General features: G+C 43.8%; 3 protein-coding genes and 1 long non-coding RNA gene across 7 annotated transcripts; 3 read left to right on the top strand and 1 right to left on the bottom strand.

Moving 5' to 3' along the window:
- Positions 1-25,314: 25,314 nt before the first annotated feature.
- On the bottom strand, positions 25,315-29,241 carry LOC125545955. 3 transcript variants are annotated; one of them, XM_048710031.1, is made up of 8 exons: positions 28,949-29,240; positions 27,769-27,929; positions 27,579-27,648; positions 27,390-27,495; positions 27,181-27,279; positions 26,936-27,058; positions 26,469-26,862; positions 25,315-26,354 (listed from the first exon to the last, which is right to left on the bottom strand). In XM_048710031.1, the coding sequence occupies exons 2-8, from the start codon at positions 27,902-27,904 to the stop codon at positions 25,594-25,596; spliced, it is 1,689 nt and encodes a 562-aa protein (XP_048565988.1). In that variant the 5' UTR covers positions 27,905-27,929; positions 28,949-29,240; the 3' UTR covers positions 25,315-25,593. The 3 variants fall into 3 exon arrangements, with proteins under 3 accessions (XP_048565988.1, XP_048565980.1, XP_048565974.1); XM_048710023.1 differs by having other exon boundaries at positions 25,315-26,856; positions 28,949-29,241; XM_048710017.1 differs by having other exon boundaries at positions 25,315-26,862.
- Positions 29,242-29,319: 78 nt separating this feature from the next.
- On the top strand, positions 29,320-31,245 carry LOC125545969. Its single transcript, XM_048710042.1, has 4 exons — positions 29,320-29,553; positions 29,640-29,733; positions 30,561-30,689; positions 30,869-31,245. Exons 1-4 carry the CDS (start codon positions 29,414-29,416, stop codon positions 30,971-30,973), a joined length of 468 nt encoding a protein of 155 aa, XP_048565999.1. The 5' UTR covers positions 29,320-29,413; the 3' UTR covers positions 30,974-31,245.
- An 11,557-nt stretch (positions 31,246-42,802) lies between these two features.
- On the top strand, positions 42,803-46,146 carry LOC125545940 (FBD-associated F-box protein At5g60610-like). Of its 2 annotated transcripts, none has more exons than XM_048709999.1 (4): positions 42,803-43,107; positions 44,199-45,231; positions 45,333-45,467; positions 45,594-46,146. In XM_048709999.1, the coding sequence occupies exons 2-4, from the start codon at positions 44,308-44,310 to the stop codon at positions 45,933-45,935; spliced, it is 1,401 nt and encodes a 466-aa protein (XP_048565956.1). In that variant the 5' UTR covers positions 42,803-43,107; positions 44,199-44,307; the 3' UTR covers positions 45,936-46,146. The 2 variants fall into 2 exon arrangements, with proteins under 2 accessions (XP_048565956.1, XP_048565963.1); XM_048710006.1 differs by having other exon boundaries at positions 42,803-43,306.
- Positions 46,147-48,222: 2,076 nt separating this feature from the next.
- LOC125545934 lies at positions 48,223-51,057 on the top strand. The gene is made up of 2 exons (XR_007300356.1): positions 48,223-49,290; positions 50,672-51,057. It is a non-coding gene; the product is annotated as an uncharacterized LOC125545934 (long non-coding RNA).
- Positions 51,058-71,769: the final 20,712 nt, after the last annotated feature.

Below are 71,769 nucleotides of genomic sequence, written 5' to 3'. Positions count from 1 at the left end.
GCTTTCTCATTCCGGTGCACCAATTAATTATTCACCTCAAGATATTCATTTGTACTGGAGTGTTGAAGATTTCTCGAAAGATTCATGATTCAATTCTTAATCCGTTCAACCTATTTCGAGATTGTTATCTCATTCAAGCCAGTTAATTCAATCGGTGCAATCTCCCTTTTCAAGCAATCTTTTCAATAGTGTTTCTTTTGAGTGGGCCCTAACCCACAAGTCTTTTCACAGGATCTTACCTGACTCTTCTAATTTTCTCGGAGCTATTCCCAAATTCTTTTCGAAGTTTGAGGTAAGAATGAATTATAATCAGTCATATCTATTTCTCCAAGATCTTTCAAATTCTTTCCATCGTTGGCTCAACCTATTCGCTTTCGATTCTCCCGGAGTGTCTAAACAATTCTTGGTGGTGTTTCCCGTCATCATTCTCGGACTTTGAAGACCGAAGAAGAGTTCCTCTTAAATCCTTCCCCATTCTTCCAAAGATTCATGGTTCTAGCTTTATGCCATCCTCTCATAGTTATTTTCGATTGTGGGAATTCTTTTCATACCCATCCGGAGCAATTCAGGAGTTTTTTTAGTTTGATTCTCCGGAGCCCATCATCGCAGAATTATCATTCCAGCTTTCAACTCTCGTTCTCCACATCTTACCAGTGCATCATTCAAATATCCTCTAACCAGTTCATGATCTCTTCGTTCTCTTGTAACTAAATTCCCTCAAGTATCAACGTTGTTTTCTAATTCTTCCCGGTGAATTGTGCCTTTGCTACATTCATTTTCAATTCTTACGGTGGTTCATTCAAGATTCCTCTTCTCTTGGTATCATATCAATTCATTCGTTCTTTCCTAAAGCCTACTGGTGGATCCATCAAGACCTCAAGTTTACGCTATATCTCTTGTTAATCCTTTCCAAGGAGAATGAGTAGTATGCCAAATCCATTGTGGGTCATCAATTTAATTGATGAAGGATAAGCATAATGTAATTCTTATTCTTGTTTCATCGAGTAAATTCAATTCCTTATTCCGGAGGTTCATCAAAATTCTTGGTTTCAATCGTTCATCTTTCTTTTTCGGAGTTCCAAGTTTTCTCGGTTACATCATCGCGAAGCTCCATCTAAATAATGTCAAGGCTCTACATCGTGTTCTTTATATCATCCATCATCGCGAAATTCAACTTCTCTTTCTTTCTATCATCCTTTATTACCGGAGTTCTTCATGGAGGCTCTACATGGTAGTTCATCAAGGATTCCTTTCATTCTTCAATTATTCTTCAAGATTTCTCTTGAAGCTAAGATCCGCCAAGCTATACTCTAAAATAAACATGGTGTTCAACACATGTTTTGTTTTGAGGATTTCAAGTATTCTTCATCTTGCATTCCGAAATGCAATTCGTTCTAATTTATCTTTTGAGGTGGTGTTATGTCACTCTTGACAATTTCCCTTCGTGTGTCATGATTCAACAGTTGTCAAGAATGAGATAGTTAAACCCATCAATTTCTTCGAGAATGAGCTCTTCTCAATCCATCAATATCTTCGTTGGAGTTATCTTGGGCTATATTTCACCTAAAGCGTTCCCTAAGGATTGTTGCTATTTATGGTGCTTATAAATGACCCAAGTTCTTCATTTATCCTCCCGGTGAAATAAGTTTCTTGTCTCCTTGTTTATATCAATCCAATCTATTGTTTCCGTTAGTGGCAGAATTTCACCTCATAATTTTGAGACGTTTTCCATAAGCCCACAACAACATTATTCTTTTGTTGTTTAATTTTCAACAACTCCATTCAATCCATCTTTCTAAGAATGCCTTCAAATCCATTGGTGGTAGAAGTTATCATTTTCTTCTACTTTCTTTCTTCCTAACTATCTAGCTTCTATTCGTTCGTTCCGGAAGCATTGTGATGTTGCACTCTTGGACCCATCATCCCATTTTTGTCAAAGATCATGATCTTTCCTTTGCATATCCATTCAACCGGAGTGTCGTGTCCTCCATTCAAGTTCTCTCATCTTATAAAGTTTTGCCTCCCTTCTCAACTGGAGTGATGTCTGGAATCTTTCTTACCCTTGTGCCATTCTTTCAATAGTTCCAGAGGCAGTGTGTTGTTGATTTCATCAAGTATCCTCTCATCTTGTCAAGTTCATGTTCAACTCCTTCCATTTACAGCCGGAGTGTTGTCCAAATTATATCATTCTTATTCCTTCTCTATCTTGTTTTAACCGGAGTGGTTTCAAAATCAATCTTGTCACTTAACCTCTCGGTTCTCGTCGTATTTCATGTTCCTTTTATCTAACAGAGTATTCGCAATCTTGTTCATATCCATTGTATTCTTCTTTCAAGTTGTTCAACCTCTCAAGGTTCATGGTTTCACTAGTTGTCAAATAAGCAACTTTGTTTACCTCTTCCTCTTCCACTTCTCTACGGTGCCATCCTTAGATATCGGGGCGAGATCTCTTGTAAGTGGAGGAGAGTTGTGACGCCCCGTTACGGAGCTTCAGATGCCTTCCATGGTTTCCGACAATTGTCGTATGTTTTGTTTGGTTCGTTGCATTCATCTTTGCATCATGTCATCATGCCATCTTTTTCTCAAACTAACTAAAACTTACTTAAATAAATTGCATAGATCTTTCAATCTATTTAAACCGAGGAAATTCACATGGTGAGTTCTCTTTATAACATATCCTCCCAGTATTTAGGGAGATACTATGAATATTCCATTAGTTTGGAATTAACCACAAACACACTTGCAATTTAAACTCTCATGTCTTTTCTGCCTCGAGTTTGACCTTCAAATCTTGTCCGCAATTCTTATCACTTTTATCGAGGTTCCTCCAATAATCCTCATCATTTTTTGGCTCTTCTAAATATTGTCCTAGTTCAAACCATTCGAATTTAAATTCAAATGAGTTTGAATTTAAGTCTCGCAATCTTGGCCACTTCTATTTTTCATGGACCGTGCACATTTTTGTGAGTCCGTAAAAATTATCCGCGTGTCCAACTTCTTCCCCAAACCTCCCTTTCTTTTCTTTCTTATCTATGTGTTGTTTTTATTTATTTTTATTTAGAGTGAGAGAGAGAAAAGAGCCCAGCAGCCAGTCCTGCCCAGCTGGGCCTCTCAGCGGCCATCCCTCCCCGCGGTCCTCCAGGCCGGCCCAGTCCCCGGCCCTCTAGGCCCACCTAAACCTAGCTAACCCTAGCCCCGACCCCCTCACCCCACGATCCCATCTCACTCCCTCGTCTCCCACCTCACGCCGCCAGGGAGGAGCCCGACCCCCATCCCCATCCGCTCGACCCCCTCCTCCCTCTCGATCTCCCACGCCCACAGCCACCTCTTGCCCGCTCCGGCCACCCTCCGCCGCTAGCAAGCTCCAGCCAGCGAGCCACGCCTGCGCCTCCTTGCCCCGCGCCGGCCAGCGTGCCGCCCGGCGAGCCCTTCCCCGGTGCCTCCCTCAATCTGCGATGACCCTCTGTCGCTGCCCCCGACTTCGATCTCCGGCCATGGCGCTCGCGCCGGCGACCACCTGCAGGTCGCTGCTCCAAGCCGCCCCTTTAGCGCCGAGCACGGCCCTTCGTGCCCCTCCTTCGTCCATCTCTACCGGCGACCTCCACCACCATTCGCCGCGCGCCCAACCTCCCGCTCGCGCATGCGTCCCTCCATCATCGACGAGGACCACCTCCGGCCTCCACGTCCTCTGCTTCACCTCCTTGTGCCCGTGCACCTCTGGTTGCTTCCCGCCGCACCATCGCCTCCTTGCTTCTGCCCACCAGAGGCCTTTTTGTCTCTCTTGGTTTTGGATTGGCAAGAACGACACGCCAAGACCCGTACCCGGACGCATCTTCTCCGAGAATTTTGCCAAGTACCACGACACGACGACCCTCGGATGCGCCAAGTACCACTGCCGTCAAGTACCTCTTCGCAAGACCAAATTCCTCTACGATATGTGTACGACTACCCTCGTGGATCCAACAAAACCAAGTAACCACATGTACAACTATCGTCGTCCCAAAAACGTTGGATTCGTCAAGTACCTCTTCGAAAACGAACGTGTACCATTACTTCAACTTCCGTTGCTGAGGATCGATAGTACCACTACTACCTACTACGACTGTCCCGAGAACGTCTACTTCCTCTACCTTGCATCGAATTTGATCTGTTCCGAAAAGGCGCACTTCGAAAGTATAACCTCGAGACGATGCCCGTGGACCGAATGCATGTGTTGTATGAGATGCACCCTATGTTTGCACCGTGTCCGATTTGTTCTTTGCATGTTTGCCGTAAGCCATGCCACCGACATGTGGGACACCCGGGATCCAGGATCACTCCCCATCACTCTTGCACGTTTCGTGCACCCACACTTGTTCCTTTGCACCAGCATCTCAATCGAGTTGTCGGATCACCGGAATGTTGTCGTGGTAACATTTCCGTTTCGCCAATGTGGCACCCATTTTCATTCCGTCATGGCGACCAAAGGCTTCATATCATGTTCATGTCAACTTTTAACAAAGATTACATAAAACTTGCACATGTCATCTGCATCATGACAATAACATTTAAAATGTTTAAAATTGTTGTTTGCATTAAATTGCTAAATGCACATGAGGATTTCCGGAATTGTTGTTTGTTATATATACGGCCTCATTTAAACTTGCCAAAATAGTTAGTTTACTCATGCCTCATCTCTTGCCATGTTAACCAACATTTAACATTGTTGAGCACATAAACAAGAGTGAACTAAATAATCGAATGTGGTGTTTCGTCAACCTGCATCTTGTTACATGTTGAGATCCACTTAACTTGTAGTTTTGTTTGTGCACTTTGCCATGCCATGCATATTTAAACCGGGCATGCATCATCTTTGGTTGTGCATCATGTCATGTTTATGCTTGTGTGTTTACCATGTTCCTTGCTTCTTTCCGGTTTGCTTCTCTCGTTAGCTTCGGTTCCATTCCGGAGTTGTGAGGTTTCATTCGGCTATGTCCGTTTGGTGTAGGGTGGAACCCTAGTGGCCGATCTTTCACGAAAGGAGCGGATCCCATGAAGAACACGAGGAGGAAAACGAGAGAAAAATCACGAGGGGAACACAAGAGAACACTTGAACCAACAAGAATGATCACACATGCGCTAGATCCATGAACACAAAGGGAGATACAAGATCCAAAGTCAACAACGGACGATACAAGAGGTAACCGGTCTTCTTCGTGAGGAGGTCTTGAAGTTCTTCTCCGCAAGGAGGTCTTGAATCCAAAGGGTTCTTCTCCGTAGAGGTCGTGGTCTCTTTCATGGAGTAGATCCGATGTGGATGAGCAATGCTCTATCTCTAAATATGAGCTAAACCAATGCTAACCCTGACTAGGAGGAGGGGAAGAGGTATATATAGTCTAAGCCACGAAGGGGTATGTGGGAAAGGATACATGGGCCTCTGGCCCGACTCTGCGCCGGATGTCCGGGGCTCTTGCCGGATGTCCGGCCTGGCAGGGCCGATTCTGTTCTTCTTTGCATAGTTGCTGTCCGGATTTCCGAGGGAAGGGCCGGATGTCCAGGCTGGGCCGGATGTTCGGGCTGGGTCGGATGTCCGGGGCCTGGAGCTGGCTTGCGGCTGGTCGCTGTTGGGGCAGTTCCTGTGCGGCTGCCCAGGCGCCGGATGTCCGGCCTCTGGCCCAGATGTCCGGCCGCTGTAGCTTCAGCAGCTCCGTCTTCTTCCGTCTTTGCTTCCAGGCTTCCCTCGCGGATGGTGTAGTTGTTCCTTGACGCTTGCACTCCTCCTCGTCGTCCGTAGTGTTCCGACAATACCTATGCATGCACACGAGTGGAGTGTCAAGTAGTATACCATCCTCGAAGGTGTCAAGTGAGCACGTGTAAAGGAGATTATTCACCTTTGTGTATGTGAAGTAGATGTCACACGTGTCACTCGCCGAACGGACTCTTGACATGGTGATGTCCATAGGATGCTCCGCATCATCTCCCCTCCCTTGGGAAATATCCGACCTCGGATCGAAAACCAAATCACCATGGGAAAGAGATGGCTTCGCCGTGTAGAAGTAGACGTTCACCAAGTACTGGTCGTCTTGAAGCTCGAAATGGGCACTCTCCAATGTCGCACCATCTAGTGATTCCTTCAAAAGTAGCAAGGACAACAAACACTTGGAAAAACAAATGTGGTTAGTGTTAGTGCAAAACCAAGCATTCAAGAGGTGATTCACCAAACAAGTGTCGTCATCAAGCATAGCATAGGGTGTGACAAAGGATTGTGACATGGCATGTAAACATATCAATCGAGCACAAGCAAAGAAATCATGGGGGCAAGTATGCAATTGTGAGGTAGAGATGCAAATATGTTTGAATATCGTGTGGCACTCAACACAATGAAAAGAGCAATTGTTCATCATGTGTGAGGCAATCAAGGCAAGCATGTAGCAATCAATGGGACATGGCATATGTGAAATGATGACATTGTTGCAACCAAACATATGAGAGGAGCAAGTAATCCAAGAATTGGATGCAACACACAAGGCATATATATCATGATGCATGGAATGGTGGAAATGACAAGTCGAAGCAAGATCTCTAACATGTGAGCAATCAAGTGGTCTGGTATGAACAAGAAGTCTCATGGTGCAAGCAACATAAGTAGTATGATCCGCAATATCCATGCTCAAGAAAGATGTCACCTGGAAGGCGTATCCTTGTGCATTCTTCACAATGCCGAAGTACAAGCAAGTGCGATGTAGAATCGTCGTGGTAGAAGATGGTTCGCTCTCAAGAGCTCGAATGGTCAACTCACGTGACGTGGAAATTGACACAAAGTCCAAGTATCCTACACATGCACGCAACAAAAGAAAGAACATATGCGCATGGTAGATAAACACATCATCCATCATGATGGTTTTCTTCTCTTGCACATAACCATTAGAAGCACAAGTGCATGAATAATATGATGCAATAATGGCTATATTCATGGCACTAGGTATATGATGCAAAGAGGTAAGACAAGCATGCTTCACAAGGAATATGTCAAAATCTCCAAATAGATGTGATAATGCTATGGGGCAATCTCATGAGCAAGGAGAAATGCATCGTTGCACTCAATACATGGCAAATCATCTAGCATGAGAGAGGCAACATATGGAGATATATGACAAGAAGCAATAACAATCATGTGCAAAGCATGTAGATGGTTGTCATCAACCGCATGAAGCGAGCGAGTTTGAGTCATCGAAGATGCAACATAAGCAATCATAGTAATCAAGTTGTGCAAGCTAGTAGTGCAAAGATGCAACATACTAGAGTAAATCATGGCAATCATGTCATGTGAGCAAATAATAGGCATAGGCAATGCATGAAGGAAATATGCCCTAGAGGCAATAATAAAGTTATTATTTATTTCCTTATATCATGATAAATGTTTATTATTCATGCTAGAATTGTATTAACCGGAAACATAATACATGTATGAATACATAGACAAACAGAGTGTCACTAGTATGCCTCTACTTGACTAGCTTGTTGATCAAAGATGGTTGTGTTTCCTAACCATAGACATGAGTTGTCATTTGATTAACGGGATCACATCATTAGGAGAATGATGTGATTGACTTGACCCATTCCTTTAGCTTAGCACTTGATCGTTTAGTATGTTGTTATTGCTTTCTTCATGACTTATACATGTTCCTATGACTATGAGATTATGCAACTCCCGTTTACCGGAGGAACACTTTGTGTGCTACCAAACGTCACAACGTAACTGGGTGATTATAAAGGTGCTCTACAGGTGTCTCTGAAGGTACTTGTTGAGTTGGCGTATTTCGAGATTAGGATTTGTCACTCCGATTGTCGGAGAGGTATCTCTGGGCCCACTCGGTAATGCACATCACTATAAGCCTTGCAAGCATTGTAACTAATGAGTTAGTTGCAAGATGATGTATTATGGAACAAGTAAAGAGACTTGCCGGTAACCAGATTGAACTAGGTATTGAGATACCGACGATCGAATCTCGGGCAAGTAACATACCGATGACAAAGGGAACAACGTACGTTGTTATGCGGTTTGACCGATAAATATCTTCGTAGAATATGTGGGAGCCAATATGAGCATCCAGGTTCCGCTATTGGTTATTGACCGGAGACGTGTCTCGGTCATGTCTACATAGTTCTCGAACCCATAGGGTCCGCATGCTTAAAGTTCGGTCACGATCGGTATTATGAGTTTTTGTGTTTTGATGTACCAAAGGTAGTTCGAAGTCCCGGATATGATCATGGACATGACGAGGAGTCTCGAAATGGTCGAGACTTAAAGATCGATATATTGGATGACTATGTTCGGACACCAGAAAGGTTTCAGACATATACCGGAGTACAGGGGGGTTACCGGAACCCCCCCCCCCCAGGGGCCTTAATGGGCCTACATGGGCCTTAGTGGAAATAGAGGGCGGCAAGGAGAGTGTGGGGTGCGCCCCCAAGGCCCAAACCGAATTGGTTTAGGACAAGGGGACCGCCCCCCTCTTTCCTTCTCCTCCTCTCCCTTTCCTTCCCCCTCTCCTACTCCCACTAGGAAAGGGAGGAGTCCTACTCCTAGTGGGAATAGGACTCCCCCTCTTGGTGCGCCTCTCCCTGGCCGGCCGCCTCCTCCCCTTGCTCCTTTATATACGGGGGCATGGGGCACCCCATAGACACAACAATTGATCATTGATCTCTTAGCCGTGTGTGGTGCCCCCTCCACCATAATCCACCTCGATCATATCATAGCGGTGCTTTGGCAAAGCCCTGCGTCGGTAGCATCTTCATCACCGTCACCACGCCGTCGTGCTGACGAAACTCTCATGTGAAGCTTTGCTGGATCGGAGCTCGCGGGACGTCATCGAGTTGAATGTGTGCAGAACTCGGAGGTGCCCTGCGTTCGGTACTTGGATCGGTCGGATCGTGAAGACGTATGATTACATCAACCGCGTTGTGCTAACGCTTCCGCATTCGTTCTACGTGGGTACGTAGACACACTCTCCCCTCTCGTTGCTATGCATCACCATGATCATGTGTGTGCGTAGGAATTTTTTTTGAAATTACTACGTTCCCCTACAGTGGCATCCGAGCCAGGTTTATGCGTAGATGTTATATGCACGAGTAGAACACAAGTGAGTTGTGGGCGATACAAGTCATACTGCTTACCAGCATGTCATACTTTGGTTCGGTGGTATTGTTGGATGAAGCGGCCCGGACCGACATTACGCGTACGCTTACGCGAGACTGGTTCTACCGACGTGCTTTGCACACAGGTGGCTGGCGGGTATCAGTTTCTCCAACTTTAGTTGAACCGAGTGTGACTATGCCCGGTCCTTGTTGAAGGTTAAAACAGCACCAACTTGACGAACTATCGTTACGGTTTTGATGCGTAAGTAAGAACGGTTCTTGCTCAGCCCGTAGCAGCCACGTAAAACTTGCAACAACAAAGTAGAGGACGTCTAACTTGTTTTTGCAGGGCTTGTTGTGATGTGATATGGTCAAGACGTGATGAGATATAAGTTTTATGAGATGATCATGTTTTGTTGAAGTTATCGGCAACTGGCAGAAGCCTTATGGTTGTCTCCTTATTGCATAAGATGCAAGTGCCATGTAATTGCTTTACTTTATCGCTATGCGATAGCAATAGTTACAAAAGCAATAGCTGGTGAGACAACCATGTGATGACACATTGATAAAAGATCAAGATGATGGAGATCATGGTGTCATGCCGGTAATAATGGAGATCATGACAGTACTTTGGAGATGGAGAACAAAAGCATAAGATGATGATGGCCATATCATGTCACATATTTGGATTGCATGTGATGTTTATCTTTTATACATCTTATTTTGCTTAGTTCGGCGGTAGAATTATAAGATGATCTCTCACTAAATTTCAAGGTAAAAGTGTTCTCCCTGAGTATGCACCGTTGCCAAAGTTCATCGTGCCGAGACACCACGTGATGATCGGGTGTGATAATCTCAACGTTCATCTACAACGGGTGTAAGATAGTTTTTCACACGCAGAAATACTCGGGTTAAACTTGACAAGCCTAGCATATGCACATATGGCCTCGGAACACTGGAGACCGAAAGGTCGAGCGTGAATCATATAGTAGATATGATCAACATAATGATGTTCACCATTGAAAACTACTCCATCTCACGTGATGATCGGACATGGTTTAGTTGATTTGGATCACGTGATCATTTAGATGACTAGAGGGATGTCTATCTAAGTGGGTTTCTTAAATAATATGATTAATTGAACTTAAATTTATCATGAACTTAGTCCTGATAGTATTTGCATATCTATGTTGTAGATCAATAGCTCGCACATAGCTTCCCCGTTTATTTTTGATATATTCCTAGAGAAAAATAAATTGAAAGATGTTAGTAGCAATGATGCGGATTGGATCCGTGATCTGAGGATTATCCTCATTGCTGCACAGAAGAATTATGTCCTTGATGCACCGCTAGGTGACGGACCTATTGCAGGAGCATATGCAGACGTTATGAACGTTTGGCAAAGATCGGTATGATGACTACTTGATAGTTTAGTGCACAATGCTTTACGGCTTAGAACCGGGACTTCAAAAATGTTTTGAAAGCCACGGAGCATATAAGATGTTCCAAGAGTTGAAATTAGTATTTCATACTCATGCCCGTGTCAAGAGGTAGGAGACCTCTGACAGTACTTTGCCTACAAGATGGAGGAGAATAGCTCAACCAATGAGCATGTGCTCAGTTTATCTGGGTACTACAATCACTTGAATCAAGTGGGAGTTAATCTTCTAGATAAGATAGTGATTGACAGAGTTCTCTAGTCACTATCACCAAGTTACTAGAACTTCATGATGAACTATAATATGTAAGGGATAATGGAAATGATTCCCAAGCTCTTCGTGATGCAGAAATCAACGAATGTAGAAATCAAGAAAAGCATCAAGTGTTGATGGTTGACAAGACCACTAGTTTCAAGAAAAGGGCAAAGGGAAGAAGGGGAACTTCAAGAAGAACGGCAAGCAAGTTGCTTCTCAAGTGAAGAAGCCCAAGTCTAGACCTAAGCCTGAGACTAAGTGCTTCTACTGCAAAGGGACTGGTCACTGGAAGCAGAATTGCCCCAAGTATTTGGCGGATAAGAAGGATGGCAAAGTGAACAAAGGTATATTTGATATACATGTTATTGGTGTGTACTTTACTAGTGTTTATAGAAACCCCTCAGTATTTGATACTAGTTCAGTTGCTGAGATTAGTAACTCGAAATGGGAGTTGCAGAATGAACAGAGACTAGTTAAGGGTGAAGAGACGATGTGTGTTGGAAGTGGTTCCAAGATTGATATGATCAACATCGCACACTCCCTATACTTTCGGGATTAGTGTTGAACCTAAATAAATGTTATTGGTGTTTGCGTTAAGCATGAATATGATTTGATCATGTTTATTGCAATACGGTTATTCATTTAAAGTCAGAGAATAATTGTTGTTCTGTCTGCATGAATAAAACCTTCAATGGTCATACACCCAAGGTGAATGGTTTATTGAATCTCAATTGTAGTGATACACATATTCATAATATTGAAGCCAAAAGATGCAAAGTTAATAATTATAGTGCAACTTATTTGTGGCACTGTCGTTTAGGCCATATTGGTGTAAAGCGCATGAAGAAAATCCATGCTGATGGGCTTTTGGAATCACTTGATTATGAATAGGTTGATGCTTGCGAACCATGCCTCATGGGAAAGATGACTAAGACTCTGTTCTCCGGAACAATGGAGCAAGGAACAGACTTGTTGGAAATAATACATACTGATGTATGCAGTCCGATGAGTGTTGAGGCTCGCGGCAGGTATCATTATTTTCTGACCTTCACAGATGATTTGAGTAAGATATGGGTATATCTTCTTGATGAAACATAAATCTGAAACATTTGAAAAGTTCAAATAATTTCAGAGTGAAGTGGAAAATCATCGTAACAAGAAAATAAAGTTTCTACGATCTGATCCTGGTGGAGAATATTTGAGTTACGAGTTTGGTCTTCATTTGAAACAATGTGGAATAGCTTCGCAACTCAAGCCACCTGGAACACCACAGCATAATGGTGTGTCCGAACATCGTAACCGTACTATATTAGATATGGTGCAATCTATGATGTCTCTTGCCGATTTACCACTATCGTTTTGGGGTTATGCATTAGAAACAGCTGCATTCACGTTAAATAGGGCACCATCTAAATCCGTTGAGATGACGCCATATGAAATGTGGTTTGGCAAGAAACCAAAGTTGTCGTTTCTTAAAGTTTGGGGTTGCAATGCTTATGTGAAAAAGTTTCATCCTGATAAGCTCAAACCAAGATCGGAGAAATGTGTCTTGATAGGATACCCAAAGGAGACAGTTGGGTACACCTTCTATCATAGATCCGAAGGCAAGACATTCGTTGCTAAGAATGGATCCTTTCTAGAGAAGGATTTTCTCTCAAAAAAACTGAGTGGGAGGAAAGTAGAACTTGATGAGGTAACTGTACCTGCTCCCTTATTGGAAAGTAGTTCATCACAGAAATCTGTTCCTGTGACTCCTACACCAATTAGTGAGGAAGCTAATGATGATGATCATCTAACTTCAGATCAAGTTACTACCGAACCTCGTAGGTAAACCAGAGTGAGATCCGCACCAGAGTAGTACGGTAATCATGTTCTGGACGTCATGTTACTTGACCATGACGAACCTACGAACTATGAGGAAGCAATGATGAGCCTAGATTCCGCGAAATGGCTTGAGGCCATGAAATCTGAGATGGGGTCCATGTATGAGAACAAAGTATGGACTTTGATTGACTTGCCGGATGATCGGTGAGTCATCAAGAATAAATGGATCTTCAATAGAAGACGGACGCTGATAGTAGTGTTACAATCTACAGAGTTCGAATTGTCGCAAAATGTTTTTGACAAGTTCAAAGTGTTGACTACGATGAGATTTTCTCACTCGTATCGATGCTTAAAAGTCTGTCTGAATCATGTTAGCAGTTGCCGCATTTTATGAAATCTGGCAAATGGATGTCAAAACTGTATTCCTTCATGGATTTCTTAAAGAAGAGTTGTATATGATGCAACCAGAAGGTTTTGTCGATCCTAAAAGGTGCTAACAAAGTGAGCAAGCTCCAGCGATCCATCTATGGACTGGTGCAAGCATCTCGGAGTTGGAATATATGCTTTGATAAAGTGATCAAGGCATATGATTTTATACAGACTTGTGGTGAAGCTTGTATTTGCAAGAAAGTGAGTGGGAGCACTACAGCATTTCTGATAAGTATATGTGAATGGCATATTGTTGATCGGAAATAATGTAGAATTTTCTGGAAAGCATAAAGAAGTGTTTGAAAAGAGTTTTTCAAAGAAATACCTCGATGAAGCTGCTTACACATTGAGCATCAAGATCTATAGAGATAGATCAAGACGCTTGATAAGTTTTTTCAATGAGTACATACCTTGACAAGATTTTGAAGTAGTTCAAAATGGAACAGTCAAAGAAGGAGTTCTTGCCTATGTTGCAAGGTGTGAAGTTCAGTAAAGACTCAAAACCCGACCACAGCAGAAAATAGAAAGAGAATGAAAAGTCATTCCCTATGCCTTAGTCATAGGTTCTATAAAGTATGCTATGTTGTTTATCAGTCCTATTGTATACCTTAGCATCATTCTAGAAAGGGAGTACAATAGTGATGTAAGAGTAGATCATTGGACAGCGGTCAAAATTATCCTTAGAGGACTAACGAAATATTTCTCGGTTATGGAGGTGATAAAAGAGTTCGTCGTAAAGAGTTACATCTATGCAAGCTTTTACATCGATCTAGATGACTCTAAGTCTCGATCTGGATACATATTGAAAGTGGGAGCAATTAGCTAGGGCAGCTCCGTGCTGAGCATTGTAGACAGAAATTTGCGAATTACATACGGATCTGAATGTTGCAGACCCGTAGACTAAAACTTCTCTCACAAGAAAAACATGATCACTCTTTGGGTGTTAACCACATAGCGATGTGAACTAGATTATTGACTCTAGTAAACCCTTTGGGTATTAGTCACATGGAGATGTGAACTAATCACATAAAGATGTGAACTAGATTATTGATTCTAGTACAAGTGGGAGACTGAAGGAAATATGCCCTAGAGGCAATAATAAAGTTATTATTTATTTACTTATATCATGGTAAATGTTTATTATTCATGCTAGAATTGTATTAACCGGAAACATAATACATGTGTGAATACATAGACAAACAGAGTGTCACTAGTATGCCTCTACTTGACTAGCTCGTTAATCAAAGATGGTTGTGTTTCCTAACCATAGACATGAGTTGTCATTTGATTAACGGGATCACATCATTAGGAGAATGATGTGATTGACTTGACCCATTCCATTAGCTTAGCACTTGATCGTTTAGTATGCTGCTATTGCTTTCTTCATGACTTATACATGTTCCTATGACTATGAGATTATGCAACTCCCGTTTACCGGAGGAACACTTTGTGTGCTACCAAACGTCACAACATAACTGGGTGATTATAAAGGTGCTCTACAGGTGTCTCCGAAGGTACTTGTTGAGTTGGTGTATTTCGAGATTAGGATTTGTCACCCCGATTGTCGGAGAGGTATCTCTGGGACCACTCGGTAATGCACATCACTATAAGCCTTGCAAGCATTGTAACTAATGAGTTAGTTGCGAGATGATGTATTACGAAACGAGTAAAGAGACTTGCCGGTAACGAGATTGAACTAGGTATTGAGATACCGACGATCGAATCTCGGGCAAGTAACATGCCGATGACAAAGGGAACAACGTATGGTGTTATGCGGTTTGACCGATAAAGATCTTCGTAGAATATGTGGGAGCCAATATTAGCATCCAGGTTCCGCTATTGGTTATTGATCGGAAACGTGTCTCGGTCATGTCTACATAGTTCTTGAACCCGTAGGGTCCGCACGCTTAAAGTTCGGTGACGATCGATATTATGAGTTTTTGTGTTTTGATGTACCGAAGGTAGTTCGGAGTCCCGGATATGATCACGGACATGACTAGGAGTCTCGAAATGGTCGAGACGTAAATATCGATATATTGGACGACTATGTTCGGACACCGGAAAGGTTTCGGACATATACCGGAGTACCGGGGGTTACTGGAACCCCCCCCCCCCCCGGGGGGGCTTAATGGGACATAGGGGGACGTAGTGGAAATAGAGGGCAGCAAGGAGAGTGTGGGGCGCCCCCCCAAGGCTCAAACCGAATTGGTTTAGGACAAGGGGGCCGGCCCCCTCTTTCCTTCTCCTCCTCTCCCTTTCCTTCCCCCTCTCCTACTCCTACTAGGAAAGGGAGGAGTCCTACTCCTAGTGGGAGTAGGACTCCCCCTCTTGGTGTGCCTCTCTCTGGCCGGCTGCCTCCACCCCTTGCTCCTTTATAGACGGGGGCAGGGGCACCCCATAGACACAACAATTGATCATTGATCTCTTAGCCGTGTGCGGTGCCCCCCCCCCACCATAATCCACCTCGATCATATCGTAGCGGTGCTTAGGTGAAGCCCTGCGTCGGTAGCATCATCATCACCGTCACCACGCTGTCGTGCTGACGAAACTCTCCTATGAAGCTTTGCTAGATCGGAGCTCGCAGGACGTCATCGATTTGAACGTGTGCAGAACTCGGAGGTGTCGTGCGTTCGGTACTTGGATCGGTCGGATCGTGAAGACGTACAACTACATCAACCGCGTTGTGCTAACGCTTCTGCATTCGGTCTACGAGGGTACGTAGACACACTCTCCCCTCTCATTCTATGCATCGCCATGATCCTATGTGTGCGTAGGAAAAAAATTTGAAATTACTACGTTCCCCAACAATGCACATGACATATCGCAAGCACAAACACAAAGCAATATCATAGTATCATCATAGGCATGGGGCACAAAGCAAACATGGCAATAGCAAGCAATATCTCCACCAAGCTTGCAAATATACATACAAGGATGGGAATCAATCGTCATGTGTAATGCAAAGCATGGGTCACAAATGCATGGCAAAGGCATAGGAATGGGCATATCATGCAAAGTGAACATGGCAAGATGGGCATAGAATATGTATTGGCCAATAATCCATAACCATCTGAGGGACATGTAGAATAAATGCGTGAAGTCTTTGCGCGAAGAGAGCGGTGGGAAGGACAATCCATGGGATCCCAAGTCATCGTTGCTCTCTAGAGCTCGTTTTGTCAACTCGTGGGATTGTGAGGTTGACAAGAATTCATGGGTACCTACACAAAAGAGACACAAACGAAAGAGATTGTGTGTGGTAAATGTACACATCATCCATCATGATGTGTATGTGCACGTGAGAGTTAGCACAAGATAAGCATCGCTCAAAGAAATTTGATGCATGGTATAAGAACATGTCATCCATCATGAAAGAATAGTTATTGTGTATAACACGATGGGGATGCAAATTGAGAACACAAGTATTGGGATCTTGCAATGAATGGGATGAATCAAAATCTCCTAAAATGTATGAGGAAACTATGGGGGTCTCCTCATCAGCAATGTTGGAAACATCATATGGAGAAAATGGACAACATCCAAAACAATGCATATCCAAAGCTAGGTGGTCATGTCATGGCATATGAGATAAATGATGCAAAGGGAGCATCTCAATATCATCACAAGAAAAACAAATACCGATAACCATGGGCTTGTCATCTATGCCATATGTGCAAATTGGGTTTATTTTAATAGCATATGCATAGTCACTATGAAGAGATTGCAAATATGACATATGATTGATCTCATGCATAGCATATGACAAGTCAAGCGGATTGGCAAACATGACGTGACCTAAGGAATTGTCACAAGAAATCCTATGCAACATGGCATCACAACTAATAGACTCCACATGGCAATCATCAAACTCATCATAAATGGGTAAATCGTCGCATGGGGAAGTCGCACTAGCATGAAGCATGGTAATAGGTTGATCAACATCATGCAAGCAATCAATGTCAAGAATGTCCACTAGTGGGACTAGAGCATCACCGTCAGCTATGTTACCTTTGTCATTCCACTCAAGTGGTGTAGGTGAGGTGGGAAATACCAAATGGTGGTCATCTTCATCTTGATGGAACCATGTGAGGGGTGCATCATATTCCACCATGGCCATCGTCTTGTCCAAAGATAGGACGAAGTCGTCGCGAATCGGCGCGTCATCGTATATGGACCCTAGAACCAAATGAGAAGACACAATAGAGGTAGAGGTTAAGTCGTTAGAAATCATAGTGGCCTCACTCTCTCTATGTGGTGGTTCACTCACTCCGTGAAGGTAGGTGCACTCAATCTCACGTATGGTGGAGTCACTCATCTCACTCAAGTGGTGGGGGTTGTGGCTCTCCTCACATGGGAATTGTGGCAACACATAATATATGGGGCTAGTGGTGAAGTCACTCTCACTCTCAATATGGTGGCAAAATTCACTCAAGTCATCATATGTCGCCGTGGTCGAAGGTAAAATCCCATGCTCAACCATCTCGGCGTCGTCGCTGTGGATGAAGGCCGAAGATGGCACATCATCACTCTCGCCTCCTAAGATGGAAGCATCATCCTTGCTCGACACCATGTCGCTCACCTCCAAAGCTTGGTCCTTGAAGGTCTCCGTACTCGTACTCATCGCCCTACCATCTTGAAAAAGAGTCGAAGTAGACTCGGCATCATCAATGCCACAAAGAGGGATGGCAGTGAAGTCGAACTTGGGAGCATCGTCTTGGAGCTCGTCGGGCTTGGACATCGTGGTGCTACTAGCCTCATGCTCGTTCTCATGGAGCTTGGTCGTCGCGAAGTGAGCTTGGGGTGGAAAATCTTTGGGCTTCATGAGTTCTTGTTCCTCCTTGAGAGCACCAATGTAGTTCTCGTCGAGGGACTTGTAGTTCTCGAGGAAGATCGTCTTGGAGATGTCGTTGTGCAATCCCATCATGAAGTGGAACTTCATCAAAATGGGGTCGTCCACGTCGGCTCATCGCAAGGCTTTCTTCATCTCCTTGAAGTACTCATCGATGGACTTGGATCCTTGGATGGTGTTCTCCAATTGGTGTTGAAGTTGTTCCGTGTAGGTTGGAGGCACGAACTCTCGCTGCAAAGCTCTCTTCGTCTTGGGCCAACTCATGTCGTATCTCTCCGAAGGTGTGTGAAGCAACCATGTGGACGCGTAGTCATGGAAGTTCATTGTGGCACACTTCACTTGATCTTCGAATGGAACTTGATGTAGCTTGAGGTAGTCATCCATTAGGCGCCCCCACTCGAGATACTCCTCGGGTTCTTGAGTTCCATAGAAAGGAATCTCATGGTCGATGTCGAGGTCGTAGTAGCTCGTGGAAGTCGCGGACTTGAGCTTGGGGAGCTTCTCTTGAGCGTAGTCTTGAGGTGCTTGTTGGCGAAGATGTCATATATCCGAAGGCGAAGATCCAGTCGCTTGGCGAAGATGCCAAGGGAGATGGTGAAGTCGTTGAGCAGTTGTTGGTGTTGAGCTCTTGACCTTCACGTTCGTGGTGGTGATGGTGTCGATGCCGATGTGACCTTGCCGGAGATGGTAGCTCGGAGGCATGTGCTCTTGAGCATCTTCTCAAAGATGAGGAAGACCGCTTGTAGGACTTGATGAGGGCTTTCATCTCCTCCATTTGAGCTTGCATCTTGGCGTCGTTAGAGTTGTTCGTGGCATCGAACTTGTCGTTGTTGTTGTAGACCGAAGATGAAATGCCTTGCCTATCCATCACAAGACTCGAGCAAATATGAGTGGAGAAAGGAGAAGAACTATACCAAATGTACCTTGACCGGTGTTGAAGATGGATCAATGATCACTCAATGATGTAACAAGGAAATAGCACAATTGGTACCAATTCTTGTTGGTTTCTCACACCTACACAAATAAGGCTTATGGTGGAGCTCGGTGAGGATAGTGGCACAAAAATTTGATGTAAAATGTTAGCAAGAGTCAATAATGTTGAAAAAGATTCACAAATTCGCAAGTGAAACAAGTAGACCAATAGCAATGAATGGCACACGGAAACGCACACACGGATAGATAAACGGGGTCATGCAACCAAGGATGAGCAGAAAATGTGGAATCCACGAAAAACGCTCGTGTTGCAAAACTCAAGAGAGAAGCTAGCACGATTGCTCTATAGGCGGATACGAAACTTGTGCACAACCTATAAAACGCAAAATCTATGAGTTTTCTATCCCAAGTATGCTATATATGTATGGTTCACGATGTTCCTCTCAAGGTGATCCAAGATGATCGGATATGACAATGTGGTATGATGCTATGGTACTTGCTTACAAGTTTCTTTGCTCTTTCTCTTTTGCTTAAAAGCTTATTCTTTCTTTTTTTGTATGGCCACTTTTGCACAATGCACAAACCAAGATAGCAATTGTGTATATGCGAGAACAAACTTGTGGCACAAGGGATGATATATACCAATATGATATGGTATGTATGCAATGGAAGGTGTAGATCACTAATGTGCACAAGTAACATTGCCGGCAATACTCAAATGGCTAGTTTCGGTAGGCAAGTAACGCAAAATAGGCTAGAGGTTATCAATGCAATGGCAAGGGAATATACAAAGGAGGGATACCACGATACCAAGATGATACGGAGGTTACCGTCCTTGGTGATGATGAGTGGCGGTAATCTTGATGGAGATACCAAGATGATGTAGACTCGTCCCTAAGTAGCCGAAACACCTTAGGAAACGGAAAAACCGCGAACTCAAAATCTCAAAGGCAAATGTCAAATGGTGGTAGCGGGATGCGGTGGTGGTTTTGTGGGAGCTCAAAGGAATTGCGGAATGGCAATGATGGGTTGTGGAGTACGCAATGCGGAAATGGAGGGTAAGGTGGTGGACTATACACGGTGTCGGAGTTGGAAGCACGGTCCCTAAGTAGCCGAAACACCTTAGGAGACACAACTCACAACACAAACAAAATTGGGTTAAGTTGGAGTGGTAGAAGTATATGGTGGGCAAGCCTATGTGGAAGTTATGGTGGTTGTTGATGAAGAAGCAACCATCCCTAAGTAGCCGAAACACCTTAGGAGACTCAAATCACAACTCAAACAACCTCAAATGCTGTGGGGATCAATATGGGTTAGGTTGCGGAAGTCGGTGGTGGTTATGCGGATGATATGGTGGAAGCCTTAGGCAAAGATGCCAAAGTTCCAAAAATTTGATGGAGTCAAATGGTGATGGTATTATTTTTGTGAGAAGGGAGATGTCAAGAGCTTCAAAACGAGCTAAAGAACGTCAAAAACGGACTCCGGGTGAATGAGTCATGGTCAAAACGGTGAAACACCGAAGGCTGAAATGCTCTATCTATAAATATGAGCTAAACCAATGCTAACCCTAACTAGGAGGAGGGGAAGGGGTATATATAGTCTAAGCCATGAATGGGTATGTGGGAAAGGGATACATGGGCCTTTGCCCGACTCTACGCGCAGGCAGGCGCCGCATGTCCGGGCTGGGGGGCGGATGTCCGGCCGTTCGCGGGGCCGAATCTGTTCTTCTCTGGATAGTTGCTGTCCGGATTTCTGGGGGAAGGGCCGGATGTCCGGGCTGGGCCGGATGTCCGGGGCCTGGAGCTAGTTTGCGGCTGGTCGGCTATTGGGGCAGTTCTTGTGCGGCTGCCCAGGTGCCGGATGTCCGGCCTCTGGCCCGGATGTCCGGCCGCTGTAGCTTCAGCAGCTCCGTCTTCGCTTCCAGGCTTCCCTCGCGGATGGTGTAGTTGTTCCTTGGCGCTTGCACTCCTCCTCGTCGTCCGTAGTGTTCCGACAATACCTATGCATGCACACGAGTGGAGTGTCAAGTAGTATACCATCCTCAAAGGTGTCAAGTGAGCACGTGTAAAGGAGATGATTCACCTTTGTGTATGTGAAGTAGATGTCGCACGTGTCACTCGCCGAACGGACTCTTGACATGGTGATGTCCATAGGATGCTCTGCATCAGAGTTGTGAGGTTTCGTTCGGCTACATCCGTTTGTCTTCTTCATGGACTCGTTCTTCTTCCTTGCGGGATCTCGGGCAAGATGACCATTACCCTCGATATCACTTCTATCTTTGCTTGCTAGTTGTTCGCTCTATCGCTATGTCGCGCTACCTACCACCTGTTTATCATGCCTCCCATATTGCCATGTCAAGCCTCTAACCAACCTTCCTAGCAAACTGTTGTTTGGCTAAGTTACCTCTTTTGCTCAGCCCCTCTTATAGCATTGTTAATTGCAGGTGAAGTCGAAGTTTGTTCCATGTTGGAACATGGATATGTTGGGATATCATATTATCTCTTATTTAATTAATGCATCTATATACTTGGCAAAAGGGTGGAAGGCTCGGCCTTATGCCTGGTGTTTTGTTCCACTCTTGCCGCCCTAGTTTCCGTCATACCGGTGTTACGTTCCTTGATTTTGCGTTCCTAACGCGGTTGGGGTTATGGGACCCCCTTGACAGTTCGCTTTGAATAAAACTCCTCTAGCAAGGCCTAACCTTGGTTTTATCATTTGCATCACCACCACCTATATTTTTTTTCCTTGGGAGTCACGCTCCCGAGGGTCATCTTTATTTAACACCCCCCCCGGGTCAGTGCTTCTCTAAGTGTTGGTCCGAACCGGGCAACCTGCGGGGCCACCTCGGGGAAACTCGAGGGCTGGTTTTACTTGTAGCTTGACCTATCCGGTGTGCCCTGAGAACGAGATATGTGCAGCTCCTATCAGGATTTGTCGGCACAGTCGGGTGGCTTTGCTGGTCTTATTTTACCATTGTCAAAATGTCTTGTAACCGGGATTCCGAGTCTGATCGTGTTGTTCCGGGAGAAGGAATATCCTTCGTTGATCGTGAGGGCTTGTGATGGGCTAAGTTGGGACACCCCCGCAGGGGATAAACTTTCGAGAGCCGTGCCCGTGGTTATGTGGCAGATGGGAATTTGTTAATATCTGTTTGTAGAGAACTTGACACTTGACTTAATTAGAATGAACCAACCGTGTGTGTAGTCGTGATGGTCTCTTTTCGGCGGAGTCCGGGAAGTGAACACGGTTTGTGTTATGGTTGAACGTAAGTAGTTTCAGGATCACTTCTTGATCACTTATAGTTTCACGACCGTTGCCTAGCTTCTCATATTACTCTTATTTGCGTATGTTAGCCACCATATTTGCTTAGCGCTTGCTGCAGCTCCACCTCATTACCTTACCCTACCCATAAGCTTAAATAGTCTTGATCTCGCGGGTGTGAGATTGCTGAGTCTCGTGGCTCACGGATACTTCCAAACAGTTGCAGGTGTCGATGATACCAGTGCAGGTGATGCTACCAAACTCAAGTGGGAGTTCGACGAGGACTTTGGTCGTTACTATGTTTCGTTTCCTCATGATTAGTAGTGGAGCCCAGTTGGGACGATCGGGGATCTAGCATTTGGGGTTGTCTTCTTTTATTTTGGTTCCGTAGTCTGACCTTGATTGTATTCTGGATGATGTATGTTTAAACTTGTTATTTGTGTGAAGTGGCGATAGTAAGCCAACTCGTTATCCGTTTCTTTTTCAGTACATGGGATTATGTGAAGATTACCCCTTTTGCGATAAAACCACCATGCGGTTATGCCTCTAAGTCGTGCCTCGACACGTGAAAGATATAGCCGCATCGTGGGCGTTACATGCCATCGGGGCTCCTTGGCGCCTCCGACGGCGCCGAGGCTGACCTCAGCGCGCTCCTCGTGCAGATGTACCACCTCGTCGCCACACGCCTCTAGTGCAGGTTCCACGGCAACAACGTCACCTGCACCATGAGAAGCGTAGGATCTGCATCCTCTGTCTCCACGACGTTCGCCTAGCCGCCACCCTCGTCCCTTGATCTTCTTGCGGCATTCATGGACCCAGTGGCTGCTAATGCCACAGTAGCGACAGTTGCCAGCGCGCTTGGGCCCGCCCTTGTCGCCGCCCAGGCGAGCGGCATTCTTGCCGCGGTCGCCCTGGCCCTTTCCGCGCGGCTTCTTGCCACCGTTTGCGCCACCGCTCGAGGAGCCGCCCTGATCACCACGCCCAAGGTGCTCGTTCCACTCCTCCAGAGTGAATAGGAGCTTGCTGACACCCTCTACTTCGGCGTCTAGCTCGTACCGTTCCTCGGCCGCCTTGAAACGGCCGATGATCTCCTCGATCGAGGTTGTGTCCATATCGACCGGGTTGTCGATGGAGATCGCGAGCTCCGAGTAGCGCTTGGGGACGATCTGAAGCCACTTTTGGATCACCCGCTTGTCGTTGATCGTGTCTCCGAGCTCTTTGACCCGCGCGCACAGCCCTGTCAGGCGCATCGCCGGATCATCGATGGACTCACCAGGCTTGTGACGGAGTTGATCGAATTCGTCGCGAAGTGTCTGCGCCTTGGCGTCACAGACGCGCTCGGAGCCCGCGCGCATAGCGCGGATCGCCTCCCATAGCTGTTGGGAGGTCTTGTGTTTAGGCAGCATGGGCAGCATCTCCGGCGGCACCGATCGTAGGATGAACTCCGTCGCGCCCCGGTCGTTGTGGTACCCAAACTCGTCGTCGAGGTCTTCAGCTCCCTCGATCTCGTGCCACATGCCTCTCGCTTGCATCCCAACCTCCATGAGGAGGCTCCACTCCGCGTATTTTGTCCGGGTCAACGGCGGCACGTTGGAGGGACCCGACACGACCGGCGCGTACTGCCTCGCCACCGCCAGCTCGCGCCCATAGCCGGCTGCGGACTTTGGCGCGCCTTTTCTGCCATCGTCGTCGACGTTCCCCGCCTTCTGCTTGCCGTCGTCACCTGTCGGGGACCTAACAAAACGGCTCTGATGCCACTTGTCAGACCTAGCGGTGGAGCTCACGAGAGGGACAATGGAGTTTTTGTTCCACGTTCAACCTCACAGCTTTTCTGCTAAATTGCTCCTTATTCAGCGATTACAGGAAAACTAACTGAAAACAAAAAGCTAGGCACGTCCGGGTCGTGAGCACCGCCATCCCAGCTCTCCCTGCATGTCGCCCGTGATGCGGCCGTGACCATCTACTCATCCCACGATCAGCTCAGGGCCGCAGAAACACCTAACAAACTACGGCCGAGTCGCAGCTCAGCTTATTTCTGCTAACTGAAGGAAAACATTCTACTGACAAAACTGATGGAAAGAAAGCAAACACCTAAACCTGACGAAACTGAAACTTACCTCAGAAGCTGTTAACTGACAGATTTGTTTCCAAAAGAAGAGTAAATTTGTGCTCTCTCGAAACGTACTGCCTAACCATTGATTTTTTGGAATAGGCCTAACCATTGATTGCCGACAGATTTTGCCCCAGATGCTCAAGGCCTAACTATTGCTTCATGTGTTTTTTGTACTGCCATGATGTTTGATGAATAGATTAAAAAAAATCCACAATAAAAAAAAGAATGTCTTTAGCAGGTAAGCAATCACATGTGTTGCTAGAATTCTGAGGAGGATCTTGGATCAGAGCTTTTTGCACAAGTGGAGAGTTCTTTGTTGTCACTGTCGAAGAAACTAGTTTTACAACATATCAGAGCATGCCGGAATATGGAGCAGGGGTAGAACAAATACTCGGTCCGTCCCAAAATAATAAAGTGTTCTCAACTTTGGTGTTTGGCCTGTGTAACTCACCTATAACCCGAGGTCTTTACAATGGATGGATGCGCCGTATGGACAGCTATGGTAGGGGCAAACCTATTTTTAACAGAATGAGAATACGGGCAACATGCTTGCAAAGGTTTAACAGGAGCGACAAAGGACATGAATAGCAGGAAGTAACCTGTCAATAACACTACAAGCATACCATAATTGCCCGTACCCGCAAAAAAAAATTGCCCGAAATGCACATCAGCACATGTTATTTATATATTACCAGGCAGACTAACCAATACTTTCCAGGGGCGCCTCATCTTATATGACGTCCCATAGAGACTAAATTTTGCGACCTTTCAGCTTGTAATTTTCGGAAACAATCAGTACAAAATTGTCAAGAAAATGAATTGTAACACGAATAAATAATACAAACAACTGAAACAAATACAGAATGCACCGCTTGCCAGGAAATATATGGGCTTACGAGGGAACAATAAGCCCTTTTTGCTGTGGAGAAACTATGGAGTTGTAAATACGAGCTTGCTCACAGATATATGATTAGATGTGAAAAATTAGATGGCAAGAATGCATAGGTAATAATTTAATAACTTATCAATTTTACTGAACAAGCAAGTATGCAAGCTATCCTTTTTCCAAATTGTTTAGAATATTGGTATTCAAATTGTTAACCAAACTGATTTTAAGAGAAAGTAAGCATCATATGAGATAAAAAGAAAGCACGTTGCTTTCTTGCTTGTTTCTTTTTACATCGTAACCAGGGATAAAAACATAGAAACAGAGTTGCTCCCAATGAGACTAGCTGCTAACACAACCACAACAGTCGCCACATCATAAAGCAATATAAACATCAAAACGTGCACGAGCTGCCCAGAAACAGCCTGGTTACTAATGGGACATCTTCATCTTCAAAGCCTCTACATGACAACAACGTTTTCGGATGGAATCAACTTCGAAGCTTTCCAGCCAACCGCCTCTTCATCAACGATAACCTTGATCTTGAAGGTTTTTTTTCACGTTCGTCTGCGCTATCTTCGCTATCTGAAACAATCTCCGTCAGCTTTACATTTTGTTTGGTGGAACAATTGCTTTGGCTGACACTTTTGTGTGATTGAACAAGGCCTGGTTCAATGACCTGACATTCGTCTGCACTATCTTCACTGTCTGAAACAACATTTTTCATAGATGTTGCATTCTGTTTGACGGGACGATTGCTTTGGCTGAAACTTTTCTGTGAATCAACAAAGCCCAGGTCCCTGGTTCGGCTTATGGCAACTGGACCTGACAATGGCAGTTCACTAGGCTTCCTATCATCCTGTGAACAATTAGATGGCTTATATCCCTTGTCACTTGTCCTGTCCATCTCAGGCAGCTCAGATTTCAGTGACAGCCTCTTACTTAGTAAGCTCAGCTTCTTTCGACCTTGATTGTATTCTTTATGTATTACCGACTGGGTTTTAGAAAGTACATGCTCAGTATGAGAATTGTCTTGAACCAGATCAGCACATCCAATAGAAATTTCCTTTGAAACATCTGAGGACTTTTTCTGCAGATTATTAAAACCTGGCAGTGAAGAAAGATGATCTGGAGCCATATATTCATTCTGATCATTGCTCTTGCTTTCAGGCTTTAGCAATTTCAGTTGCATCGTCTGACCAAGTGACCCAACAGTCGTTCTATTGCCTTCTGATGATTTATGCACATTACCTGATGATTCACCAATGCTTTTTGTCATACTCTTCACTAAGACATCACCAGAAGATTGCGTGACATGATCTTTAGTATCGGATGCTGACACTGGAAGATGATTGGGGAACTTACCTTCCACACTGTCACTGGTCCTTTGGTTTGGAGCCTCTAATGTAACAGAAGGTCTCTGTCCATGTAACTGGAAGTTTGCTCTATTTACTTGGTATTGTTTCTTTGAAATTACTCCACTATCAGCACTGGCAGAAATACTTTCGGAAGTAGGATTCTGTCTGACAGAAACATAAGACAAGCATGTAGTAGGAAGAGTGGATACTGCCGTGGATCGTAAGTGGCCTGCCACCACATCCTGCTTAAGAGTGCTGGCATTCTCTTCAGATCCTTCTGATTTTAGTGATAACTTTTTACCCAGTAACCGCATCTTCTTTCGACTCCCTTCACAATCTTTGTTAGGAACTTCCAGCAAAGGTTCCAGGTTCTGTGAGTTCTCCATTTTCATGGTCTGTGCCTATCAGTATACACAGTAAGCTCACGACAAGAACACAACAAAGTGGAGATTAGAATTTCAGGCGCTTGTGTACCTGAACTGAAGCATCTAAAGAGCTCCAACCACTTGTGCCAACTACTGCCGGATTAGCATACTTCTGAGTCCAAGATTGAGCATTTATGTCAAAAACTTGTCTGTTGTATTTGTACTCTTGACTCTGTAACAAAAATAACAGCATGGTTGAATTACGAAGACATTTTTTGTCATGATATGATCATTGATCTGCCTACGATTGTGAAACAAATGCATTTCCATTTCCTTCCAAAAACAAGTACTTACTATTTCCGCCATGAGCCCGTCATCAGGATTTGGCTCAGTTAGCAGCAAACCAATGCTTCTCAAAACAGTAGAAATGTTGAGTGATGGTTGCCAGGCACCCTGCACATCAGTATTCGTTATCCATACACAAAATTGTTGGGATTGAGGACTACCTTTATGCACAAGATAATTCATGTAATCATAAATTAGTTTCAGTTCACATAATTAACCTTTGGAGGTAAATTTAGAATGTCAAGGCAAATGCGTCCTCCATTGTCGATGTTGGGGTGATAGATGGGAGTAACAAAAGTCACATTGGGAGGTTGAAAAGGATATCTGCATTTCAGCAAGCGTGACTGTCAGAACATTCAAATCAAAAAGGGAAGGGGTGGTTGGCTTCCATCATAATCAAAACAAACCTCTCAGGAATCTGGATCTTCAGAATGAAAACTCCTTTTGAATAAACTGTTCCCTCAGGGCCCTCAATTCCTTCATTTAATGAGTAGAAAAGTCACATCAAATCGACGAGAAAATAGTTGGAATGGCAAATATAGGCACTGTTTGGGATGACTGTGTGTGTGTGTGTATGGGTGGGTGGGGGGTACATACTGGTCTCAATGCTCGATAAAGACGGCAAGGAACTTTCCTCATCAGACAGATTAAGAGAAACTCCAGGAGGTGGATCGCTGAGCAGAAGTTTAATCTCTTTCTGCATTCTTAGACTCAGCCTTGCAGCTTGAGCCATCTAGTTATTTATGGGAAACTCTAGCCTGCACAAAAGGAAGATTACCTTTAAATATCAGCATATCTTTGGAACATTTAGCCCAAGCAAATAAGGTAAGAGAAAAACCAAAGCACACATTATTTTGCACAATACTCTCAAGTAATACTACCATATAATGCAATCTCACGTGTCCCTTTTTCCAAGAGAACCAGGTTAGCATGGTCTTACTTCAAAAAATATAGCATCATATAAATTTACAAAGCATTGTGATTATGGTAGTGGTTGTCAATTTTGTGCCAGATAAGATCAAATCATTATCACTATAATAGATAAAAATAAACCAATTTGCAGGAATTATGTAGAGGATGCAGAGGAGCTATATTCCATTCATCACGAGGGGAAATTTGCAAACACCAGTCCAAGGTGGACACATGTTAAACACCGATTAAGCTTCTTCAACCGGGCGTTATAACCGGGTTGGTATATTCCAAAAAAAAAACGAGTAAACCGGCGTTAGCATCACCAAAAAACACCGAGAAGCCACATTTTGCTATATTCCATTATCATTATCACCAACATAGACCAACACATACAACCATCAACCGACAATACAACCGGGTGGTGCTCATGCGCAAACTGTTTGCATGCTAACTAAGCAAAATGTGGCTGAAGAATTTTTGGAAGATTTGAGATTACCTTAATAATTTGGCTACTGGAGAATGCTCGTTTTCTTCAAATCTCGAGTTCAGTAAGACTAGTGAGTTGGATGCAAAATAAGCAGCTATGTAAACCTATAGTGCAGGAGCTATGTAACAGGCTGTTTCAACAGTCACATTTGCCATGGATACAACACTAAATAGGTTGGGTGTTAAACAATATCATTATCATGGAACAATCATGCCATCAAAACTAGGATCTGATCTTCCTTGTAGTTTTGCCAGATACACAGGAGGCTTGTTACATGATTATATGCATCATGGTCATGTATTAACATGTGGTAGCGAGCACATAATGCATCCCATCCGGAATGGCATTGGGGGGAAGGGGAAGCAGCGAGGTACCCACCTTGCAGCTTGCGCGCGAGCAGGGCAGGGAGAGCTCCTCCCGCCGTAGATGTGTCGGAGGCGGTGCGCCCGCGGCCCCCGGGCGTGGCGGCGGCGGCGGCCGGTTCCCGTTCGATGATGTGGGGCCGGGTTGCCCCGTAGGCGGCCTTCGGCGGGAGTAGTTGGGGAAGGGAAGGGAAGGGGTGCGCTTGGCCGTAGATCTGGAGCAGCGCCGCCGCCGTCGGGAAGCAGTGCGGAGATAGGCGGGAGTGGTGGCCTGGTGGGTGATTGTGGCTTGAAGGAGGAGGACGGCGGAAGCAAATTCACCAAAGACGAGGGACCTCTTTGCATACAAGCATTCCCCTCATTTGCGTGTACTACGGATCCCAGCACTGCGATCTGTGCCATTCATCATCAATCCAACGGTCCAACTTCGCGTTTTCTATTTCTCTATCTTCAGTCCAATCCAGTAGCCACCGGCCGGCCGATGGCGACGACGGCTGCGGCGTACGGCTGCTCGGCGGCGGCGGCGCTGCCGTTCCCGGGGAGCCCCTTCACCCGTAGCTCACCCCCGTCACGAGTTCACGTCGCCTCCTCCAATCCCATGCCCGGGACGCCCGCTCCCAGGTACTAGCTTGCTTCTTGCCCTTGTCGGATTCAGCTCCCCCAACGACGCCTGAGCTAATAAGGTTGGTTGTGTGCTCTCCTTGCAGGAGCCTGAGGGTTTCATGTCGTCGTAGGCGACTGTATGTTTGTGCCTGCTCCGGCGAGGTTGGTCCGGACAACGCCTCGGCAGCGTCACCGGCGGTGAGAACCCCCTCTTCCCCCCCCCGCCCCCCCCCCCCCCCCCCGGCTATGGATGAACTGGTTGTCTGCGTGTTGCCTGCCTTTTGTGCTAATCGTGGTTAGGTTAATGAAATTGGACTAGCTAATTACGGTAAGCGATTCTGCAATTGTTTGTGGATTTGGCAGCAATATGAACTATATTTAGCTGCTTGCTTCAAATATCTACTACTCCATCTATCAATTACTAGGACTTTGAATCGTAAATAAAAATTTACCAGTATATTGCTTAATAACACAGAGATATATAACCGCATCCATGTATCAACCTGGTGTCAAATCGTCACAAGAGGCAGCTGTGGACAATACCTTGCAAGCCACGGCTCTGAATGATGCACGATAAGTTCAGTATTGCCGCCGTTATCAACCTTAAACTTGTGAGATTATTAGAATGAGGTGTGGTTTGCCTGTTATGCACCGGTTCAGATCACTTGTTGAGTGCGCTTATGCAATCCTATTCCAGTTCAAATACAAATGCTAAACGTATCATAGACGATGTACCTTTTGGGTTCTTTCAGTCTTGTACTTTTAGGCATTTTAATTATGCAGCCCCCACATAATACTCATGCAGCAATGTACTCTTCAAAACTTGGCACAAACCATAGCTTTTGAACTGGGTAGGCTGAAAGCTTAATGATGTAGATATTCATCCTTATACCATACTCCTATATACTAAAATAGTAAATTGTACTGTATGAAATCACACTTTGAAATTGAATCATCATACTGCGGATTAACCTGTTGTCTAGAATGGCTTTAAAACAACATACGTTTCTTATCTGATATTGCAGGAAGCTAGTTTTGATATAAAGCTTCCTAGAAGAAGCTTGCTTGTGAAGTTTACATGTACTAAATGTGATGCAAGGACAGAGCGTTTGATAAACAGGGTGGCCTATGAAAGAGGAACAGTTTTTCTTCAGGTAAATTGTTCAGAGTATTTATTTAATTGCATTGTACATCCAGCAGCTTTGCTTATATTAGTACTGACCTTATCTGCCTACCGCGCTCTTTTTTTTAATATTAAACAAGTCCATGTCTATTCTCATTTATTTTCTGAGATATGCTGTTCATTACTTTCTAACATGCACTGCACACACAGTGCGCTGGGTGCCAGGTGTATCACAAGTTTGTTGACAATCTTGGCCTAATTGTCGAGTATGACCTACGAGAAGAAAATGGGGTGAACACTTGTACTGAAGACTGATTTGGAATGTGTCATAGAAGCCAGGCATGCTAAGTTTCCTTTAAATATACTAGGTTTGAGTTTTGACTACATTGACTATTTGAACCTTGTAGACTGCTTATATTGAACAGTATTTGTGCATTGAAATAGCAGCTTACTCACTTCATAACTTGGTTTGTATGCACTCAAATTGTATCACAATTCACGATACCAGATTACCTTATTGTTACCAAAATTGATATCGTTATAGAAAAACGATACATTGTTGCTGGAAGTTCCTGGCACTAATTGTATGATATTCGCATTGTATACACATTGCTCCTATCTTGCTGATCTTGATTGTCTGGAACATCACTTCTCTCTTGTTCTTCCTCTTTGGCCACCTGGTCCTCCTATCTTGCTGATCTTGATTGTCTGGAACATCACTTCTCTCTTGTTCTTCCTCTTTGGCCACCTGGTCCACATTTTCTGTTTTGCCAGCGCCATCTTTCTTTCCCTGGAGGAACTGGATAAGTAAGACTTTTGAGTGTGATGTCTGTCTCTTCATTCCTTATGAGCACCTCTGCTATCTCTGCTGGAGACCTCTTTGATCACTGATGTTTCCAAAAGCTCTTGGCTACCAGAATATGCTACTCCTGTTGAAATGCAGATGGAATTACATGATCAGATGGATTCATATGCAAGGGGAAGGGGAAAATGAATGCACAAGTAGACTACATACATACTTAAGGCAGGTCTATACTTGTTAAAGTTTCTTGGTCAGTGTAGGCTGCGCACACTCCGGCAGTGTTGCCACGGACCTATAATTTCCAGTTGATGAAAAGGAACCGAATCATTTACCAATTTCGATGGGCTTAACAAAGATAGTAAAACAGGGGGACTCTTTCCAGCGAAGCAAGTGTGCACCAGTCCTTTTTAGTACAGGAAATCATGGTAAGACTCTTTGCAGTTCATGTATAAACCCAAAACAATATAATGATCCATTCCTAAAACTCTTTGCAGTTCATGTGTAAACCCAAAACAATGTAATGATACATTCATAAAACTCTTTGCAGTTCATGTATAAATCTAACTTGAAGGAGTATTGTAGCTTTTTCGTAAATACTTATCTATAGTAGCCCTAAAATGTTTAACTGATGCATCCCTGAACCATGTTGCCAACTATGACCTGAAAGGAACTAAAACCTGAAGAATAAGAACGGTACCATCATGCAAGCTCAAATGTGATCATACCTAATTGTTGCAAAGCTTGAAGTAGGCACCAATTCGGTGCTGAATTGTTGCATTGTCTACAAGTAAGGATATCACCGCATCCGGTGCTGAAACCATCCTAGCTAGTTCATGAGCACGGTGTGCTCAAGCCTTAATAAAAGGTAGGAATTTAATTACTGGCGATGTGGACGAGCGACTCTCTCCTGGATCGATCAGTGGCACGCTGCAACTGTGAAAGCCAGGACTTTCAGTATCAACCATCGCACCCCTACAGGGGGGAATTTGACAATGTGTCATTAAGGAACTTAATGAAGTTGTTGTTCAAGGAGGCGAAGACAAAGGCAATGATCTCTCTCGTGGATGGCTGGACTGAGCGTCATGTTCTCCTCCATCTCCATGGGCTCTAAGTCTCATGTCTTCTTCCTCCTGGACTTGTACAAAATACGGTTAGCTGGAAATGAAAATATAACCACCGTGGAGGGATTCCATCGTGTTGAAAATAAAAATAAATGTGTTAGGAAAAGCAACAAAACTGAAAAAATTTTATAAAGATTGCCTCGGTCAATTTCAACTGAGTGAATAACAGACTATAAATAGTCTTGCTAACACCAAGACGGGGGCACAGAACTGAAAATAAAACATGAACACGGCCTACTCTGGATCATGAACAAGAAACATGATGAAGAATGCCTCTAGCGCGCAACTCGCGCAGTACGGCGCGTCCTTCCTTGGTCAAATTATTAATATCACTATTTTGGTAGTACTTATGACATACGATGGTTTCGTATACACATGGAAGGAGGGGGTATCAATTTTAGCCACGTGGCACTGGCATGAGGGCTTCACGTTTAATTCATGCGTGTGCACACGGAAGTTAACCAGGAAAGTTACACCGATTCGTTTCCAGTCCGGATGCAACTCCAAAAGAATCGTCGGGTTACTATATTCCTGGTTTTCACATCTGCACACGGAAGTATTTAAGATGTTCTTTTTGCCTCGCGAGAAACCTGATCGCGAACGTTGTTTTTCGTCCATGTCGTCTCGATCCGTTGCCCGCCGCCGCCGTCGCAAACGATCTCCTCTGTCGTCACGATCCCCTGCCGGACAACGACGATCTCCTCGAGGAGATCCTTCTCCGTCTCCGGCCGTCCTCCCTGCCACGCACCTCCGCAGTCTGCAAGAGATGGCGGCGCCTCGTCGCCGACCCCAGGTTCCTCGACCGTTTCTGTGCGCACCACTGGAAGCCGCCGCTCCTTGGATTCTTCGAGTGCCTCGACGAGATCGCGTTCACCCCTGTGCCTCCCTACCGCATCCCTTCTCAGCGCTTCTCGCTTGAAAGCTGCAGGGGCCACCGCAGCAACGACGACGAGCTCGGCCGTGGCCGCCAGTACGATGTGCTCAGCTGCCGCCATGGCCGCGTCCTCGTCAAGGACCGGATGCGGAAAGAGATCGTCGTATGGACCCCCATGACCGGCGAGCAGCGCTGCGTGGCCATTCCTCCATTGTTCAAGAGGAGCTTCCTCAACGGGGCGGTGCTCTGCACCGACAAGGGCCACGTCCACGGTGCCTACCAGTTCAGCCACTTCAAGGTGGTCTTGGTGTGCAAGGACAGAAAGGAAAAGAAGCTCCTTGCCTTTGTTTACTCCTCGGACACTGGTGTATGGGGCAATCTTATCTCAATAGAGGTTCCGTCTCATATCCGTGACACATGCACTCATGGGTCACTTGTTGGTAATGCGCTTTATTGGTTGTTGTCTACAAAGGATGGCATACTTAAGTTCGACTTGGATATGCAAAGTCTAGCTTTGATTAAGGGGCCTCCGGTTGCAAATAATTTTTGCCGTGACAGACGCCGGATCATTCAAACAGAGAATGGTGTTGTTGGCCTTGCCATATTGTATTACCCTCACCTCGAAATATGGCAGATGGATGTCGATTTTCATGGTGTTGCTACATGGTTGTTGCAGAAGACCGTTAAAATGTGTACCGTTCTTGGGCTGCCTCCTCAGATTGAGGAAGGAGGGACGCAAAATATATTGGCATACTCTGAAGACATTGATGCAATTTTTATATACGTGAACACCAATGTATATATGGTTGAACTTAAGTTGATGCAATCCAAAAGACTTCATGAAGGCCATCATATCAATAACTACCATCCTTTCACGAGTCTCTATACACCAGGTGATTACTCATACTTAGTCTTTATCTTGCAGGAGTAACCCAATTTGATTATGTTCTGCACATTTTGCTAGAATACAATTATTGTGATTCTTAAATGTTTATTCACAACTAAAAAGTATTCAATAGTTTCCGGTAAAAGGAAGCAGTTAGACATTTTCCTTTGCTATCTGAAGTAGTTGTCTTTTGTCTTTGAGAACACTGAATCAAATATCAAATAAATATAACTTAGTAGGCATATTTGCAACCTCAAAGCTAGTTTTATTCTTGTATCCATGATTATTTGATTTAATCTTTGTATTAACCATAATTCCATAAAAACAACTTCCATTGAATCCATACTTTCCAAAATACCAGTGTTTTTGTCATTTGTTCATGATACCTTCTGCAGGTGATTGGTTTATTTTGTGGCACGCATATGTAAAACTGAATTTCTTGTCTTGGGGTCCATTTATTTAAGGCAAAATACCCAAGATCACTTTGTGTTACTAGATCTTATTATTTTGGTATAAATATAATTTTCTCCTATTAACATGTCAAGGATGAATTTACATGAGAAAAATTCTAGTCCAATTCATATCTTTCATTCTTACCACCTAAATTATCTATTATGAATTAGCTAAGTGCGTAGTGTTAATGAATATTTCTTGCATGGTCTTGTTTATCTATTGCTAGCATAAAGAGTGAGTTATAGAACATCAATAATTATGAGCTATTTTGATGTAGCTATATTTGTCAGTCCATCTTTCTAATTGTCTCACTATTGCCTCCTCTTAGTCATTTATCTTTATTTTCCGCTCGGAACTGTTCTTAATGCTCTGACTTCTTATACTTCTAGGCACAGCCAATACCGATGTTTGTAGTGGAACTAAGATGTTGCAAGATACATAGATGCTTGTGTGGTTTTATGTGCCAATGTGCTAATCTGGTTCAATGGGTAAGAATATTGTCTCAATATGTAGTTTGAGAGTTTTTGCATGTGAAATATCGTGCTGGAGTAGGCATCGACATACTACTGTGTACCTTAGTCTATGCGAGTTTTAAATGTAATAAGATGTTTCTGAGTACCTACGATATATGTTGTTTTTTAGCAACAGAATATTGGGAGGGGAGGCCCCTACCTTTTTTTGTTTAATAAAACAAGGGCTTCTGCCAAGATATCAGTATCTTAGTTTCATACATGGGGTGTAGTAAGTCGAATCTCATTCAAAACAGAACCGGACCCAGAAATTACACGCATCCTGAATCCAACTTCCAAAATGGGAAAGATGAACAAGGAAAATAAAAAATAGAACGGTAGTACAGTTGGATGAGATGAAAACTGAACCGAAAGGAACAAACTTAGCAATCCATTGATCCAGTATTGAACTGAAATCAGAGCATTCTGGTTTTACATAGTTGTATGTTTTTTTTGTTTTTGCATGATTGTGCTTGGCAACTCTTCTCCTCAACCAAGAGAGAGTTTTGGAGTGCATTTCTGATTTGGTCAACTATTGTTAAGAAAAAAAGGAAGAAGAATATCTGCAAGGAAAAATGGATAAGCAAGACTGTTTTTTATTCCATGGACCTTGAAAAATATAAACATAATCCAACCGTTGTAGCCAATATATTCATCTCGCCCTCTGGTCCATGAATAGATGCCAGCTTCGATGTTTTCCCTGATTCCTAAACGTTAGTTGTAGCCAATTTGAAACTGTTTCTTTTTTTGTGCCGTGACTAATAAGTGCTCTGCCATTTCATTTATAAGAGGGAAAACTGCTTACAGAGAGAATAGAAGAGAGAAAAGAAAAACGGGACCAGTAGGATCCAACCCTGAAGAAACCTCAAGCTAACCGCCACAAGCCTCAACATAGAGACTGTACTCAGCAGTCAGGAGCCTGCTAACAGCCATCTCCGATGCACTAATCCCATTCAATTTTGACTGCTTCAATGGATACATTGCAGCTGATGTTTTATGGGCTTTATGGAAGACTAGAAACACAATTGTTTAATTATCGTGATGCGTTTTCATATGATCCGGCGAGTATTAATACTCAAACGCCGCACTGACTAATATATTGGTCTGGAGTACATAGCTTAGGCCTACTAGATACACTGGTCAACGGAGCAAGGCTACTGCTGCGGGTAGCGGCTGAAAGTCTCAGCAACAAGCGAGGCTGGGCGCTTGCGGTGCCGAGAATTGCAGGATAAGCAGGAGAGTTGTTGTATTCGGCCCAGTTCTTTTGGCTCGATTATGAACAATCTTGATCTGATCCTCCAAAAAAAATGAACAATCTTGATCTGGAAAATCAAAAGCTCAAAAGAACTCGATCTAATTGATTAAAATCATCTGAGAATCGGTAGTTCAATCAAAAATCATGCGGGAACCTCGCTTCTGGCAATTCTGAGCGCTCCCACGGAGTACCCCCTGTTTGAGAGGCAAATTACAGAGAAACTGCCACTGGTGGCCGGCTGCACCAAACGAGTCACACGACTGTCAGGACCCGAAGAGAAGGGAGTGATTCTAGTTGACAAATCGAAAGGAGTTTGTAGAATTCTAGCTCGATCTCAGTTGTATTGATGTAAGAGTAAGTGCTTAGGGTTCTTGTTCAGCCACAGCTGGCAAGGCAATTGAGGAAATCGATAATGATTCGGTCCAGCCACAACCCGGCTGTTTATAGGCGAAGCCAATGGCAACTAGAGAAAGTGTTGTAACTGAAATAAATGATACAGTAAAGTGAGTGGATCCGACGGTGGCGATCTACCCCAGAGCCATCGTGGCCATTCGTTGTTACTGAAACGGTGTTGCCGGATCTGCTACACCTCTTGTCTGAACATTAACAGGATAACTGAATCCTGCACACTTCGGTCCTGACAGTACCCCCTTCTTGAGAAACGACATGTCCTCATGGCGCTTGCTCTTGATCTCTCCACCCTTGTGTAGTCGCCCGAAAGAATTCTGGGAATGTGTACTTTATGAAATCTGCATCCTCCCAAGTTGCATCTTCAGGCGACAGATTTTCCCACTGGATATACCACTGGACCACCGGTAAATTGTGTCTAGGAATTTGTCTGACCTGGAGAACTGCTGCAGGCCTTGTTTTGATCGTACCGTCAGTTGTTACCATTGGTAGGTTAGTGCTGGGAATGGCTTTGGAGCCGATGTGTTTCTTCAGCTGACTAACATGAAACACCGGGTGGATTTTCACATGATCTGGAAACTGCAATTTATAAGCCACTTTGCCCACCTTCTGGATAATCATAAATGGACCATAGAATTTGTTTTGTAGGTTCAGAGCTCCACGAAATCCAAATGCAGCAAGTCTATAAGGAGCCATTTTCAGATATACCATGTCTCCCACTTGAAATACCCTTTCACTTCACTTCATGTCTGCATACTTTTTCATTCTGTTTTGGGCTTGCTGCAAATTAGACTTTAAGTGATCTAACATGAGCTGTTTATCTGCTAGAAAGGATTGTGCTTCCTCATCTTCAGGACCAGGTATAGCTAGTTCAGATATTAATGGTGGGGGGAAACCATATAATGCTTGAAAGGGTGACATCTTCAGAGCAGTATGGTAAGTAGTGTTGTACCAGAGTTCAGCTAGGGACAGCCAGGAAGACCATTTCTTGGGTTGATCAGTGGTCATACATCGTAAATAAGTTTCCAGACACTGATTCACTCGTTCTGTTTGACCATCTGTTTGAGGGTGGTATGCAGTACTGTACCGTAACTCACTGTTAAGTGCAGCAAAGATATCTTTCCACAGTTTGCTAGTGAAAATTCTATCTCTGTCAGAGATGATCATTTTAGGTGGTCCATGTAATCTGATGATATTGTCTACCACTGCTTGAGCTACTGTCAGAACTGTGTAGGGATGTGACAGTGGAATGAAATGAGCATATTTAGTGAATCTGTCCACTACCACCAAGATGACCTCCTTACCTTGAGAATTAGGCAGTCCTTCTATGAAATTCATGGGTATATGTTGCCATGCCATGTCAGCCATAGGAAGAGGTTCTAGTAAACCAGGCTGTAAACAATTTTCATGTTTGGCTCTTTGGCATATAGGGCAGGCAGCAATGAAGTACTCCACGACAGCTTTTAAACCAGGTCAATAGAAGATGCTTTTAATTCTCTGATATGTGGCTCTTGTTCCTGAATGTCCTCCCACTGGGGAACTATGCAATGCAGTTATAAGTTTGTTTCTCAGGTTTTCCACATCTCCCACCATGATTCTGCCTTTATATCTAATAATACCAGCTGTCAAACTATAATCAGACATGGTATTATTTTTCTGTAACAGTAGCTGTTCCAGGAGAGTTTTGGTGACTGGGTCTTTAGGATAGTTGTCCACTAGTTCTTGTGCCCACACTGGGCTTGCCACAGAGATAGCCATGCAAGAAGGGAGTACTCTAGAGAGAGCATCAACTACTTTGTTTTGTATACCCTTCTTGTATTGGATTTTGAAGTTAAATTCCAGTAACTTCATCATTAATTTGTGTTGCACTCCTTCAGTGATCTTCTGGTCAGTAATAAACTTCAGGGACTGTTGATCAGTTTTGATGATCAGTTCATTTCCTATGAGATAATGTCTCCATTTCTTAAGAGCTTCTAAGATAGCTAGTGCCTCTTTCTCATAGGTAGACATAACAGCATTCCTAGGGCATAGGGAAGAACTGTAGTAAGCTAAGGGTCTACCTTGCTGCATCAATACTGCTCCTATTCCTTTTCCAGAGGCATGAGTTTCCAATATGAAAGGTTTAGAGAAATCAGGCAATGCTAGGACAGGTGCTGTGATTAAGGCTTGCTGAAGCTGACCAAATGCTTTGTCATGTTCAGATTTCCAAGCAAATTGCCCTTTTTCAGAAGATCATGTAAAGGTCTGCATATCATGCCATAGCCTTTAATAAATCTCCTATAGTAACCTGCCAGTCCAAGAAAACTTCTCAATTTTGTCACATTATCAGGTGTTGGCCACTCAGCAATTGCTTTGATTTTCTGTGGGTCAGTTGCTACTCCTGCTGCAGAAATTACATGTCCAAGGTATTCCACTTGTTGGACAGCAAAAACACACTTGGACAATTTAGCACATAATTGGTTCTCCTTCAGTAGTTTAAGCACTAGTTCAATATGCTCCATGTGCTCCTTGAGGGATTTACTGTAGATCAATATGTCATCAAAGAAAACCAAAACAAATTTCCTCAGATAGGGTCCAAAAATGCTATTCATGAGTGCTTGGAAAGTGCCCGGTGCATTGGACAATCCAAAGGGCATTACTAGGTATTCAAAATGCCCCAAGAAAGTTCTGAAAGCAGTTTTATGTATATCATCTGGGTGCATTCTAATCTGATGATATCCTGCTCTCAAGTCCAACTTGGAGAAGTACTGAGCTCCATTCAACTCATCCAGTAAATCTTCTATTACTGGTATGGGAAATTTGTTTTTGACAGTTACAGAATTGAGTTTCCTGAAGTCAGTGCATAGCCTCATTGAGTTGTCCTTTTTCTTCACTAATATCACAGGAGCTGCATATGGACTCTGGCTGTGTCTGATGAAATGGGCAGCCAGCATTTTCTTGATTTGATCTTCCATTTCCTGTTTTTGGTGGTGTGGTACTCTGTATGGTCTGGAATGAGGAGGCTCAACTCCTGGTTGTAGGGGTATAGTATGGTCACACTCTTTGTGTGGTGGAAGAGTGTGTGGTTCCTCAAACAAATCTACATATTCCAAAAGTAATTTTTGGAGCTGGGGAGGGGTTTGAAAACTAGCAGGTGCTTCCATTACAATATTATGCATTTGCAGTAAAAATCCTTCTGCTCCTTTATCCAACAGCTTACTCACTGCCTCTGCTGGGATTTCTTTCACCTTTTCAGGAGTATTGAATATAGCTGTTGTCACTGTTTTCTTTCCTTCCATAGTGAAACTGAAGGTGTTATCAGGTATATTAAAAGATACAGGACTCATCTTTGTAAACCAGTCATAGCCAAGTATTACATCATGACTAGGAAGGGACAATGTTCTGAAGTTATGCTTTAGAGTTGTTTTTCCTAACTGAAACTCACAGTTTGGAATCACAGCATTTGATATGAGTTTCCCTCCTCCTGCAACTGCTATTGCTCTAGGTTTAACTGGAAGGAGATGACAGTTGGTTTTCACAGCAAATTCTTGATTCATGAAAGAGGAAGAACTTCCAGAATCTAGCAAAGCAACAGCTCTTTTGCCATTGATATGGATTATTACTGTTGGTGTGGGAACTGCCAGTTGTTGCCCCATGGCATGAGCAGTGATAAACATGGCCTGCTCTCCCTCATCCTGAACTTCTTCTTGTTCTAGAGGGGGGCTGTCTTCTGTGTCTTCTGGTTGCTCTCCCATTTCCTGTTGCAGTAAGTGAATGTTAGGTATGAGCTTGCATTTGTGACCATGCATCCACTTGTCTCCACATCTCCAACATTCTCCTACTTTTCTAATTCTCTGAGAATTGTTGTTGGTATTTTCAGGTTGTTTAACTTGCACAGTTTGCTGAAACCCAACTGCTGGAGTACTGTTCTTGTTCTGCAGACTATTACTGTTCTTTTGATAGAAATTTACAAAAGAGTTATGTTGTTTCTTCTGCATTGTGCTTGCTGGTGGATGATTGGGCTCCACTTCTTTGGCCAAACAGAAAGCATCTGTGAGTGACTGTGGTCTGAGTGGTCTGATTTGAAACTTAATTCCTTCTCTCAAGCCATTGACGAAACACCTAACAAACCACTGTTCTCCTAGCTCAGGAGTTTCTTCCAGCACATCAGCCATAAGATCTTCAAAGCTCTTGGTATATTCTGAAACTAAACTGTTTCCTTGCTTGAGGGAGTTGAACTTTTCAGTTAAATCATAAGATCCATGCTCTGCAAATCTTTTTATGACTTCTTTCCCAAAATGAGTCCAAGACAATTGTTTCTTCAATAGTCCAGATCTCCTAAGCCATGTATCAGCATCTCTAATGATATACATTTGGGCAAGAGAAACCTTGTACTCTTCAGGTGCAGCTGACATTTGAAAGTACTTGTTACATTGCCTGATCCAACCCACTGGATCTTCACCCGAAAATCTAGGAAATTCCAGTTTAGGACCTTTAGTCAGAGACTTCATGAATTGAGCTTGCATATCAAGTTCATAAGTCCCTGGATATCCTTGCCACAACTGTCTGTCCCTGTAGTTCTGATAGAAGTGGTTGAATACAGGTGTATGTGTATTATTCCTTGCCGTCAGAGGAGTATTACCAGAGTTGTGTGTTTCCTGTCTGCCCTGCTGAGTGAAACCAGGTGGTCCATTAGGTTGATTTGTGCGGATAGGAGGTAGATTCTGAAGTTGAAGATCTTCCAGTTGCTTGGACTTTGCTTTCTCATCTGCTAATTGCTGCCTTAGTTGGTCCAATCGTCCTTCCTGCTCTTGTGTCAGATCTTGGTTTAAGGTAGGGGATTTGGGCACTTGTTGAGAACTAGAAGGTTGATCTAACTGCTGGCTTTGTTGGGTTGTCTTGACTAGTGTTTGAAGAACATTACTGATTACTGACAACTGCTTCCCCAGATCCAACACTACTTTCTCAACTTCACCCACTGTTACTGAAATTTCACCCTGCTTCGACCCAATTGCCTGAACATCTGCTTGCAGTTTACACACTTGTGACTTTACTTGTGCATTATCCTTCTGCAAGACCCCAAATTCCTCTCGCATGGCCAAAAGTTCCTGGACCTCGGTGTCGTCAACAGGTTTGGAACGCCCCATCGCCTCGATCTGAAGTATGGGTACGGAATTTTACCACTGAATTGTCAGCAACCCTTCCCAATACCACAGATCCTGCCGCCGCCGAAGAATTCGCCTCCTTGACACACGGATCGGAGCGTAGAACGCGGGATTTTACCGATCGAACAGAGTGTTCGAACAACCGCTTCTGCTCGATCGATCTGTGTCCGAATTTCACCGCCGCCTGCGCCTCCACCCGGACCCCGCCACCAACTCCGCCCAACCTGCTGTACCGTTGGATCTCAAGAGAAGGGAGGGAAATAGGGTGGGAATTGCGGATCTTAAGAAAAAATTTCACCACCACAGCGCGTTTCCGCCAAAGAACGATGGCTCATGATACCAATTTGTCAGGACGCGAAGAGAAGGGAGTGATTCTAGTTGACAAATCGAAAGGAGTTTGTAGAATTATAGCTCGATCTCAGCTGTATTGATGTAAGAGTAAGTGTTTAGGGTTTTTGTTCAGCCACAGCTGGCAAGGCAATTGAGGAAATTGATAATGATTCGGTCTAGCCACAACCCGGCTGTTTATAGGCGAAGCCAATAGCAACTAGAGAAAGTGCTGTAACTGAAATAAATGATACAGTAAAGTGAGTGGATCCGACGGTGGCGATCTACCCCAGAGCCATCGTGGCCATTGGTTGTTACTGAAACGGTGTCGCCGATCTGCTACACCTCTTGTCTGTAACATTAACAGGATAACTGAATCCTGCACACTTCGGTCCTGACAACGACAAGTCTTCTCTGTCGCGATCCCCCAACTCCCCGCCGCTAGGGTTGCAGGGCCGCCGCCGCCGCGTCGCCCGACAGCCTCGCCTGACTCCGCCCCAGCCGCCGGCCTCGACGCCCGCCCCGGCCTCGCCTGACTCCGTCCCAGCCGCCGGCCTCGACGCCCGACGCCGCCTCGCCCAACTCCGCCCCGCCCGCTGGCCTCGACGCCCGACGCCGCCTCGCTCGACTCCGCCCCCGCCGGTGACCTCGACGCCCGACGTCGCCTCAGGCGAGCTTTCTCCTCTCTGTCTCCTAGATGGATGGATGAGTGGATGAACTGGATGCATGTTTCCTCTCTGCTCGGTCTCCTAAATGTATGGATGAATGGATGTATGTTTGTTTGGTAGGAGTAGATGATTTGGTTGATGTCTGAATGGATGGCGCTAGCTTTTTCCTAGAGGATGGATGGATGGATGAATTTTGGTACTGTGAGTGCTCAATGCTACCGTGATTACAAGTTATAGCAAAGGAAACTCGGAACCTTCTTTATTGTAATATTTAGCAATCTATGATATTCACAAATCATTTTCATGCTCATACTTGACGATAAATTGCTCGAAACAACCAAGTGTTAGCAATTCAGCACTCAGTTTCAGTTCAGGGTACATACATTTCAGCACACAACTCATCCCATAATCTCAGACCACAATCACAGAAAAGAACTTGACGGCTGATTCTGTGGGAAGTTTCCCAAAAGCTGAAAGGAACTGGGCCTCAGTTGGTTAGATAGAGAGCTGTATGGTTTGCTGTTTTTCTTCAAGGTTGTTGGTGCTTTCAGGTCGTGCTATTGGAGTGTGCTCTGTGTTAGCTACATGGCTGTAGATGAAATTTATAAAATTCTGGTAGTAATTGTATTCCTGTAATGTTCGAGCTGAGGCTTTGCCTGTGCTGAGGATATATGGTACTATGTTTATCTATTTTCAAGCAATTGAAGATCGGGGGCCCTGTTGGTCCATGTGGTCGATTTTTTTTTATAGTGGAACATATATACTCCCTCTGTTCACTTTTATAAGGCGTTGAAGACGTTTCAGACAGCATGCAAAGCAGCCCATTTTCAGCTGTCTGAAATGACTTATAAAAGTGAATGGAGGGAGTAGTCATTATGCATACATATGCATGTTTCAAATTTTGAATTAAGAATTTAAGATAAATCATTTAATTCGAAAAATAAAAATTTGCTATGATCGGACACATACACTACTACTACTTTTTTACATATACCAAAACGCATATACTACTAGGAGTAGGTCTAGAGTTGTCTCCCATTGGAAGTGATGAATCAGCTTAAAAGCCCAAATTTGACACCTGGCCCCTCTGTAGGTATTCTCCGTCTCTCCAGCCGCCAGACACGAAGAAGAAGTCCGTGACTCTGGCAGCGGTTGCCCACGTCCAATAAAAAGGAAGCCGCTGCAGTTCCAGGGACAAGAAGATGACAGCAGCCAAGACCAAGAGGCGCACGCCCGATGGAACCGCCGGACGCAGGCCTTGGAAAAGGGCACGCGATCTCCCCAGTCCCAGCCACGGCGATCTCATCAGCGACCTTCCCGATGCCATCCTAGGGAGCATCATCTCCCTCCTCCCAACCAAGGACGGCGCCCGCACGCAAGCTATCTCCCGGAGATGGTGTCCGCTCTGGCGATCCGCGCCTCTCAACCTGGACGCCTGCGACATCTGCCTCAACAAGTTCAAGCTCTCCTCCATCGTCTCCAGCATCCTCTGTGATCACCCAGGCCCGGCCCGCCGCTTCTCGTTCAACCACATTCGCCTGCACAAACTGAAGAAAAAGTTGGCTGAGGACGCTGCCCAGATCGAGAGCTGGTTCTGCTCCTCATGCCTCCGCAACCTTCAGGAACTTGACATCAGCTTCGAGTTCTGGGGTGGTTTACACGCGTCAGTGGACCACTACCAGCTGCCATTACCATCCATGATCCGCTTGGCGCCGACTCTTCTCGTGGCCCGGATCGGCATGTGCAAACTCCCAAGTGACATTGCAGCGCCTTCTCTGAATTTCCCCCTCCTCCGGAAACTCACTCTGTGGCTTGTTTCAATCTCGGAGGAAGCCATGGACGTGTTGCTCTCTGCCTGCCATGTTTTGGAGGCGCTGTTTCTGCAGGACATTCATGATGTGGGTTGCCTCCACATTAGCTCGCCAACTCTTAGGATCATAAGCTTCAGCGCTACTCTCCTTGGCAGAGAAGAATTGGTCGTTGACGACGTACCTCGCCTTGAAAGGCTTCTTTGCCGAGGTGTAGACGGTGAGACTATTCAAGTAAACAAGGCGCCTAAACTGAAGGTATTGGGGCCTTTGTCACCACACGTCTCCAAAATCAAGATTGCAAACCTAGTCTTCCAGGTATGTAGCAGCAACACTACCCTTATTAGCTCTCGCATTCAGCAATCCTAGATGCATGCATGCATAATTGTTTCTCATGCCCATTGTTCTCTTTTCTTCAGGGAAGGATCCGGCCCAGCTTAGGCCATTCGATATGCACCATGAACATTTTGGCTCTCAAGTTTTCTGGTCCTGATTTGAACGCGGTTCTCGGTGTTCTCAACTGCTTCCCCTGCTTGGAAAAGCTCTATGTCATTGTAAGTGCTAATTTTGTTTGCTTTAGATGTTGAAACGAATGCTTGATTCTCATGTATATATTGTAGTCTAGTTAGCAACTACCTACTTTAACATATATTCTCATGCATGTATCTGTTGTTTCCCAGTGGGACGAATATTTGAAGGCAAAGATGAAAAACTTGTATCAGTATGACCCACTAAATCCAGTCAAATGCCTTGAGAGCCATCTCAAAGTACTCGTGTTGAAGAATTACACAGGTGGCGAGGAAGAAGTTGGATTTGCCAAGTTTTTTGTTTTGAATGCGAGGGTGGTGAAGGAAATCAACTTTGCAGTGTGTGACACGATTGCCATCGACAAGAATTGGATGACTGATCAACTCAGGCTGCTACAAGTGGACGCTCGGTTGAAATTCAGAAGCGGTTACTCTCGCTGGCAGACCAATTATGTCAACTCAAGTGACTTGTCAATTGCCGACCCTTTCAGCTGATGTTTTGCAAATGGGGTCGATCCTCTTTCCAGGGAAACCGTATAGTATATATGTGCTCTGTCAATGGCCTATCCTAGTGAGGGCTTCCTTTATAGATTACGTTGATAGCTGAAGATTGTGTGTGTCTTCTTTGCAAATGGGATAGCTTTATGCTTGTGTTGAGGATTGAATTATCTCTCCTTTTTTTGCACATAAGTATGTGATTTTCTAATTGTGATGAGTTGACGCTTATGCCGTGCTTATCGGGAACATCTGGAAAAGAAGGAACTCATTGGTCTCCAACTCCAGGAAAGGAACCGATGTTGTTCTCAAATGCTGCGCCGAGTTCCGCTGCTCGTCATCTGCTATAATCCGGTCTACTTTGGTAGCCTGGTGTGATACTTTTGATCCAGCTTTAACTATTTTTTTCCTTCTTAACTCTCCTTCCTCATCGGTGCACCTTGTAACTTTTTTTAATATTTCCTTAGTTACAGACTTACAGTAACTTTTTTTAATATTTCCTTAGTAACTTTTTTTAATAGCCCCTAATAATAAAGGGGCTATTGCCTTTTTTTTAAAACGCCGCCAGATTTGGTTGTTATATATTAATACCCCCACCTGTCATGAGGAGACAAGCAGCTCGGTGGCTACGGCCCTGGTCTTCCCCTTTCTCTGCACGCCTCCAACTTTCCTCGCGCAGTAATGGGCTAGCGCATACGCCGGTCGTGACGCTCCTGATTTTTATTATTTCATTTTTTGCTTTTTTCTTTATCATTTTTGTATTTGTTTTTCCTTCTTTAAATTAATTCGGGATTTTCAAAAAGCCAAATTTCTAAAGTTGCGAGTTTTGAAAGAATATATCGGAAAATCATAAAAATGTTCGTGATTTCAAAACACTGTTCACATATTATAAAAAAATCACGATTTTTTTAAAAAAAATTAGAGAAATAAAAATGTTCATGATTTTGAAAAAATTATCTTGTATTCAAAAAATATTCGGTAATTTGAAAAAAATGTCCATGATTTTTTTTAAATGTTCACAAAAATTAAAACGGATACGTAAATGACGGGCAAAACAAACTGTTGCTTACGTAGAGATTTTATTAGGGGATCTGTAAAAGTCATTTTATGATTTTATTTAGATCCTCGCGCGTCGGGTAAGAAAAATGTTTATGTGTTCTGTATAACGCCGAGCCCCCCAAAATTGACACAACTTCCTATGGGTTCATTTTTGTAAGCTATATGAAAATAACTAAATGTTTATTTTACCTCCATACACAACTATGTTTATTCTGATGCCACAATTTTTACTGGTTATGGAAAACACCGCTATGCTATGTCAAGGTGAGACACACCAGTCTAGCTCAGGCATTGTCCATCAATGTAGTTTGCTCATCCAAAAAATATTTCATTATGGCGCCTTACGAAATCAAGTCATTATGAGACCATCAAACTTTCAGTTTTAAAAATGACCTTTTAAAAGTCCGTGGGGGGTTGCCCACGTCCAGAGCTTCAAAAAGAAGTCCGTTATCTCATCATGACATCATTCATACATAGTTACGAAATAAGATATTAAAAGTCCTTATTTCATCCTAGCAATTGATTTGGACTTTTTTTATCTTTATGATATCTGCATAATTTGATTGTTTTTCTTCCGTTGTAACACACAGACATATTTGCTAGGTCCTATTAATAAAGCACGCATTGCTTTTGTTGGGTTCACCGTCACGCCGTGTTTGTAGAAAAGTTCCTACAGTTTTTGACAATTGAACCTGCAGTCCCTTTGTAAGTTGGTCCGAGAAAACGTTTTGGTTTTGCAAATTAACCCTGCATTTATTTGTATTCAACCCACGATTCTTTATGGGAAACACTTATCATCAACCGGCGGATAACTGGGCCACATCCGTCACCTTCCCTGCGTGACACGCGCCCTGCATACCATCCTTTAATAAACTCGCTTTTGCAACAAGAGATATGCTTCCCAAACATATGCAATGTTGCAATACTCTATGACAGGTCTATATTTTACAACAAACTTCTCTTGTGAATTATTTTTACAACAAGACCTCAGTTGCAAAAACAAATTACAACAAAAGCTCAGTTGCAAAAAAATACAAAAAATCTGATGTTGCAAAAATAATATTCTACAACAAAACCTATGTTGTAGAAATAAGTCCGCAACAAAACATGTGTTGCAGAAATAATTTTACAACAAGACCTGTATTGCAAAAATAATTCCGCAACAAGACCTATGTTGCAGAATGAAGGCATGTTCAGCCGTGTGATGCGGTAAATCCGATGGCTCGGGACCCGGCTGAAAGAATCCCAACTGTTATCCCCTTGCTCGAGCGCTAACCCTTCTCGGCCTCCAAGCCGCTCGCCCTGGTTGCCGCCGCCGGCCTCCATTGGATCGCCTCGATGCCCGACGCCCGAATCTCGCAACCCTCCACCAGATGAAAGTCGCCGCCACCACTAGACCGTTGATGCTGCGTTGATCCTCTCTCCCGGAGGCGCCACCATCTCTGAGCCGCCGTGGATCTTGTGCTGATGGGGCTGGCCGCCTTCGTGGCCCTAGCGAGCTTGCAAAGCCGCTGCCGGAGACCAAACCCCCGATCTCTACGAGCTAGCTAGACGCCTCGCCATGCCCCCTGAGCGGCTGAGCCCCGCAGCCACCTCGCCAGCCACCGTTGGAGCCGCAGGCGGACGGGGACGAGGACATCACGTACAGCGGAGGTGTTCCGGGACGATGAGGAGTTCCAACAAATGGAAGAAGCGGCGGCACTCCCTGACAACCTCCTTCGTGGAATCTTCGAGTGCCTTGATCCGCGCAAGGCGGCGACCCTTCCCTCACTGGCTCTTCCTCCTGCACCTTGACGTCAGCCACTTCCCTGGCGCTACACTGGTCGAGATCATGGGCACATTCACGGCCGCAACACATCCAGGTATCCTCCTCCGGACGGGTGCAAATGTGACTGCAAGATTGCTATCGAGGCCTCCCCAGCTTCTGCATGCCGGTCCTGAAGGGAGCATATATACTCATTGCTTCTCATTCCATATTTGTTCATTACGTTTATTTGCTAAATTGATGCTCATGAAGTCATGATTGACTAATTGTTGTTCGAATTTCAGAATCATCTGCATCTCTTTGTTACCAAATTTTGCTGCAACCGTTCTGCCTGCAGGCAGGGATTCTTGGCCAACCCCACATCCTTCTCCTAGCCGCGTCCAGGCAGGGAAACAGTGATCCAGCGGCAATGACAAAGTTGATTCAAGCCAGCTCCTTGCCTTGGTGAAGCTGTGATGTGGGATGGCGCCATGGCAGTGGTACTCCAGCCCAATGCCACGATGCAAGAAGGACCGCTCAATATTTCCTCAGGTTTAATCTTCTTTCTCAATTCCACGGGTTCCCATTGATTAGTATTTGGTGGTTAACAAATGGAATTACATGATGCTTAGAATCAATGGATTCATACCTTGCATGGTTGGAATTTGAATGTGCTTAGCCGTATTGATCATTTGTGTACATACTAGATTGGTCAGACCACACACGGGCATTTATATAGTCGTGAAGCATGTTGCTTTCTTCAAGTGATTGCGTTAAGAACAGGGAAATAATAATACTGCTAAGTGATTCAGAGTTAAGTGGCTGGTTCTTAAAGAGAGAGGAGGCATGCTGGCCATATTCTGAGACTGATACAAGGTGGGTTGGTGTAGTTAGGATTATAATGTTAATCTGTTGATACATCATACAAAATAGATTATAATGTTAATATGTTGCTGCTGCCCTTTGTACAGAAGTGGAATATGTTAATTTGCTTCTGCTGCTACACAAAGAAAAGTGCAGTGGAGTAGCTACTGCTCCGCTCTAGAAACAGAGCACGCAGCCAAACAGAAATGCAGTATATAGAGACAGACAGTGAAATAAATGATGGCTGAGACAAAATCCATGTACTGAATAAACTTACCAACTTACCACTGAAAGGATATGGAATAGATCACTGAAACAAAGGGCTCCCTGCAGCCCATCTCCCAAATGCAACAGGCTATGCATGCCCAATATTTGATGTGTGACTGACTTTTTTGTGTCGACTGAGTTCTTTTGTGTTGTTATTACAATCATCAGTGGAGATATAAAAAAACATTGTGGATTGGTAAGACTAAGTTCAAATTATCATATTTAATGGGTCATAATTTTTTATTCCAAAAGAAGATGTTACACAAAAAATACATGATTGATTTGATAAATTTAGATGTTACCAAAGGTCATGCATGTCGCTGCTGCATGAATTCAATCGATATTTCTTTGTTTGAACTGATGCATAATGAATGTAACTGATTTGCCCCCCTCGGATCTACCCCTGTTTCAGTTTATCTTTTCTGAAAATTGGTGCTACTTCCGATTGCTCACTATTTTCAGTTTGGATGATATGATACAAGCCCCTGTGTCAGTTTATTTTTTTCTGCAAAATTATTGTTACTAGCCAAGGATTGAACCAAGAAATTTCATGTTGTTGACTACATATACCTGAACATGGTGGCTTCAACTTGGTTACAGTAATTCTTGGGCATGATTCTGGAGTAATTCTTGAAGTTTCATATATTCTGCTATTTCTTCAGTTATCAATTAGCTTAATTGCATACACATGAATAGATATGCTTGCTGCACCTAGCAAAAAAGGATTAGGAGGTGTGTTCAGTGGAGTGGATTTAATTGGTTTTGACATCTCTGTAATAGACCATATCCATCGACTTTGCAGCCGTCGTCTCCGTCGACTTCGCCGCAAGGCCATCTGTGATCACCTCCGCCGACTTGGGAGGAAGACCATCAGCTATCACCAAGACCTAATTTGCCACAGGTACTTTTGGAGCATCTGATGGGTCTTGTCTGTTTGTCAATTCGTCAGTTTAATGTAGCCAATGTAGCTGTTGCCGACAGTAGACTACATTTGACTGACAAGCAACACATGCCCTCCTACATTTGACCGACAGATCCTGTTTGTACTTGACAGCAGAAGACTAAATTCGTAAAAGAAGATGTCTGTGATGAGTTCACTGGTTAAAAAAATACAGGATGCTTCAGTGACCCCATTGTATGAATATGTTTGTTTAAAAACAAGCTAGCATGTTCCTATATTTTCTGTTATGTATGTTAGTTGATTTTATTTAAAACAATTTACAAAACGAGTTTACTGATGCCTGGAGGTAATTAGCCAGTCACTGAATGCTTCCTCTGTTGATGTTGCTTCTTTAGGTAAAGACCTAGCCAAATGGGGATATGCAATTTGGATATGGGGATCCTCAATTTATTTTTTGCAGTAACCTGAAATTGTTTAGCAAATATTTATTGGTAGCCAAGAAACTTACTCTGATAAATAATCTACAATCAGAAAATTAAGAGTATGTTATTCTTCTAATACATGTCCTGTTATCCACGTAGCAGATCCGTCATGTTTCTGCAATGTCACATCCACACTCAAGCTAGAATGCAGATAGAGGATTGGACTTTCAGTATACCGCATAAGTAGAGATGTGTCATGCTATCTAATCATGGTTTGGAGAGGTTAAACTTCATAGTTATGTTTTTCGGTATGCTCAGAGATAATAAAACTTGATGAGGCCTCTTACAACGCACTGCTGATATGACAGATCGAGGGAAAGAATTAAAGAAGATATTGCTAAAATGAATACCATTTTAATTGCTATTTCCTTTACAAAAATCCACTCTTGAGCTTTGCGCCAATCAATTTCTTCCTTTGTATGACTTAACCTTCATTTCCTACTGATGCAGATGTAATTTTGCTTCAGGGCCAGGCATAGCAGTTCTTCGAAGCCACTAGGCATCAATTGACAGGGTAGAAAGTGTTTCTATTAGTCCCTTTGATTTTCTTCTACTTGGGAAGTTCCTACATGTATTAGTAGCTAATGCTTTTGTCCTGTGCTTTAGGACTCACCTTGCTGCAGATAGGTGTTCACATGCTTCATGCTTTTAAGTATCTGTTTTCACGGGATAATTTGTTGGGAACGTAGCATGTAATTTTAAAAAAAATCCTACGATCACGCAAGATCTATCTAGGAAATGCATAACAACGAAAGGGGTAGAGTGTGTCCACGTACCCTCGTAGACCAAAAGCGGAAGCGTTAGGTTAACGCGGTTGATGTAGTCGAACGTCTTTGTGATTTAACCGATCAAGTACCGAACGTACGACACCTCCGAGTTCAACACACGTTCAGCTCGATGACGTCCCTCGAACTCTTATCCAGCAAAGTGTGGGAGAGTTTTGTCAGCACGACAGTGTGGTGATGGTGATGGTGATGTGATCCGCGCAGGGCTTCGCCTAAGCACTACGTGAATATGACCGGAGGAGTAAACCATGGAGGGAGACACCGCACACGGCTTGGAACAATTGGTGTGTCTCCAAAGGGTGCCCTGCCCACATATATAAAGGAGGGAGAGGGAGGAGGTCGGCCAGTGGGCGCGCCATAAGGGGGTAGTCCTACTAGGATTCCCAGTCCTAGTAGGATTCGCCCCCCCTCTTATTCCTTCTCATGGAAGGGGAAAAAGGGGGAAGGAGAGGGAGGAGGAGAAGGAAAGGGGGGCGCCGCCCCCTTCCCTAGTCCAATTCGAACTCCCGTGGGGGGCACCCCTTGTGGGCTGCCTCCTCTCTCCCCTAAGGCCCATAGTGGCCCATTACTTTCCCCCCGGGGTTCCGGTAACCTCCCGGTACTCCGAAAAATACCCGAAACGATCCGGAACCGTTCCGGTGTCCGAATACTATCGTCCAATATATCAATCTTTACCTCTCGACCATTTCGAGACTCCTCATCATGTCTGTGATCTCATACGGGACTCCGAACAATCTTCGGACACCAAAACACATAACTCATAATACAAATCATCATCGAACGTTAAGCGTGCGGACCCTACGAGTTCGAGAAATATATAGACATGACTGAGACACATCTCCGGTCAATAACCAACAGTGGAACCTGGATGTTCATATTGGTTCCTACATATTCTACGAAGATCTTTATCGATCAAACCGCAATGATAACATACGTAATTTTCTTTGTCATTGGTATGTTAGTTGCCCGAGATTCGATTGTCGGTATCCTCATACCTAGTTCAATCTCGTTACCGGAAAGTCTCTTTACTCATTCCGTAATGCATCATCCCGCAACTAACTCATTAGTCACTTTGCTTGCAAGGCTTATCGTGATGTGCATTACCGAGAGGGCCCAAAGATACCTCTTCGATACTCGGAGTGACAAATCCTAATCTTGATCTATGCCAACCCAACAAACACCTTCAGAGACACCTGTAGAGCATCTTTATAGTCACCCAGTTACGTTGTGATGTTTGATAGCACACAAGGTGTTCCTCCGGTATTCGGAAGTTGCATAATCTCATAGTCAAAGGAATATGTATAAGTCATGAAAAAAGCAATAGCAATAAAACTTAACAATCATTATGCTAAGCTAACAGATGGGTCTCGTCCATCACATCATTCTCCTAATGATGTGACCCCGTTTATTAAATGACAACACATGTCTATGGTCAGAAAACTTAACCATCTTTGATTAACGAGCTAGTCACGTAGAGACATACTAGGGACACTTTGTTTTGTCTATATATCCACACATGTACTAAGTTTCCAGTTAATACAATTCTAGCATGAATAATAAACATTTATCATGATATAAAGAAATATAAATAACAACTTTATTATTGCCTCTAGGGCATATTTCCTTCAGTCTCCCACTTGCACTAGAGTCAATAATATCTAGACTACATTGTAATGATTCTAACATCCATGGAGTCTTGGTGTTGATCATGTTTTGCTCATGGAAGAGGCTTAGTCAACAGGTCTGCAACATTCAGATCCATATGCATTTTGCAAATCTGTATGTCTCCCTCCTTGACTTGATCATGGATGGAGTTGAAGCATCTCTTGATGTGTTTGGTTCTCTTGTGAAATTTGGATTCCTTCGCTAAAGCAATTCATGGATCCCATCTCAGATTTCATGGCCTCAAGCCATTTTTCGGAATCTGGGCTCATCATCGCTTCCTCATAGTTTGTACGTTCGTTATGGTCTAGTAACATGACTTCCAAAACTGGATTACCGTACCACTCTGGTGCGGAACGTACTCTGGTTGACCTACGAGGTTTCGTAGTAATTTGATCTGAAGTTTCATGATCATCATCATTAACTTCCTCACTAATTGGTGTAGGCATCACTGGAACTGATTTCTGTGATGAACTACTTTCCAATTCAAGAGAAGGTACAACTGCCTCATCAAGTTCTATTTTCCTCCCACTCACTACTGCAGGATGCTGCTAACGCGACACTACGACCAGAGACCCTTCGATGAAACTGTGTGCGATGCCATAATCACAAATGGTGGTGTAAAAAACCTGTCAAAAAGGTGCAAAATGTTTGCGATGGCGGGTCCATCAAACACGGTTCAGATTTTAGTTGCGTGTGCGATGTAGGGCATATGGTTCAGTTCAATTAACTATTTGTGATGAGGAGGAACAAAAGAAACAGGCAGCCAGATGGATGTGTGTGCGATATACAACATATAGTTCACTCGGATGAACTGTTTGTGATTACGCAACACAAAAGAAACGGTCAGTCAAATGAAGGTGTGTGCGATATATGGCATGCGGTTCACTCGGATGAACTGTTTGCGTTGAGACATGAGAACAGAAATGGTTCAACTTAACAAGATGTGTGTGATACGCGGCAAACAGATCTGTAATCAAAAATGTGTGTGAAGACCAATAATAACACAGATGGTTGCCCCTGATAAGACGTGTGTGTTGTGCGATGGAATTGCATATAGAACAACACACACACACACAAAATTATAAGGACATGCTTGCATAACCAAATTAAACATCCACTTACATAGGTGGCTACTACAACCATGGCTTTTGCACACACCAAAGTAAACTATTACATGCATAATTACATAGGTGGCTACTACACACATGGCATTTCCACACACCAATAAAGTAAACTATATATTACATGCATGATTAACTAGCATAAACGATCATCTGATCATCATCTAGTTCTTGTGACGCTTGCTCTGCTTGTGGCTCGATCCGGGCTCGTCGATTTTGATAACGAGGCACTTCCTCATGTCAACGATCCGCCTGTGCATCTCATAGCATGTGTGCACACTCTTGGCCGCGAACCTGAGGTGAGGTTCATCCAGTTGCCGCATCCAGGCCCTGTGACAGGATAGGGGACTTGTTCTCTGGGCATCCCGCTTCATCTTTTTGTAGTAGGGGTCGATGATGGCCGAGGCGAGTTCGACCAGGGAGTCCTTCGTGCTGCCCCAGACCCTGTAGTGGTCACGGATTTCGACAAGGTTTTTGCAGGCCAAACCCGTAACACGGAGCGCGTTTGCATCGTCGATGGTTTCCACCGTGGCGAACTTGTAGTCGGTGCTCCTGACAAACCTGTTGAAACGGTCGCAAGGCTCTGTGGCCATGCAGTAGTGGTAGATGAGGACATGATGGCCCACAGACAACTGAGCGAAGACAACCTTCTGATCTATGCCGGGACGACTAGTGGTGTACTGGAGGTTAATGCCGACCACCTTGTACTTGTCTCGAGCAAGCAACTGCTCAACGCTATTGATGTAGTCGTCCACCACGGCCGGGTCGATGGTGTACATCACCGAGAGTTTCGTTCTCTCACGTGGGTCTCCACTCTATGCTCGCCGAACTCCATTGGAGCGCCGCTGGACATCGCCTCTCTATGTGTCGTCGTGGGTGTGCTTGTTCTATTGTGGGGCGCGATCGAAAGGTTGAAGAGACTAAGGTTATAATGGCCGTGGGAATTAAAGGGGAAGTCGGACAGCCAGTAATATCGACAAGCCCTGATGGCAGTTCTAATTTGCAGCGCATAACTCCATCGCGCCGCACGTAACTGCATCACGTGGCAACGCGCGTGGCGCAACCGCATGCATATGGGCCCCCCAACGTGATCGTGCGCACGCCCAACCGCTGGCAGAGCGCGCGCGGAGGGACACGAGCAGAGCGCTCCGCGACAGAGTTTTGGATTTCGTCCGAATATATTATATATATGAACGTGCAAGGAAAAGCTGTCCACAAGCCGAGCGCGCCGCGGCACCTAACGACGAGCAAAGCGCATTGCGGCGCCTAACGGCGAGCAGAGCTTACCGAGGGACGCGAGTAGAGGCCGGCACAGTGATACGTGACAAATAAGACAAATTGTGCGAGCGATGCCGGAGACATCAAGCACGAATTAGATTAGAGTTGCGTGTGCGATACGTGGCATACAGTTGATTCATCCGAGCTGTTTGTGATGGAATAAGCTGTGTGTGTTGCGGGCAAACGCTTGCTGGTATATAACCTTAAATTTAACCAAAAAAATGTTAATGTATGTTACAAAAATTGTATAGCTAGAAACTATGTTAAAATACGACTCCAACGATATAATCTTTGGCGACATGCATTCGTATTTTATTAGTTAAATCCTACTTATAAACCTGGACGGGGGTATAGTAGGTAATTAAATCGCAAACTTTTTTTGTATTAACCGTATGTGTATGTGTCCTTTCGTCCTCCTCTCGCACATCTTGTCACCCCGCTGCCGCGGACAGCTTACAGCGCAAACTTGCACAACGCGCGGGGGCGTTCTTTTGACCGAACGGTGGCGCCAATGAGTCGTCGGTGAGCTCGTTCCCGCGCAGCCTCGCAGGTTCCCGCGCAAGCTTCCCGCCCGACTCAGTGAAATCCCCCAAAATCTCAATGCTTACCGGCCTACTATAAAAACCCTCACGGTCAGCGAGTCCTGCGTCGCATTTTCCCCTCCCTCCCCGTAGCTTATGTTGTGTGCTTCTACCACAATCGCCAATGGCACCGGTCCGTCGTCGTCGCTCAGCCGCTCCACCGTCATCAGAGGACAGCTCCATCTGGGAGGCTACACCGCAGCGGTGGCGTAGTCCCTGGCGTAGTGTAGTGCGCGTGGCGTCCCTGTTGGGTGTGCGCGGAACACACACCACACGCTCCGCCGCCGCAGCCCGTCGGCCGCTGTTGCCGCCACACCACCGTCGAAAGCCAGGGCCATCTCCGCTCCGCCGCCGTGGCCCGAAGGCGGGAGGTGGCCGTCGTGGCCGCCACCTGATGTCTACTACACAACCTTCTTCTTGTAGACGTTGCTGGGCCTCCAAGTGCAGAGGTTTGTAGGACAGTAGCAAATTTCCCTCAAGTAAATGACCTAAGGTTTATCAATCCGTAGGAGGCATAGGATGAAGATGGTCTCTCTCAAGCAACCCTGCAACCAAATAACAAAGAGTCTCTTGTGTCCCCAACACACCCAATACAATGGTAAATTGTATAGGTGCACTAGTCCGGCGAAGAGATGGTGATACAAGTGGTATATGGATAGTAGATAATAGTTTTTGTAATCTAAAAATATAAAAACAGCAAGGTAACGAATGATAAAAGTGACCTTAAACGGTATTGCAATGCGTTGAAAAAAGGCCTAGGGTTCATACTTTCACTAGTGCAAGTCCTCTCAACAATAATAATATAATTGGATCGCATAACTATCCCTCAACATGCAGCAAAGAGTCACTCCAAAGTCACTAATAGCGGAGAACAAACGAAGAGATTATGGTAGGGTACGAAACCAGCTCAAAGTTATTCTTTCCAATCAATCCGTTGGGCTATTCCTATAAGTGTCACAAACAGCCCTAGAGTTCGTACTAGAATAACACCTTAAGACACAAATCAACCAAAAACCTAATGTCACCTAGATACTCCAATGTCACCTCAAGTATCCATGGGTATGATTATACGATATGCATCACACAATCTCAGATTCATCTATTCGACCAACACATAGAACCTCAAAGAGTGCCCCAATAGTTTCTACCGGAGAATCACGACAAAAACGTGTGCCAACCCCTATGCATAGGTTCATGGGCGGAACCCGCAAGTTGATCACCAAAACATACATCAAGTGAATCACGTGATATCCCATTGTCACCACAGATATGCACGGCAAAACATACATCAAGTGTTCTCAAATCTTTAAAGGCTCAATCCGATAAGATAACTTCAAAGGGGAAACTCAATCCATTACAAGAGAGTAGAGGTGGGAGAAAACATCATAGGATCCAAATATAATAGCAAAGCTCGCGATACATCAAGATCGTATCACCTCAAGAACACGAGAGAGAGAGAGATCAAACACATAGCTACTGGTACATACCCTCAGCCCTGAGGGAGAACTACTCCCTCCTCGTCATGGAGAGCACCGGGATGATGAAGATGGCCACCGAAGAGGGATTGCCCCCTCCGGCAGGGTGCCGAAACAGGTCTAGATTGGTTTTCGGTGGCTACGGAGGCTTCTGGCGGCGGAACTCCTGATCTATTGTGCTCCCCAATCGTTTTAGGGTATATGGAGATATATAGGCGGAAGAAGTACGTCAGGGGAGCCACGAGGGGCCCACGAGGGTGGAGGGTGCGCCCAGGGGGGGTGGGCGCGCCCCCTGCCTCGTGGCTTCCTCGTTGCTTCCCTTACGTGGAGTCCAAGTCTCCCGGGTTGCTTTCCTTCCAAAAATTAGTTCTGTGAAGTTTCAGGTCAATTGGACTTTGTTTGATTTTCCTTTTCTGCGATACTCTAAAACGAGGTAAAAACAGAAACTGGCACTGGGCTCTGGGTTAATAGGTTAGTCCCAAAAATCATATAGAATAGCATATAAATGCATATAAAACATCCAAGGTTGATAATATAATAGCATGGAACAATAAAAATATAGATACGTTGGAGACGTATCAGCATCCCCAAGCTTAATTCCTGCTCGTCCTCGAGTAGATAAATGATAAAAACATAATTTTTGATGTGGAATGCTACCTAACATATTTCTCTAACTAATTCTTCTTTATTTTGGCATAAATGTTCAGATCCATAAGATTCAAGACAAAAGTTTAATATTGACATAGAAACAATAATACTTCAAGCATACTAACTAAGCAATCATGTCTTCTCAAAATAACATGGCCAAAGAAAGTTCGTCCCTACAAAATCATATAGTTTGGTCATGCTCCATTTTCGTCACACAAGAATGCTCTCATCATGCACAACCCCGATGACAAGCCAAGCAATTGTTTCATACTTTAGTAATCTCAAACTCATAAACCTTCATGCAATACATGAGCGCGAGCCATGGACATAGCACTATGGGTGGAATAGAATATAATGAGGGGGTTATGTGGAGAAGACAAAAAGGAGAAAGTCTCACATCCACGTGGCTAATCAATGGGCTAGGGAGATGCCCATCAATTGATGTCAATGCAAGGAGTAGGGATTGCCATGCAACGGATGCACTAGAGCTATAAATGTATGAAAGCTCAACAAAAGAAACTAAGTGGGTGTGCATCCAACTTGCTTGCTCACGAAGACCTAGGGCACTTGAGGAGGCCCATTGTTGGAATATACAAGCCAAGTTCTATAATGAAAAATTCCCACTAGTAAATGAAAGTGACAAAACAAGAGACTTTCTATCATGAAGATCATGTTGCTATTTTGAAGCACAAGTGTGGCAAAGGATAGTAGCATTGTCCCTTCTCTCTTTTTCTCTCATTTTTTTGGGCCTTCTCTTTTTTATGGCCTTTCTCTCTTTTTTTGGGCCTTCTCTTTTTTATGGCCTTTTTTTATTCCTCACTTGGGGCAATGCTCTAGAAAATGATGACCATCACACTTCTATTTACTTACAACTCAAGAATTACAACTCGATACTTACAACAAGATATGACTCTATATGAATGCCTTCGGCGGTGTACCGGGATGTGCAATGACTCAAGAGTGACATGTATGAAAAATTATGAACGGTGGCTTTGCCACAAATACGATGTCAACTACATGATCATGCAAAGCAATATGAAAATGATGATGCGTGTCATAATAAACGGAATGGTGGAAAGTTGCATGGCAATATATCTCGGAATGGCTATGGAAATGCCATAATAGGTAGGTATGGTGGATGTTTTGAGGAATATATAAGGAGGTTTATGTGTAAAAGAGCGTATCATATCACGTGTTTGGATGCACCGGTGAAGTTTGCACCAACTCTCAATGTGAGAAAGGGCAATGCATGGTACCGAAGAGGCTAGCAATGATGGAAGGGTGAGAGTGCGTATAATCCATGGACTCAACATTAGTCATAAAGAACTCACATACTTATTGCAAAAATCTAAAAGTCATCAAAAACCTCGGCACTACGCGCATGCTCCTAGGGGGATAGATTGGTAGGAAAAGACCATCGCTCGTCCCCGACCGCCACTCATAAGGAAGACAATCAAAGAACACCCCATGTTTCAAATTTGTTACATAACGTTTACCATACGTGCATGCTACGGGACTTGCAAACTTCAACACAAGCACTTCTCAAATTCACAACTACTCAATTAGCACGACTTTGATATTATTACCTCCATATCTCAAAACAATCATCAAGCATCAAACTTCTCTTAGTATTCAATGCACTTATATGAAAGTTTTTATTATATCCCTCTTGGATGCCCATCATATTAGGACTAGTTTCATAACCAAAGCAAACTACCATGTTGTTCTAAAGATTCTCAAAATAATATAAGTGAAGCATGAGAGATCAATTATTTCTTCAAAATAAAACCACCACCGTGCTCTAAAAAGATATAAGTGAAGCACTAGAGCAAATGACAAACTGCTCCGAAAGATATAAGTGAAGATCAATGAGTAGTCGAATAATTATGCAACTATATGAAGACTCTCTAACATTTAAGAATTTCATATCTTGGTATTTTATTCAAACAGCAAGCAAAACTAAATAAAATAAAATGACGCTCCAAGAAAAACACATATCATGTGGTGAATAAAAATATAGCTCCAAGTAAAGTTACCGATGAATGAAGACGGAAGAGGGGATGCCTTCCGGGGCATCCCCAAGCTTAGGATTTTGGTTGTCCTTGAATATTACCTTGGGGTGCCTTGGGCATCCCCAAGCTTAGGCTCTTGCCAGTCCTTATTCCATAGTCCATCGAATCTTTACCCAAAACTTGAAAACTTCACAACACAAAACTTAACAGAAAACTCGTAAGCTCCGTTAGCGAAACAAAACAAAACACCACTTCAAGGTACTGTAATGAACTCATTCTTTATTTATATTGGTGTTAAACCTACTGTATTCCAACTTCTCTATGGTTTATAAACTCTTTTACTAGCCATAGATTCATTAAAATAAGCAAACAACACACGAAAAACAGAATCTGTCAAAAACAGAATAGTCTGTAGTAATCTGGATCAAATATATACTTCTGGAACTCATAAAATTCTCAAATAAATTTCTGGATGTGAGGAATTTATCTATTAATCATCTGCAAAAATAATTAACTCAATAGCACTATCCAATAAAAACTGTCAGCAATTCTCGTGAGCGCTAAAGTTTCTGTTTTTTACAGCAAGATCAAAAAGACTTTTCCCAAGTCTTCCCAACGGTTCGTCTTGGCACAAACACTAATTAAAATCATAAAACCACATATAAACAGAGGCTAGATGAATTATTTATTACTAAACAGGAGCAAAAATCAAAGAACAAAAATAAAATTGGGTTGCCTCCCAACAAGCGCTATCGTTTAACGCCCCTAGCTAGGCATGATGATTTCAACGATGCTCACATAAAAGATAAGAATTGTAACATAAAGAGAGCATCATGAAGAATATTACTAACACATTTAAGTCTAACCCACTTCATATGCATAGGTATTTTGTGAGCAAACAACTTGTGGGAACAAGAATCAACTTGCATAGGAAGGTAAAACAAGCATAACTACAAAATTTTAAGCACATAGAGAGGAAACTTGATATTATTGCAATTCCTACAAGCATATGTTCCTCCCTCATAATAATTTTCAGTAGCATCATGAATGAATTCAACAATATAAACAGCACCTAAAGCATTATTTTCATGATCTACAAGCATAGAAATTTTATTACTCTCCACACAGACAAAATTCTTCTCATGAATAATAGTGGAAGCAAACTCAACAAAATAATTATCATGTGAGGCATAATCCAATTGAAAACTAAAATCATGATGACAAGTTTCATGGATATCATTATTCTTTATAGCATACAAGTCATCACAATAATCATCATAGATAGCAACTTTGTTCTCATAATCAATTGGAACCTCTTCCGGAATGGTGGAATCATTACTAAATAAAGTCACGACCTCTCCAAATCCACTTTCATCAATATAATCATCATAAATAGGAGGCATGCTTTCATCATAATAAATTTTCTCATCAAAACTTGGGGGACAAAAAATATCATCTTCATCAAAGATAGCTTCCCCAAGATTGTGGCTTTGCATATCATTAGCATCATGGATATTCAAGGAATTTATACTAACAACATTGCAATCATGCTCATCATTCAAATATTTAATGCCAAACATTCTAATGCATTCTTCTTCTAGCACTTGAGCACAATTATCGGAATCCTTATTCTCATGATAGATATTAAAAAGATAAAGCGTATGAGGCAAACTTAATTCCATATTTTTTGTACTTTTTTTATAAACTAAACTAGTGATAAAACAAGAAACTAAAAGATTCGATTGCAAGATCTAAAGATATACCTTCAAGCACTCACCTCCCCAGCAATGGCGCCAGAAAAGAGCTTCATGTCTACTACACAACCTTCTTCTTGTAGACGTTGTTAGGCCTCCAAGTGCAGAGGTTTGTAGGACAGTAGCAAATTTCCCTCAAGTGGATGACCTAAGGTTTATCAATCCATAGGAGGCGTAGGATGAAGATGGTCTCTCTTAAGCAACCCTACAACCAAATAACAAAGAGTCTCTTATGTCCCCAACACACCCAATACAATGGTAAATTGTATAGGTGCACTAGTTCAGCGAAGAGATGGTGATACAAGTGGTATATGGATAGTAGATAATAGTTTTTGTAATATGAAAAATATAAAAACAGCAAGGTAACAAATGATAAAAGTGAGCGTAGAAGGTATTGCAATGCGTTGAAACAAGGCCTAGGGTTCATACTTTCACTAGTGCAAGTCCTCTCAACAATAATAATATAATTGGATCACATAACTATCCCTCAACATGCAACAAAGAGTCACTCCAAAGTCACTAATAGCGGAGAACAAACGAAGAGATTATGGTAGGGTACGAAACCAGCTCAAAGTTATTCTTTCCAATCAATCCGTTGGGCTATTCCTATAAGTGTCACAAACAGTCCTAGAGTTCGTACTAGAATAACACCTTAAGACACAAATCAACCAAAACCCTAATGTCACCTAGATACTCCAATGTCACCTCAAGTATCCGTGGGTATGATTATACGATATGCATCACACAATCACAAATTCATCTACTCAACCAACACATAGAACCTCAAAGAGTGCCCCAATAGTTTCTACCGGAGAATCACGACGAAAACGTGTGGCAACCCCTATGCATAGGTTCATGGGCGGAACCCGCAAGTTGATCACCAAAACATACATCAAGTGAATCACGTGATATCCCATTGTCACCACAGATACGCACGGCAAGACATACATCAAGTGTTCTCAAATCTTTAAAGACTCAATCCGATAAGATAACTTTAAAGGGGAAACTCAATCCATTACAAGAGAGTAGAGGGGGGAGAAAACATCATAGGATCCAAATATAATAGCAAAACTCCCGATACATTAAGATCGTATCACCTCAAGAACACGAGAGAGAGAGAGATAAAACACATAGCTACTGGTACATACCCTCAGCCCCGAGGGAGAACTACTCCCTCCTTGTCATGGAGAGTATCGGGATGATGAAGATGGCCACCGGAGAGGGATTGCCCCCTCCGGCAGGGTGCCGGAACGGGTCTAGATTGGTTTTCGGTGGCTACGGAGGCTTCTGGCGGCGGAACTCCCGATCTATTGTGCTCCCCGATCGTTTTAGGGTATATGGAGATATATAGGTGGAAGAAGTACGTCAGGGAGCCACGAGGGGCCCACGAGGGTGGAGGGCGTGCCCAGGAGGGTGGGGTGGGCGCGCCCCCTGCCTCGTGGCTTCCTCGTTGCTTCCCTTACGTGGACTCCAAGTCTCCCGGGTTGCTTTCCTTCCAAAAATAAGTTCCGTGAAGTTTCAGGTCAATTGGACTCCGTTTGATTTTCCTTTTCTGCAATACTCTAATACAAGGTAAAAACAGAAACTGGCACTGGGCTCTGGGTTAATAGGTTAGTCCCAAAAATCATATAAAATAGCATATAAATGCATATAAAACATCCAAGGTTGATAATATAATAGAATGGAACAATCAAAAATTATAGATACGTTGGAGACGTATCACCACCCTACTGCCGGCCACCGTGGCCATCACCCGCTCCGGCATCGCGGCCCGAAGGCGGGAGGTGGTGGTCGTGGTCGCCACCCCATCGCCGACCGCCATGGGCGCCAGCCCACCGTCGACCGCCGGGATCATCACCCGCTCCGCCACCGTCGCCCGAAGGAGAAAGGCGGAGGTGGAGGCCCACACGTGCGTCAGCGACCTTGCGCGCTACATCGAGTTCCTGGGGGAGGAGGAGGAGCGCCTCGTCGAGCACACAAAGAGCCTTACCGCAGCCGTGTCCGCAGCACACGCCGACGCAAAGGCGAGGAATCAGGAGATCTACGAGCAGTCCGGCCGCTTCGAGAGGGATCATCTGGAGCGGTAGTGGGCGTTCGAGCTGGTGAGCGTCGCTGAACGTGCAGAAGCAGCATGCACCATATTGCATTTCTCCAGCTCTTCGGTAGGCTCCTCCTCCTCCTCCTCCTCTGCCTCTTACTGAGCGCGCTCGGCAGAGGAGAGGCTGCCGGAAGTAGCACAAAGCCCCTCCGTGGTAGTAGTAGTATTTAGGGGCTATTTTGTTTAGTTCATCTGACTATAGATGTGTGGTCGAACTGTACAACGTACTTAAAATTAGCTAGTATATATAGTTGAACTACCTATTTTAGTACGTGGTTGACAACAATTGGGGAAAAGTTTGGTCGGTTTAGCTGTCGAGTTGAACTGTTTGTATAAATTAAGAATGACTGCTTAATCTATGAATTAAATCTATGCTTAATTACTGAATTTTAGTTGCAAAAATTAGATAGTGCTAGTGACTTCTAGCTGCATATTTTGACAAGGATTGACAAATGGCAACGTTACTAGATCAACAAATGTAAATCTTTCTAGTTTGACAAATGGCAATATACCCAATATGACAGATGCAAATCTTACCAAATTGTTTGTACGTGTTTGCACACAGGTCATCCAAAACAACCGTTTGCGTTGAAGGGATTCACAAATCCCGCGCTTCGGATTTTCCCTCGACTTTGCATACGGGTGTTCTATCTTAAACGTTTGCGATCAAGAGCTGCAGAAATCCTACTCGGCACATTTTCTCTTGGCTTCCTGGGAAGCTGCCAGCACGCCTTTGGTTTAGTCAAGCACTCAAGCACCTGTCTGCACGGCACCTCCTAGCCATTAAAAGAGTGAGGCGTGGCGTCACGTGAATGGTCAACAGAACGCACACAATTTAAAATTATACAAAACAGTTGAGATGTTATAGTGGCAGCTATTTGTTTCAAAATGCCTTTGTTGGCTGTTATTCGAGTGCGCAAAATGTCGGGTGCCATTCTGTTATAGCATGCCAAGTTCCATGAATTCAGATGAGTTTTGGATTTACTAAAATTTAAAAACAAAGTATCTCAACATTTTAACGGCAATCAACAGCGCACTGGTGTTTGACATTCATTCCCATTTCTTGCATGGGACCTAAGCATGCCCCAAGGACACATATTTGATTTTTCAACCAGTTTATATGCAATGGACCCCAAAAAATTTGAATTATGCACATGAAATGCCTAGAAAAACCCAGTTAATGTATAAAAATGTCCAAACGAACCCCAAAAAATTCCAAAAGTAAACACAACACTCCTGTTGTTCTATGTTGACACTAGAAATTTTTTGAAAGCAATAAGAGGCAATGGATATCGTTTCGTCGCCAAAGATGGCACGTTTCCTACCGAAACCATCACACTTGTTGTGAGAAGTTTATACCCAAACCTGCCCCAAATGGGGCAAATTTTTTACCACGGCATGTTGATGCCGCTCCATGATAGCATGCCAAGTTTCATGAATTTCAGACGAGTTTTAGATTTACTAGAATTTAAAAACCAGGCATCTCAATGTTTTGCCGGCAATCAACAGTGCCCTGGTGTTTGAAATTCATTCCCATTTCTTGCATAGGACCTAAGCATGCCCCGAAGGACACATATTTGATTTTTCAACCAATTTATATGCACTCGAGCTTGTGCATGTAGTTCATATTTAAATTATGCACATGAAATTCCTAGAAAACCCAGTTAATGTATGAAAATGTCCAAACGAACCCCGAAAAATACCAAAAGTAAACACAACACTCCTATTGTTCTATGTTGACACTAGAAAATTTTTGAAAGCAATAAGAGGCAACGGATATCGTTTCATCCCCAAAGGTGACATGTTCCCTACCGAAACCATCACACTTGTTGTGAGAAGCTAAGGGTTGTGAGAAGCTTATACCCAAACCTGCCCCAAATGGGACAATTTTTTTACCACGGCATGTTGATGCCGCTCCATGATAGCATGCCAAGTTTCATGAATTTCAAACGATTTTTGGATTTATTAGAATTTTAAAACCAGCTATCTCAATGTTTGCGGCCGAGTGAGGGTGGCAGGGTGTTTGAAATTCATTCTCATTTCTTGCATGGGACCTAAGCATGCAACCAAGGACACATATTTGATTTTTCAACCAGTTTATATGCACTGGAGAATGTGCATGTAGTTCAAATTTGAATTATGAACATAAAATGCCTGGAAAACCCAGTTAATGTATAAAAATGTCCGAACGAACCCCGAAAAATTCCAAAATTGCACACAACACTCATGTTGTTCTATGTTGATACTCGAATTTTTTTGAAAGCAATAAGAGGCAACAAATATCATTTCGTCCCCAAAGATGACACGTTCCCTACCGAAACCATCACGCTTGTTGTGAGAAGCTAAGGTTTGTGAGAAGCTTATGCCCAAATCTGCCCCAAATGGGACAAATTTTTTACCATGGCATGTTGATGCCGCTCCATGATAGCATGCCTAGTTTTATGAATTTCAGATGAGTTTTGGATTTACTAGAATTTAAAAAGTAGGTATCTCAATGTTTGCGACCGAGTGACGGTGGCAGGGTGTTTGAAATTCATTCTCATTTCTTGCATGGGACATAAGCATGCAACCAAGGACACAAATTTGATTTTTCAATCAGTTTATATGCCCTAGAGAATGTGCATGTAGTTCAAATTTGAATTATGCGCACAAAATGCCTGGGAAACCCAGTTAATGTATAAAAATGTCCAAATGAACCCCAAAAAATTCCAAAATTAAACACAACACTCCTGTTGTTCTATGTTGACACTCGAAATTTTTTGAAAGCAATAAGAGGCAACGGATATCGTTTCGTCCCCAAAGATGGCACATTCCCTACCGAAACCATCATGCTTGTTGTGAGAAGTTCTGGTTGTGAGAAGCTTATGCCCAAACCTGCCCTAAATGGTACAAAATTTTTACCACGGCATGTTGATGCCGCTCCATGATAGCATGCCAAGTTTCATGAATTCAGACGAGTTTTGGATTTAGTAGAATTTAAAAATCAGGTATCTCTATGTTTGCGGCCGAGTGACGGTGGCAAGGTGTTTGAAATTCATTCCCATTTCCTGCATGGGACCTAAGCATGCAACCAAGGACACATATTTGATTATTCAACCAGTTTATATGCACTGGAGAATGTGCATGTAGTTCAAATTTGAATTATGCACATAAAATGCCTGGGAAACCCAGTAAATGTATAAAAATGTCCAAACGAACCCCGAAAAATTCCAAAATTGAACACAACACTCCTGTTGTTCTATGTTGACAATCTAAAATTTTTGAAAGCAATAAGAGGCAACGAATATCGTTTCGTCCCCAAAGGTGGCATGTTCCCTATCAAAACCATCACGCTTGTTGTGAGAAGCTCTGGTTTGTGAGAAACTTATACCCAAACCTGCCCCAAATGGGACAAAAATTTTACCACGGCATGTTGATGCCGCTCCATGATAGCATGCCAAGTTTCATAAATTTCAAATGAGTTTTGGATTTACTAGAACTAGGAAAAAGACCCGTGCGTTGCAACGGGTTAGCAAAATTACGACGTTCAAATCAAGCTATTCAGAACATATAATATATAGCCCACCTTTTTAAATTCAAAATCAAATAAGATTATCCCAAAAACAATTCTAATAAATTTGAGCATTGGTTGCCCTTGTAAGAATATGATACATTTAGTTGATGGATTACATGCGACAAGCTTAGAGACCACAATTTATTTTAAAAATCTTAGCTTAAATTTAGAAATTGAAACTTTTGTTATTCATTGTACAAAACTAAGAAACGACTTATTTTGGAAGCTTCATTATAGCCACAACAATATATTAACCATTAAATTATATTTTTTTTTCTGAAATTAGAATACTACTTATATTATATATAGCATCTCTGAAATTTTACAAGATATTTTGTAGAGTTTTGAGCATCGAAACATTTTGATTATGCTAACATGAGAAGCTTAGGAAGCAGTAGATGAGGAAGAGATATTCCAGGCAATTTCATTTATTATATTTTCTTTCAACCCCTTCTTTTGCCACTGACCAGTGGGTCTCCTGGGTCAGTCTAGCGGCGTCAGCTCCCAAGGGACACGCGCCCGCAAACCCCCTGCTTTTCTCCTCCTCCACTCCACTACCTCACTCCCTCTTTTCCTCCCTCCCTGGATCCCCTTTCCAGCTCACTGGGGACGCCGCCGCTCGCCGTTGCAACGCCAGCCGCAGGGACCGGCGGGATCCGCCAGGCTTCGGTCCGGATAGACGTCCATGCCTCCGGCTCCGACATGCACGCCCGCCCACTGGACGCCGCCATGAACCACCTCGTTTCTCTGGTGCGTTCTTACTCCAAGGTAGTTCCCTTGCTTCATTGTTGCTCCTGCCGTCTCTTTAGTGGTGATTCCGGGCACCGGCGTGCCGGAACCTCTTGAACCCAGGCCGCATTTTTCGGTTCCGTCGGCCGTCGTTGCGACACCGCCGTGGTCATCCTCCTCCCCGAGCAGCTCCAGGGACGGGCTCCGCGTCGTCCGTGTCTCCTCTAACCACAGACTCGAAGCCGTGGGTCCCTCTACTTGTTCGTCGACAGCTGACCGCAATTGACACCGTCCGGAACTCGCTGCCGTCCGTCCTCTCGCATCCCTGCTCCGTCCGACCCCGTCACGAACAACAAGGTGAGGAGTCACCTCTGCCCCCTGCTGCTGCTCGCTGCTAGCTGCTAGCTTGCTTTGCTGCTGCTGGTAGTTTTGCTTGCCATTGCTGCTTGCTTTTCTTGCTTGCTGCTGCTGGCTTTGAGCCGCGGGTAAATGGGAGAAAGAAAGGAAGTTTTACATTTGTACAGGGGAGATGGCCATATTTAGATTCACCTCTGTACAGGGAGATGGCCATATTTAGATTCACCTCTGTACAGGGAGATAGCCATATTTAGATTCACCTCTGTACAGGGAGATGGCCATTTTTACTTGCTCGTCACACTGTCAGACTGAGGCTAGTCTCCCCTGTGCATAAAAGTTTCAGAAAAATGCTCAACCCGCTGAACTTGTAAAATCCATAACAAAATCATTCCAGTTTCTGTTTGGAGTAGTACTGATATGGAGTTGGATGATTTAAATTGTATTGTAGCAACAAAAAACATGAACATACTCAATATTATTGCTTGGAAGTAAAAGATCTTGTACTTTAACAACGCGTCTTTAGATATCGTAAAAATTCTCAAGTTGCATTCTAGGACTCCAAGAAAATGTTGTTGCCAATTTCATTAGCTTCATTTTCATCTTACTGTAGGACATCACATGCATTTCATTCTTTTTAACCAACATGTACTTCCTGAATATTCTTAGCTTTGTTTGACATGGCTAGGAGTTGCTTGCTGTTGATGATCATCAGGTAATGACATTAACTTGGATTGATTAATATGGAAACAAATAAGTGAGTTGTGAGGGCCGTGGTTTGATGCTATTGTCGGGTTGGGGTTACCACCAGTCTCATCTCTTATAATAGTCAATACTGGCTCACTTTTTCGCCTGTATTCAGCTTCGTCCCTACTTATGTTTGCGGACTACGGCAAGTGTCCTCTGCCACATCCCTGTCCACCCGCATCACTACGACGCTAGGCCATAGCCTCACTATTTATATTCTTCTTGCTCTTTTATTGTGCCTCTGCTTCTGCTATTTGTATTTTGTTCATTATTGATCATGAAACATGATTCAATGTGCTCCCTCCTTATAAATTATACATGCAACATGCATATTAGCCTCTATTTCTTTCCTTATATCTCCTCGCTCCCTTATTTTGTTTGAAAATCCTCTTAATTGGCCATTAGCCTACTCTTTCATTCTTTAGCCTCTCTTCCCTTCCATATTTCTCTATCATGATCCCCGAGATTGCTTCGTGATACCCAGAAAATTTAAAGACCTATATAAATTGGGTAGATTGTATTTAGCGGAGCGAGGTGGGACCATTTATCATATGAATCAATCTTGTTTTCTACACACAACATTAGCTAGCCCAGTTGGCTGCGACATTGTTTATTGGACTGGAGGTTGAGTTCAATTATGCTCATCGTGAACTATTTTTGAGACGGTTTGTTCGGGCCACCCGGATAGTTGGCCCTGATTTGTTCTTTTTTTCGTCTTGCACTGCGGCTATTTCTTTTATTGTTGGAGATGAGTGTACCTGAGCTATCAACATGGTAATGTGATTACTGTTACATGGATACTGAAAGTTCTACCATGTTCATTATATACCTGCAAAGTTACAGGAAGGAACAAGAATAATAAGCCATATTCATCCAAGACTCAGGGCCGTCGTGAACCGGTGAGGAGATGACCTGCAACTGTACTACTGCGAACAACAAAATGCTTGATTATCTCAGACATGGGAGAGGGGATTGAAACAGGTTGCGGGCGATGGCTATAGACACGTCCTGGCCAGCCTTCCACGTAGCAGCATGGCATGGGGGGAGCTGAGGAGACAACGGAACATGCTGCTTAAATGGAAAACCAACAAATCATTTACTTCTGCAGGTAGGTAGAGGAAAGGTATTTGGTGGAGAAGATGAAGAGAGAGGCCGTCCTTCGGCTGGTGGTGATTCTCTGCTCCTCCTCCTTCCACCCTCCCCTCCCCTCTTCTTTTAGCGTCACAGGGGTCTTTAGGCTGCTCCGCTGCTGCACAAGCCGGCAGCCTATTTCTATTCTTTGGTTCCTTCCTCGCTCGCTGGTAGCTAGGATGATTAGCTGGAGCACTGTGATATATAGTCAGAAAAGCATTTGGCGGCATTATCATTGCCTTCTCATTTAATTCCCCAGCTACCGGCCTAACACTGAAGGTCGCACTGCAACTACTTGGTTCCAAGTTCAATATGGAAATTTGAAGAAAATTTAGGCTGAACAATTTTTATAAAAAAATAAAACCTTGTACAGCATAGGATAAGAAATGCCTAGTGCAATCTTAATCATGTGGTTACCATTGTTGATTGTTTGTAGGAAGCTCAAAGGAAGCAAGACTGCAACAAAAATCTCTGAATGCATTCCAAGCTTCCGTACGGCATACCTCGTTTCAAAGGGCAAACTGTCATTTGTGCACTCGGCTACATCTGATGCCCGCGGAATTGCCTTCTCATTTAATTCCCCAGC

This window comes from Triticum urartu, chromosome 1 (genome assembly GCF_003073215.2).
Source record: "Triticum urartu cultivar G1812 chromosome 1, Tu2.1, whole genome shotgun sequence".
Lineage (NCBI taxonomy): Eukaryota > Viridiplantae > Streptophyta > Magnoliopsida > Poales > Poaceae > Triticum > Triticum urartu.
This window is presented reverse-complemented; position numbering and strand designations above follow the sequence as displayed.

What these genes read in the sequence shown, in the direction of transcription:
- LOC125545955 (XM_048710017.1), bottom strand. Translation starts at nt 27,904, where the DNA reads ATGGCTCAAGCTGCAAGGCTGAGTCTAAGAATGCAGAAAGAGATTAAA. An exon ending in TTTATCGAGCATTGAGACCA is followed by an intron (nt 27,649 to 27,768) that starts GTATGTACCCCC and finishes CATTAAATGAAG; the next exon opens with GAATTGAGGGCCCTGAGGGA. An exon ending in CTTTAGATGCTTCAGTTCAG is followed by an intron (nt 26,863 to 26,935) that starts GTACACAAGCGC and finishes GTATACTGATAG; the next exon opens with GCACAGACCATGAAAATGGA.
- LOC125545969 (XM_048710042.1), top strand. Translation starts at nt 29,414, where the DNA reads ATGGCGACGACGGCTGCGGCGTACGGCTGCTCGGCGGCGGCGGCGCTG. An exon ending in CCCGGGACGCCCGCTCCCAG is followed by an intron (nt 29,554 to 29,639) that starts GTACTAGCTTGC and finishes CTCTCCTTGCAG; the next exon opens with GAGCCTGAGGGTTTCATGTC. An exon ending in GAGGAACAGTTTTTCTTCAG is followed by an intron (nt 30,690 to 30,868) that starts GTAAATTGTTCA and finishes CTGCACACACAG; the next exon opens with TGCGCTGGGTGCCAGGTGTA.
- LOC125545940 (XM_048709999.1), top strand. Translation starts at nt 44,308, where the DNA reads ATGACAGCAGCCAAGACCAAGAGGCGCACGCCCGATGGAACCGCCGGA. An exon ending in TTGCAAACCTAGTCTTCCAG is followed by an intron (nt 45,232 to 45,332) that starts GTATGTAGCAGC and finishes TCTTTTCTTCAG; the next exon opens with GGAAGGATCCGGCCCAGCTT. An exon ending in TGGAAAAGCTCTATGTCATT is followed by an intron (nt 45,468 to 45,593) that starts GTAAGTGCTAAT and finishes GTTGTTTCCCAG; the next exon opens with TGGGACGAATATTTGAAGGC.